The following is a 72,089-nucleotide window of genomic DNA, read 5'->3' as shown; positions in this document are numbered from 1 at the left end:
CGTGAATGTGTGGAAGTGAATGATAATGTTATATTTTTAAAAAAATCCTCCCTCTTTCCAAACTTCATCTAATTAGCTCACTTTTAAAAATCATTATGTGACCCACTTTTATAAATAAGTGAAAGTCACTTTTACAATGGTACTTTATGAGCTACCCACTAAATTGTAGCTTAAATAAAAGATAAAGAGACTTTAGAATCATAAGTGACTCACTTTTTATAATGGGTGAGAACACTTTTACATAAAGTAACTTTAAAACATAAGTTACATGTGTTTTCTAAAAAAGTAACTCTACAAAAAGAAAAACTTGAACCCAAGACCTCTATTCTCATAAAGTAACCTTGGACCAAGTGAGCTAGTTTAAAAGGTTAGTAATTTTTGGAAAAGAGGAATGGTTTTTTTTTTTAGTCACTAAATCTTTGGAGTGCGTGCTTACTTGAAAAAACCCTTTTTTCCTACGAAACAAAAAAACACATGACCCAACATGGACATGCAAAAAAACCAAACCTTATGGCTTGAAGTTAGCTTTCATCGAAAACCCAATATTTTACTCAATGTTTCTAATTTTCCGAGATCATACTAAGGCATGGCAGAAAAGAGCATAAACATGAGAAAAATCCTTCCTTTCAATTTATGATTTTCCCAGATCGCACAGAGTCGTGGTTTAAAGAGCATATGTAGAAATGAAAAGTATAGATCTGGTAATAAAAAACAGAGAGCTAAATAAACTGAAATAAATAAAGAGATGAATAACTAACACTGCAAATAAAGATTGTATACCTCCAGATCTTAAAAATGATGTAGCTAGGGCTACCAGGAACCTTTTCACGTGAAACGAAAGGGGTTCCTCATTGGAACAGATGCTCCTAACACAATAGAGCAGTCATGTCGGCCCGAAACCAGTCAAAAACAATAGATCTAGGAAACGAAAAGCAGACGCAATTGTATCGGCTTCGGATTTGGATCACCAAAGGATGCAGCCCTCAAATAGCTCTGATACCATATAGGGATTTACAAGGTAAGTTCCTCAGATAGAACACCAAAGGACACCGCTCAGAAATAGATGACAGATCAATACACCAGTATTCTTAATGTGGTTAAAACCCTCAAAGAGGGAAATATTCCACGACCTGAGCCAATGTGGCCACTTCAGGCAATTAATTAATAAAAGAAAGAAAATTTACATAAGCTTCTCTCATGAACGGTCACCTTACAAATGACCCTCCATGCTCTTTAAATGTATATCATGGACCAATTGGGTGTTAAGCCACAGATCAAGTGTCAGTAATACCGAGGAGAGAATGAACCATTGGATCACTTCATGTCTAGAACATATCGTGATTGTCGGATTGCAAGTTACCAAAGTACATAGTAAAGAAACACATTTTACCTAACTCTACACTAGACCAAGTTATACTTAACTATTTCCTATGTGTCAGAATATCCTAACGTTCATTTTAAATTGTTATTGTTAATTAGAAAAAGAATTAATATATGTGTTAAACAATATTCTTATCCATGGAGATTCACCCGACTAGGTTTCAAAACTAAATTCATCATTCCCTTCTAGATCTCTCTGGTCATCATAGAAAGACATGTAATTATTTCTCATGCAAATGAAAATTAAAATAAAAATCACTTGTCAAATTTCAAATGAAAATTATTTCTGATTTTTTTAGTTGAAGGGCAAGGAGACTTTTCATAAATGTGTTACTTGTCATTACTTTTATGGTTTTTTTTAATTAGTTATTTTTCTATACACCATGAAAATGCTAGCCATTTTTACCTAAATCATGATGGTTCAAGAAAAAATATCGTTTTTATACAATAGAGTATTATTGTTAAGTAGCTCGTGCATGTGCGTATCATGCATTTATTGACGCCACATCCTAGTAATGAGAGTTGAAGGTCAAACACTTTGGTTGCGGTGAATCATTTTACAACTAAAATGGAGAAACAATTCCAATTAGAATCGACTCCTCATATTCCCTCTACTAAGATTTACAAATGGTGTGCACCAATCTTCCATGGCTTCATCTATAGATATTCTTACTTCCTACTCCACTTGTATTTATAGCTTACTCCACTTGCTTGCAATTACTACTTGATCTGTTTATTTGTATTTATGAATATTACTTATGTGTCTTCATTATACCTACTTAATATGATGACACATAAATAGACACTAGGGAGTGTAGGCTTGATTCACATTAAATAAGTATTATTCAATTTAAACATTTGTTCTTATTGATAAAAAGACTATGTTGTTTCAGTGTGTTCTTTTGCACATGGTGTTTGTGTCTTGATGCACATGTGCACTAATATTAGGATTACAATTTTAATGGAAAATGGCTCTTGTAAATTATAATTTTTTAATCTAAAAATCTATTAGTGAAAGTTTTAAATAATTGTTGTTTTTCCTTTTATTGGACCTTGTAGTGATATCCATAAAATAATACTATAATAATATTTCATTTCAAAGATTGCTTAAAATTGTTTAAATAAGTGGACCAACTATCATATAAGAACCTATAAGAAAGGAACAATTTTACTATATTGGAATGTTGTCTAGAAGATAAAAGGGTAAATGGTTCTATTGAATTCTTTCCATATAACTAATACATAGGCTATAAATAAACCATCCAATTTAATTTTGTCCATATGATTCCTATATAGAGTGTACGTAAATAGTCCTATGAAATTCCTTCCATAAGATCATATATAGATTGTAATATTGGTGAATCAAAGTTGAAACAATATTGTTTATGTGTATTTCTCCAAGTGTATCTCAAGTTATGATCTAATTTGTATTCTTACACAATATGAGATGAGATGTATGAGGTATACATGAAATTTAAAACTATTTTTCATTTTTTGTCTTTCAAAGTCAAAAAGTATTTGTATTACTCATTCATAAAAAAACATACATCATGCTTTATGTTCACTCGCAGATTAGTAGCATTTAATAGAATATCAACCAAAACTTTGTCCATTTAAACAATTTGAACTTGATTAGAAAACCAAAGTAATAATACATTCAACACTTACCATTAAATAAAAATGCTACTAACATATATAACAAAACAAAAGGAATGACATACATCTAGAAAAACAATCCAACTAAATGGTATGTTGTCCTCCCCTTAGGAGGTACAAAGCTCCAAGTCTACAAGTTTTTTTTGGACTAAATCCAAACCCTATAGATCAACTTCATCATCTTCTTTTCCATTTCTTTCATTTGGGTTTATCTTTTACTTGATTTTAGAGTGTTTTATTAAAAAAAAATTAGGATGATCTTCACTAAAAAAATATTTTTCATTTCCATATGAGAATAATAATTTACTTTAACTTGTCAATTTTAAAAATACAAAATGAAATTAACCTTTCAAATTGAAATTTAACTTTTTTCTTCAAATTAATCCAAGATCCGCAATTTACCATATAATTTTTTAAATTGTAAATGAATTATGTTACAATACAATGGCTTATCAATACCATATACAAATATGACATGTGTTGATATGAAAATTTCTTTAATTCATTAATTTGAAATAAATTAATTAAAAGAGCATAACTAATTTGGAGTTAAATCATAACCCTTGATTTTTGTATACTACTATGAATATTATAGGATATTTCATGGAAGTTAAATCTCCAACATCCACCTAATAATTACTAATAATCAAATTAAAATTCTACAAATCCTATTTTGAAATAGACATGCCTGTCTTTGGAATTCTTATGGAGCTTCTGGATTTAATAGTGGAGATACATTCAATAATTGTCATCCATTTTAATTATCACCATGAAATTTTAAATTTGGGAAAAATTAACTACATGAATAATCATCCATTACTTGCATAAATTTCGGTGCGCACTAACATTAATAAATTTAGATATTTACATTTTTATTCCCACTTAAATTTATGTAATTTTACTCCTATTTAAATTAATGCAAATAATTGCATAAATTATGATGGATAGTAACTTTTTATAATATAAACAATGTCCAAAATAAATCATATGAATAATCAAATGTGCAATCAACATAGTCCCTACCAATTAAGTGCGTGTTATGCCTCTACTAGGTTGGCACATTTACACTTTTATTCCACATGTTAAAGTATTGAAGACAACATAAATAATGGTAGGTAGTATCTCCTAGTAGGTACATTTATTTCCATCTTGTGTCTATTGATTTTTTATGCAAATACTTCCTTAAATTATGGTGGGTTGTCACGGATGGTAAATAGATTATTTATCTGAGTATGAGTTACTTTTAAGGATTTTAATTTTGAATCTTAACAATGAAAAAAAGATTTTAATTTTGAAGCATAACGATGAAAAATCATCGCACAAATATTCAAAATCCATAGAATAAATATTGCAGCTACATCGAAAAATTAATTAATTAATTAAAAAAATGTCGTAAGAACCAATCTCATAGGAAGTGAGTTATGTTTTTTTGGGCATGTGGTATTGATAAGTGATGCAGGAGCATCCAGCTCTGAGGAGACAGAAGGTGGTTGACAGTCTCATGGAGAGACCAGAACACACAGTCACATATGCATAGTTGGACAGGTGTCAAAACTTGTCGGTTGTTTTATTTTGTTTACTTGTTTTATTTTCCAGAAGGTCGATAGGACCCGGTAAATTAGAAACTGTGAACTGTTATTTTTAATTAGGAATTAGCATCAGAAATTAGGGTGTTAATTAGTTAGTGTCTTTATGAAATGTATTAGTTAAAAACAGTTACAAGTTGCTGGCAGTTATCCATTCTGTTGGGGTAGTTCTACCTTAACAGAACTGTAGTGTTTCAGGGGTTTTAAAAAGAGAAACGATAAACATTGTAGGGGATTCCCCAGCAAGAAAAAGAAAGAGAAATACAGTCATTTCCAAATTCACATTTTTCATTATTCAATTTCACAATTATTGCACCACTGTATAATTAATTTTTCTTGCATCATAACCTAATTCCTGTGTGACAAGTTGGTATCGGAGTAACAGAACAGTGAGTAAACAAGAGTAGCGAGAGCCACAAATTATCACCTACAGGCGTAGAAGAACGAAGGACTGCGAGTGCAGATAGAACCCATACGGAGCAAATAACCAACAGCGTAGAGTACAGTTATACAAACAACGTTTCCAGGAAGAATCGAGCGAGAGTTCGGCATTCAAATACCTTTTCAAGTAACCAAGAAAATCAAACCCTCACATCTTATTTGAGAACAGAGCAAACCACGGCTGTAGCAAATAAGCATTTGAAATATTTCTTTAACCTACTGTAAATAATTAAATACAGTCCAAGAGACGCACATTTCTTGCAAATAAAAGTTTCATTAAAGGAATAGACCAGACAAGTACTAAACAGTGCAAGGCTTGAAGCCATGGCATACCCATAAAGGGTTTAAAGAAAAGCGAAGTGACAAATTACAGAGTTCAGGCCGAGACCAAAATATAACAAAGAGGGTTGCACAGACAACGGAGACATTCCTTTTGCCATTCAGGAAACGGACCACCAACAGCACCATACCTAAAAACTACAAATAAATTACAGTCGACTACAATGGGGAGACACTACCCGTGAAGAAGGAGCTCGAACGTTTGCTAAGACGCGAGGAGCACATTGAGTCACAGACCCAGCTACCTGGAACCGCCTACCACAAAAACAAGAATAAGTTAGAAGCTGTGAAAACGTAAATAACCATTTGGAAATCGAAATCTGAATAGGGTTGGAGTAAAACCCTTACCTGAGCTAAGGGAAACATATAGAAGACCACCATAATGACTACAACCTGAAAGACCCGTAACAAGCACGTCAGAGCCGGAGGGAGAAGGTCTACAAATAATACAACAGGGAACCATTGTTTACCTGAAACACGAAGTGAAGCGCGGAAACGTGGAGGAGGGCCTGTCACAAGATAAATCCATTAACCCAACAATAAAAATCGCATTTGCATACAGAAAAATCAGTTAAAAACGCAGAGAAACAAGACCATTATCGTGCGGAGTAGAGGGTTCTGTACCACAGTCAAGAACCAAAGACATCCATATGAACAGGCATTCGAAACCAGAACCACGAAGAACAGGAGTTCCCATACAGTTGCAGAGCTAACGTTTTCGGCGCAGGAGGAGCGAAAGTGACGAATGGAATGATTAGAGTTGACAAAAGGGTAAGGTATATGCAAGGGAACCGGCAAGTGTAGGTGGGTAACTGGTGAAGCCTGGCGAAACCCTAAACCGAATACCAAGGAAGCGTACAGTTCATTAAAGTCAACCATAAAGTTCATCCAGGACGTGGGTACAGTCGAGCGGAGATATCTCATAAACGGCGGGAGGCCATCATAAGTGGTATCAGAGCTAGTTTCTTGAGTTAGAACCAATGGAACAGGTAGAAGGTGAAGGTGAAGGAAGAGGAAGAGGAAGAGGAAGAGGAAGAGGAAGAGGACGAGTAGTCCGTAGGGTAGTAGATGATGGACTTCGAGAGGAGATTCGAGTTTTGCGTGAAAGATTGGCAGTGGTGGAGGTTGGGGGAAGGAGAGACCCAGCAGATGACAGTGATGAAGAAGTAGTTGAATCAGAGGACGAGTTTGAAGGAGTGACACCGGAACTTAGATTGTTGAAGTCAGTTTTGCTGTCCAGTCATAAGCCAAGGCATGAGTTACCTACTTATGACGGAAGTTTGTCTGCAGATGTGTTATTAGATTGGCTGAGTGAAGTCAATAAATTTTTTGAGTTTGAGGAAACCAGTGAGGACAAACAGGTGAAGTTCGCCGCCACCAAACTGAAGGGACATGCGTCCTTGTGGTGGGATAGCATTCAGGCGGAAAGGAAAAGGCTACACAAACAACCTATAAAGAAGTGGGCCAGAATGGAAGCAAAACTGAAGGAGAAGTTCCTGCCAAAAGATTACCAGATCATGTTGTACAGACAGGTACAGAACTTGAAGCAGAGGGGAATGACTATTAAAGAATTTACAGAGGAATTTTATAAGTTGAATTTACGAGCAGGATATGTGGAAGACACCCCGGAGAAAACAGCCAGATTTGTGAATGGCTTAAGGGGGGAAATCTTGGATGAAATTGGTATCCTTTCACCCCGGACATTGGATGAAGCCTATCAGTTTGCGCTGAAGGCAGAAGAAAAAATTAACCAGAAGCAAAATGCCAAAAGAGGAGGTGGAACTGGCAGGGGGAAAGGTAAGATGTTTGGAAGAGGCCGAGGTGCAGGTTCAGGTGAAGAAAGCAGCAGCTCTAAATCTGCTGGAGCAGTAGAAAAAGACAATAGCACTAGAGGAGGACGACCACCTCAGCGGGGGCGAGGATATGGTCGGGGCAGGGGAGCTGTCCAGTGCTATCGCTGTCACAAATGGGGACACAAGTCGTATGAATGTCCTGAAGGTGAACCAGCAGGTGGGAGAGGAGCTTATGTTGCTCAGCCAGAGGATGTTGAGGAGACACCTCAAGAAGCAGAGAATACACCAGAAACAGGCGAAGCCTTGGTGTTAAATAAAGTGCTGTTAAAACCAGCAAAAGAAGTTGCAGAACCAGATCAGCGAAAGGCTTTGTTTCGCACTGTTTGCAAGTCGCGGGGTAAGTGCTGTAAGTTGATTATTGACAGTGGGAGTACCGATAATTTAGTAGCTGTGGAGATGGTAGAAAAGCTGGGATTAAAGAAGTTAAAACATCCTACTCCCTACAAAGTATCGTGGCTGCAGAAAGGGCATCAACTGTTGGTTGACGAACAGTGTGAGGTGGAGTTTCAGATCGGTAAGTATAAGGACAAGATCCTTTGCGATGTTATGCCAATGGATGTCTGTCACTTACTGTTGGGACGACCTTGGCAGTTTGACATAAGTGCAGTTCATGATGGAAAAAGCAACTGCTATAAGTTTGTGAAAGATGGGATCAAGCATGCGCTTGTACCCATCAAGGAGGAAAATACAGCAGAAGCTAGTGGAGTGAAAGCACTGCTGTTAGGCGGAAAAGAATTTATAAAACAGATTGAGGACAGTGAGATAAACTTTGCTGTCATGAGGAGACCAAAGGTACTGGTACTTCATACACAGGTTTCAGATTTGCCTGAAGAAGTTCAAAAGTTGCTGCAGGATTTTGGAGACATTGTGGTAGATGATCTTCCAGATGAATTGCCACCAAGGAGAGGTATTAGTCACTGCATTGATTTTATACCAGGAGCAAGCCTGCCAAACAAAGCAGCTTACCGCATGAGTCCTAAAGATCATGAAGAAATTAGGAAACAGGTCCAGGAGTTGTTGGACAAAGGTTTGATTCGAGAGAGCATGAGCCCATGCGCAGTACCAACTGTTTTGGCTCCAAAGAAAGGAGGAGAGTGGAGAATGTGTACGGATTCCAGGGCTATTAACAAAATTACTGTTAGGTACAGGTTTCCTTTACCTAGGATGGACGATATGATGGATTGTTTGAGTGGAGCGGCTTATTTTTCGAAGATTGACTTGAAGAGTGGATATCACCAGATCCGGATTCGGGAAGGAGATGAATGGAAGACCGCTTTCAAGATGAACGAAGGCTTATATGAGTGGCTGGTGATGCCTTTCGGTTTGAGCAACGCTCCCAGCACGTTCATGCGTCTGATGAATGAAGTGCTGAAGGAATTTAATGGTAAGTTTGTAATAGTTTACTTGGATGATATTCTGATTTTTAGTAAGACTAAGGAGGAACATTTCAGACATTTGCAGAGTGTGTTGAGGAAGTTACAGCAGAACAAGCTGTTAATTAATTTGAAGAAGTGTACCTTTTCTCAGCGAGAACTAGTGTATCTGGGCTTTGTCATTGCAGAAAATGAACTAAAAATGGACCCAGAAAAGGTGACAGCTATAGTTAGCTGGCCTTCTCCGAAAAGTTTATTTGAAGTTCGAAGTTTCCATGGACTAGCCAGTTTTTACAGGAAGTTTATCAGAAATTTCAGCGAGATTTGCACACCAATGTTGGATACGATCAAGAAAATAAATCAGCCATTTCACTGGACTGAAGCAGCAGAACATAGTTTTCAGATCTTGAAAAAGAAGATTACTGAAAGACCAGTGTTAAGACTGCCGAATTTCAACAAACTTTTTCAGGTTCGTTGCGATGCCAGTGGTACAGCCATTGGGGCAGTCCTTAGCCAGGAGAACAGGCCGGTTGCTTATTTCAGCAAAAAGCTAAATGAGAGCAGACAGAAATACTCAACCTACGACAAGGAGTTCTACGCCATTGTACAAGCTTTAAAACATTGGCGACATTATCTGTTAGGTAACGAATTTGTTTTATTTTCTGATAATTCTGCGTTACAGTACATTATGCAGCAGCATAAATTGAACCATAAGCATGCAGCTTGGGTTTAGTACTTGCAAAGTTTCACATTTGTACTAAAACACATTAGTGGGCAATCAAATAAGGTAGCAGATGCACTTAGCAGGAGAACGTTGCTTCTACAGGAAAGCACGATGCAGATTTTGGGATTTGAACATTTGAAAGAGCTGTATCCGACTGACACTAAGTTTATGGAGGCCTATGAGGCTTGCCAAAACCCGTTGTTATGAAATGACAGCAAGTGGCTAGACTATAATCTACAGGAAGGATTGCTGTTTAAAGGAGGGCAGTTGTGTATCCCCAACTGTTCTATGCGGGAGAACATTATACAGGAAAAACACAGTGGAGGCCTGGCGGGACATTTTGGAATTGACAAAACGATTGCTCAGGTACAGCATTTTTATTTTTGGCCAAAGTTGCGGCGGGATGTGTAGAGGTATGTGACTAGGTGTAAAATTTGTCAATTGGCAAAAGGTCACAGTCAGAACACTGGACTTTATATGCCATTGCCCATCCCTAGTCGATCTTGGGATTCAGTTAGTATGGATTTTGTACTTGGTTTGCCGAAGACACAAGGAGGCTTTGATTCAGTAATGGTTGTGGTAGACCGATTTTCAAAGATGGCGCACTTTGTACCATGCAGGAAAACCAGCGATGCTACTTACATAGCACATCTTTTCTTTACAGAGATTGTGCGGTTGCATGGACTTCCAAGATCCATTATCTCTGACAGAGATGTAAAGTTCACTGGTCATTTTTGGAGAACTCTGTGGAAAAAGTTGAATACCCAGTTGCAGTTCAGCTCCGCTTATCATCCGCAGACGGATGGACAGACGGAAGTAGTAAACCGAAGTCTGGGAAATTTGCTTAGAAGTCTAACAGGTGAAAATTCCCGGACTTGGGACCGTGTACTTGCTCAGGCGGAATTCGCATACAATGATTCCCCTAACCGCAGCACAGGATACAGTCCGTTCCAGATTCTGTACGGCATGCATCCGCGAGGAGTGCATGAGTTACGAGATTTGGGGAAGCTTGAGAAACGGAGCGCTGATGGGGAAGATTTCGCCCAAGCTATGAGCAATTTGCATGAACAGGTTAAACTGAAATTACAGGACAGCAGTCAGAGGTATAAGCAGCGAGCTGATACAAAGCGTCGGGAAGTTCAGTTCAACGTAGGGGACGAAGTCCTTGCGTACTTACGTAAGGAACGGTTTCCAAAGCGAGAGTACAACAAGCTGAAGTTCAAGAAAATCGGGCCCTGCAAAATCATTCGCAAATTTTCTGCGAACGCCTATGAACTACAGTTGCCACTAGGGATCGGTATTTCCCCTGTTTTCAACGTGGCAGATCTGTTTCTTTATGTCACAGGTTCGGCAGATAATGCAGCAGCAGAGCCACCGCGGGACACCAAATGTGAAGGATATTCGTGGACGAGACAGATGCCGATGGCACCACCCGTTGAGATCGAAGGAATTCTGGACACATAGGTAGCTAAACGCACACGCAGGAAGGAGTATTTGCGGTATTTGGTGAAATGGAAGAACCGTCCAATAGAGGACAGTTCGTGGCTTAACGCGACACAAATACAGAAGGCAGGCTACTCTGTCGACGACCTCATGGAACGGAGCCATGACTTTTTGCCACCCCGGGAGCCTGATGCAGGAGCATCCAGCTCTGAGGAGACAGAAGGTGGTTGACAGTCTCATGGAGAGACCAGAACACACAGTCACATATGCATAGTTGGACAGGTGTCAAAACTTGTCGGTTGTTTTATTTTGTTTACTTGTTTTATTTTCCAGAAGGTCGATAGGACCCGGTAAATTAGAAACTGTGAACTGTTATTTTTAATTAGGAATTAGCATCAGAAAGTAGGGTGTTAATTAGTTAGTGTCTTTATGAAATGTATTAGTTAAAAACAGTTACAAGTTGCTGGCAGTTATCCATTCTATTGGGGTAGTTCTACCTTAACAGAACTGTAGTGTTTCAGGGGTTTTAAAAAGAGAAACGATAAACATTGTAGGGGATTCCCCAGCAAGAAAAAGAAAGAGAAATACAGTCATTTCCAAATTCACATTTTTCATTATTCAATTTCACAATTATTGCACCACTGTATAATTAATTTTTCTTGCATCATAACCTAATTCCTGTGTGACAAGTTGGTATCGGAGTAACAGAACAGTGAGTAAACAAGAGTAGCGAGAGCCACAAATTATCACCTACAGGCATAGAAGAACGAAGGACTGCGAGTGCAGATAGAACCCATACGGAGCAAATAACCAACAGCGTAGAGTACAGTTATACAAACAACGTTTCCAGGAAGAATCGAGCGAGAGTTCGCCATTCAAATACCTTTTCAGGTAACCAAGAAAATCAAACCCTCACATCTTATTTGAGAACAGAGCAAACCACGGCTGTAGCAAATAAGCATTTGAAATATTTCTTTAACCTACTGTAAATAATTAAATACAGTCCAAGAGACGCACATTTCTTGCAAATAAAAGTTTCATTAAAGGAATAGACCAGACAAGTACCAAACAGTGCAAGGCTTGAAGCCATGGCATACCCATAAAGGGTTTAAAGAAAAGCGAAGTGACAAATTACAGAGTTCAGGCCGAGACCAAAATATAACGAAGAGGGTTGCACAGACAACAGAGACATTCCTTTTGTCGTTCAGGAAACGGACCACCAACAGCACCATACCTAAAAACTACAAATAAATTACAGTCGACTACAATGGGGAGACACTACCCGTGAAGAAGGAGCTCGAACGTTTGCTAAGACGCGAGGAGCACATTGAGTCACAGACCCAGCTACCTGGAACCCCCTACCACAAAAACAAGAATAAGTTAGAAGCTGTGAAAACGTAGATAACCATTTGGAAATCGAAATCTGAACAGGGTTGGAGTAAAACCCTTACCTGAGCTAAGGGAAACATATAGAAGACCACCATAACGACTACAACCTGAAAGACCCGTAACAAGCACGTTAGAGCCGGAGGGAGAAGGTCTACAAATAATACAACAGGGAACCATTGTTTACCTGAAACACGAAGTGAAGCGCGGAAACGTGGAGGAGGGCTTGTCACAAGATAAATCCATTAACCCAACAATAAAAATCGCATTTGCATACAGAAAAATCAGTTAAAAACGCAGAGAAACAAGACCATTATCGTGCGGAGTAGAGGGTTCTGTACCACAGTCAAGAACCAAAGACATCCATATGAACAGGCATTCGAAATCAGAACCACGAAGAACAGGAGTTCCCATACAGTTGCAGAGCTAACGTTTTCAGCGCAGGAGGAGCGAAAGTGACGAATGGAATGATTAGAGTTGACAAAAGGGTAAGGTATATGCAAGGGAACCGACAAGTGTAGGTGGGTAACTGGTGAAGCCTGGCGAAACCCTAAACCGAATACCAAGGAAGCGTACAGTTCATTAAAGTCAACCATAAAATTCATCCAGGACGCGGGTACAGTCGAGCGGAGATATCTCATAAACGGCGGGAGGCCATCAATAAGCCCTAGTATAGGCCGATAGTATTGTAACAAAGTTTAGTCTATTTCTAGATTAAGAATCTCCATAGTTAAGAAAAAGGTAAAATTCCATTGTTGACAATCTTGTTTTATATATAATGAAAATAATATAAAATAAAATTGTAATTTAGTTAGTTTTTATGGTTTTTATTTTTATTTTAACAATGTATAAAATATCATAAATAGAATTTTTTAAAGTTTTTTTTATAATTTAATGTTTATTTTTGTTTCTAGCTAATTAATTTATATGATTGCACTAACAATTATCTTCTATCAAAAAAACACTCTTTACTTATTAGTGAAAATTTAAATTATCATATAACACTAATTCATTATTTATTTTTAACATAAAACAATAAAATAATTTTTAATAATTATATTATTATTTCTTATAATAAAAAACAATAATTTACAATCTCACAGAACAATTATATAGAGATCTCACCGTGAGCAACAACTATCCCTCAAATTTAGTCATATTATGAAAATAATGCTTTCTTATTGTATCACAATAATCTAAAATATAGATTACATCTTAAAAAAATTGAAAAATATATTAATTAAAAAATTATTATTTTTATTGAAAATATATATTTCAATTTTTTATAATTAATTTAAATGAAAAATTAATAATAATCCTTTATAGAAAGATGATATGTTTTGATGTAACAGTGAGAGGCATGTAAAGTATGTCTCTATTCTAACTAGCTCAAAAAAGAAAATTAATATAGCAAAGATTAGAACGAATTCTCATGAGCTCCATAGTGAAACTGGCCGCTGGGTAGTTCCTAAAACGCCATGGATGGAAAGGATCTCCTATATTTGTGAGAATAGGAGCATCGAGGATGAAAACCACTTCCTCTTAGAGTGCCCTGCATACAACCACATTAGATCTCAATTTCACAACCTTTGTTACAATACTGACCTTCCTAGCCTTTTACAATGCCAAAATTATAGTGAACTCGGGAGGCTTCTCTCCAAGCTTTTTGAGCATAGGAATAAAATCTTAAATCAAAATAAATAATTTGTCTTTTTAGGTCCGATAGATCATTATTTGGTCTCAGCGGAGGTTAACCACCATCATCATCATCATCATAATTTAAATAGAGAAATAATAAAATAAATTTATAAATATTCTATCAAACAATCTCTCTTCGCTAATTACTTTTACATTCACATTTTCCTAACCACCCTTGAAAGATTGGAGGACAAAACAAAATGTACTCTATGTCAAAATAGAGAAGAGAAGCAGTCTAACCTGAAATGTTGTATAATAATAAGGCTTATCTACTTGATATCCTTTATGATAGTGAGACTTATCAACCTTTTATAAATTGATTGTCAATAATATTAATTTAATATTTATGACAAGATGAATTGGGTCTAATTTCTTGACTACTAAAAGAGCGTCCATAAGGAACCAGAAAAACAGATAGTAAGTACACTCATAGAAAGCTTTAAGGAATCATACTAAATTTAATCCAGACGGAACCTTAGAAACAGATAGTAAGAACACTCATAGAAAGCTTGAAGGAATCATGCTAAATTTAATATTTGATGTGGATACAATATTAATGGAACGCTTGCATGATTTACCAGAACTCTTGATATTTATAAAAAAATAGATTAGTTTGAAACCTGAAAAGGCCATGATCCATAGGACTTAAAAAGAAAAGCCAAAATATATCACATTAAAATGCTTATCACACTACTGTTGATCTCGTATTAATCATTTCTATAGAAGCGTGTCAAAGTTAAGTTAGCGTTTTCTGTCAAATCCTACCAACCATGAAATTTTTCATTTTTTAAGCGTGCTTGTCAAAGGAATCGGAGCTACTGACTTGAAATGTGTGGCTTTCTCGTCTTGTCTTGACAAGAGACATGTTACACAAATTTCAATATAAACTGAACAACTAATTTCTCTTCGTTACCTGGCAATTTCATGTCATTACCCTTATTATGGTGAATGATAGCTATATCCACAATCTTCGCATCGCACGCTGCCTCTGAAAATTTTAAAAATTAAATTTCAAACGACTTTCTTATCATCTCCAATATTTTTTAACGCCAGCTGGCATTGTTGGACGGGGCTATTCCCAATGCAATTTGGGGAACATGCTTAGTTAACAGTAAATAGGAGTCATCTAACGAGGTGGAGGAATTGTCTCGACGGTTAATAAGTGGCTGGAATTTAGGTAAAAAAACTCAAAAAATTTTGTAGATGCAGTGTTTTTTAATGATGGAAATGGATTCAGCACCATCAAAAACTTCTAAAACACCTAAAATTTTGAAATTTAACAACTATAACTTACATGCTGAATTTTCTCTAAATATAACTAAAATTTCCATTACTTTCTGAAAGCTGCAATAAGATTGCATGATACTTAATTATATTTAATATTTGCCATAGCTATATGTCATATTTAATTTGATTGAATTGCAAAAATGTGTAAACCATTTAGTTCCTTGCTTTCGCATTTTGTTTTTAATAATATCAAGTATTCTTCTGTAACCCAAACTTACACGTCCACTTCTATGAGGAAGGATGCTTTCACGAAAGGAAGAACGTGAAGAGAGGAAATCAGAGTTTTCCGTTTCCTTCACATGGTCCTTTTAATGGTGACTCATTTGTGGGTTATTTTCATTTTTAAGTAATCTTAGCTGTGTTGCTTTTTATTTTTATTTTTGTCTTTTTAATATTAAGGAAATATGTCGTTTGGTTGGTTTTGTATTTATTGGATTTCTATTATTATTATATTTTTTTATGATTTATGTATTTTTTATATTTAGCCGAATTCGAATTGGTAATTGGGTTGATCTATTACTGGGTTTCCATACTGAGTTGATTTCAACAGTGATCATTATAATGTGTAGCTTTTTATATACAATCTTTCGAGGCACGAGTGGATAGCATGATTCAAACCTTAAAATCATTAGCAGATAATACTTTATTTCACTGCCCTCCATTAAAAAGTTTTTAAAAACATATTTTATATATATATAATAAATAAAAAATATATTTATATTGTTTCACATTTAACAGTTTAGAAAAATAATATTTGTTATAATTAAAAAAAATTAACATATTGTAAAGTAATTAGAAGTAAAAAAAAAATGTGAATTAGTCTATCTTATCAAATTTATGTGGATACCAACTTCATATATATTTATATATAGAAAAAAGGTTTAATGGTTAAAATTTGTATTTGGTCCTATACATATTTTATTTAGCATTCAAAAATACAACTTAAACAATGAAAAATAACACCTTATATTTTGCACTCTAAAATTTTTTATATTTAAAAAAAATTAATTACCCTCAATTCATATTAGATCTATATTTAAAATAAATATATACTAATTTAAAAAATAAAACTATTAAACATAAATTTCATACAGCGTTTCTAAAATCAATGCCAATGCAATATCAGATAATTGTTAAGCTCCATTAATTTAACACAAAAGCTACCTTGATTTATGGAGTTGCAGCTTTTCTTAACTTATGGAAACCAACTGCAGTAGTTTCCTTAAGTTAAGAAAATCAACTGCAATTACTAAATTAATAATTGGGAGCTACTAAAGTGGTCCATTACTTTGATCTCATCTCTACCTTGATTTGTGGTTTTTCTAACACATAGCTTTTAGAAGCTTGATGGAAGCTTAGCTATATGTTTATCTGTTGGTCCCCAAGCTCAAATCTCAACCCCCTTCAGTTCTACACCATCTAGCTGAGATAGCAGAGCTCGGAAGCGCCTTCAGAATTTTGTGTTCTTTTGTTTGGACAGAAGCTGGAGTGCTGAAGGAGAAGCTTGTGGATTGTGGCCTGCATCAATACATCACCAATGGCTGGAGGTAACTCGTATCCCTGGGCAATAAGGTTTAATGATTCTTTGAGTTTATTCCGCATGCAGAATCATTGTTAAAATTGTAGAATGTCTAACAGTTGGTATCAGAGCTACTTTTACCTCTGCCTTGCTGTGTGTTGGCCAAGAAACAAATTCTTATTTTTGAGCATGGCCCATTAAGCATAACAGTCAATTCTTTCAAATTCCATTGTCGCATATCCATTTTTCTATTGTTCTGTGGAGTGAATTCAATTACGTTATCAAGTTGAATGGCTCTGCGTCTTCCTCACTCTGCGTCTTCCGCCGGAGCCAATAGTGGGGTTTTTGACCCTGTAATGAAACTTGTCTTTGTTCAATGCGCTCCACAGCTGCTTCATGAGTTGATGCATGCCTTTAAAATCACCCTTCTTTTATAATCTGTTCGAAACCGTTTGAAGAATTCTCTTGAAAAGTGGTGCTTATTGCATTATTTCTCTGCTAAAACCATAATGAAGTATCGGGCACTTTTGTTGATAAAGCTTAATCGCCGATATACAAATTCCATCCAAAATCTAAGTGCTAGTAACGGATCCATCAGTTTCTCTTTTCCATGTGAATTTTGTACTGGTTTCCTCATGGAAAGACAATTTTCCTTGGCCATCGAGCACATGAATATAGGAATACGGATTTTCATATCTCGAGTTTCGTTTTGGTTGGCTGGTCTTAGTGTTATTTTTATACAAGTTTTAAGGAGTCAAATTGAGGTTGAGGTCAACGTATGGCCTGCATTCATCTTCTTGAAACTCGAACCCATACCATCGCAGTTCCAGTCTTTATCCCATCCCGAGTTTAATGTTTATGGAAATAGAACCGGTTGCATAACAGTTGTGTTTACCAAAAGGTGAGAAAATATATGTTATGTCCACGTGAATGAGGGGATTAATATATATTATGGTTTTGGTTATAACAATATTCTTTTTCATATAGCCATACCATTACCTTGCCACGTATTTGTGATACGTTGGGTTTTGTTTTATATGGTATTTACATAACCATTTCATGACCTCCATTTTCAGTAACAGGATACCCGGATTCTATCGAACTAAAGATTGTTTTCTTTATAGAGAAAATTAAAGAGCGATTGCCATTGCGGTTTTTATTTTTTATTTTTTACTTTTCCCCTTTTATTTTTGGGAGTCTCGCACTTAATTGCGAGTATGCAGATATGAAATTATGCAGGTATGCATGGTTTGCAATGTAATGTTTTTATGGTTGTCAATATTTCTGTGTGTACAGTGAAAAGGATAAATTTTTGTGGGAATCTTTGTAGCTGGATGAACATTTAGGAAAAACATGCTCAGGTCAAATGTTGGCATATCTATTGTTATTCATGAAAGGAGGGCTTATAATTACATCAATTATGAATTTATAAATTGTTATTAATTGGATTTGCTTGCAAATAATTCCCATAATGCTGAAATGAACATTAGTTCATTTACTAATGAATATCCAATGTAATGGAGGAGGTTGAAATCCATATTGGTTCAATTTTTTTTAATTATGGAGGCTCACATGAAATTTTATATAAATATATTTCAAATTTGCAGTTTTGTTTGCAAATTGTTTAGAGCCCATTTTGTAATTAATTTAAGAATTAGTCTTAAATAAATTATGGCACAGTTAGATCAAGGAAGTGTCGAACTATTTTTCGGCTGTGCATGTTGCACATGTTGGAGTAGTAGCTGCCTCATTTGTGTTTGCTTCTGCTTCATTTTGTATCATGCAACGTTGGTTTTCTCTTGTATTTTCTCATTATTTTGTCCAAGACGTGCATCTTCCAATCACTGTTGCACATGTTTGCTAGTGTCTGATGCATCAGCTGATGTTTGACAATGAAGCGTTATATGCTTGATTATATGCAGCCCATCTGAATGAATTGAATGATCAGTTGGATTAGATTCTTGAAAATGAAATGGGACATTATCCATTTTAGAATCGGAAAGTTAAACCACCTTATATTCATTTTCAAACAAATTCATTAATTGATCATTGAAAATAATTTATTCATTTATATTATTTTCATTTAAATAATATCACAACAAATCAGTAAATATGTTTCCTTTTTATGGATTGAAGGAACAATATTTGTGTGTGAATAAAGGTTGCTGTTGATATAAATCATGGTTCAGATCTTGTGAGCAAAATAGCTTGTTTGCTGGTCTATTTTGTTGTTTTATAAACTTAAGGACGGAGCCTGAAGTCAAGCCAGCTAGTCTTCGAAATGCATTTGCTATGCAAATGCAAAGTAGATCAAAGTTGATTCAGTCAATCTCCGGGTTAAGTTTATAAATTGAACAATCAATTTGTAGTCATTTTTGGTAATGCTGGCTGCTTTTGATTTTGCTGGAGAATTATTACAGTTATATGGAGTTTATTAAAATGTCATTTTGACTTACTCCTTTCAGTAAACATTATTTTTCCTCTCTGGTTAAGTTTTGTTTATGCAACAAAATTAATGTCTAGTGATCCATGTAATTTTAATTAATTAGAGAGTAGCCACATCATCTTTAATTAAATAAAATTATATATTGAAAAGATCACATAAAGATTATTTAGACATTAAATTGTAATTAATTACACTGAATATAATAAATTTTATCCCACAGGAATTTTTATTATATTTATGTGATTAATTAGGATAAAATTTCATAACCTACCCACAGGAGTTATGAATTAATAAGTTTTATCATAGAGTTTTATTGAATCTGCTTGAATTGAAAATTTAGCCCACAGGCAATTTTCATGTCATTTGATTCAATTCTTTTTAGCATGTTTTACATTGGTAAAACATGAAAGCTCATAAAGTTTTATTGAATCTGCTTGAATTGAAAATTTAGCCCACAGGCAATTTTCATGTCATTTGATTCAATTCTTTTTAGCATGTTTTACATTGGTAAAATATGAAAGTTCATAAAGTTTTATTGAATCTGCTTGAATTGAAAATTTAGCCCACAGGCAATTTTCATGTCATTTGATTCAATTCTTTTTAGCATGTTTTACATTGGTAAAATGTGAAAGATCATAAAGTTTTATTGAATCTGCTTGAATTGAAAATTTAGCCCACAGGCAATTTTCATGTCATTTGATTCAATTCTTTTTAGCATGTTTTACATTGGTAAAACATGAAAGTTCATAAAGTTTTATTGAATCTGCTTGAATTGAAAATTTAGCCCACAGGCAATTTTCATGTCATTTGATTCAATTCTTTTTAGCATGTTTTACATTGGTAAAACATGAAAGTTCATAAAGTTTTATTGAATCTGTTTGAGTTGAAAATTTAGCCCACAGGCAATTTTCATGTCATTTGATTCAATTCTTTTTACCATGTTTTACATTGGTAGAACATGAAAGTTTATTAAGCCTCAACATAAGCATGTGATTCTTTATTTTGATGTAGTAGTACAACCTGCAAATTTCTCTGAAATTCGTTCTGACATTCCCGAACTTGAGGAAGTAATCTCGTTTGTTTGTTATGAATCTAATATCGTTAACGTTAATAGCCAGTGAGAGGTGAGCAAAGCATCTTATCAGGAAACAAGATGGGCTCGCATGTGGAAGCTATGAGAACATGTTATTTAACTTTAAGTAGTGGTTTTGTTTTGGAGTCAGAAAAGACCTTTTATGTTCCAAGTTTTCTAGAAACTTGATTTCAGTTTCAAGGCTTGTACATTTTGGATATTCCTTAAACTTTTCAGAAAAATCTTTTTCTGATTATGTTGGGAATGGTATTTTGTCTAATGGTCTTTACTGCAAAACAAAGTCACATATGATTCAATGCATGTTCACACTGGCACTAAAAGATGATGATTAATAACACTTCTCCATTAATGATTGATAACACTTCTTCATGAATAACACATCTTCATTGATTCCCCTCTAGTCATGGTGAGCAATTGGTTTGCAAGCTCAAGAAGTCATTGTATGGTTTAAAACAAGCATCCTCCCAATGGTATTTGAAATTCCATAATGTAATTTCTTCTTTTGGTTTTGTGGAAAACATTATGGATCAATGTATATACCTGAAGGTTAGTGGGAGTAAAATTTGTTTCTTGTTTTACAAATGGATGACCTTTTTGCTAGCAACCAATGATAAGGGTTTGCTACATGAGGTGAGACAATTCCTCTCTAAAAAGTTTTGATATGAAGGATATAGGTGAGGCATCTTATGTCATTGGCATTAAGATCCATAGAGACAGATTTCGAAGCATCTTGGGTCTGTCCCAGGAAACCTATATTAATAAAAATTTTAGAGAGATTTCAGATGAAGGATTGTTCACCAAGTATAGCTCCCATTGTGAAGGGTGATACGTTCAATTTGAACCAATGCCCGAAGAACGACTTAGAAAGGGAACAAATGAAGAACATTCCATATGCTTCTGCTGTCGGAAGCCTAATGTAGGAATGTTGGGACGATGTCAGAGTGATCCAGGTTTAGACCACTGGAGAGCTGCAAAGAAAGTAATGAGGTACCTTCAAGGGACCAAAGACTACATGCTTATGTATATCCTGTTTGAGGCTGCTTTACATGGTGTATGGCTTAAGAATTTCATTTCTGGGCTTAGAATTATGGATTCTATATCTAAGCCATTGAGAATATATTGTGATAATTCAGCTGCTGGTTTTATGGCTAAAAAAGTGGGAGTCGAAATAAACACATCGACATTAAGTTTTTAGCTATAAGGGAACATGTTAAAGAAAATAATGTGGTCATTGAGCACGTCAGCACTGAGTTAATGATCAATGATCCTTTGATTAAGGGCATGCCACAGTTAATTTCAAGGATCATGTATTGAATATGGGACTTGGTTCCATTATGCAGTTTTTTCATTGTATGGACAATGGTAATGAAATTCTTAATTATTGTGATGTTTTTTCTCATATTATGTGCACCTTAAGTTGATTTGAGAAAATTCATTTAAGAAGGACCAAGAATAAACATAGCGTTTATTCATTAAGAAATTGTTGCCACATAAATTATAATAAGAATAAATGCATAGTAATACATGGAAGGTAATACTCATCATTAGAGGACTTATCGCCATGATTCATGTATCTATTACTTAATACAGATTATCAATGGTTTTTAAGTTGAGACATTAAGTTTGGAAGTATGGACCAAGTGGGAGAATGTTAAGCTCCATTAATTTAACACAAAAGCTACCTTGATTTATGGAGTTGCAGCTTTTCTTAACTTATGGAAACCAACTGCAGTAGTTTCCTTAAGTTAAGAAAATCAACTGCAATTACTAAATTAATAATTGGGAGCTACTAAAGTGGTCCATTACTTTGATCTCATCTCTACCTTGATTTGTGGTTTTTCTAACACATAGCTTTTAGAAGCTTGATGGAAGCTTAGCTATATGTTTATCTGTTTGTCCCCAAGCTCAGATCTCAACCCCCTTCAGTTCTACACCATCTAGCTGAGATAGCAGAGCTCGGAAGCGCCTTCAGAATTTTGTGTTCTTTTGTTTGGACAGAAGCTGGAGTGCTGAAGGAGAAGCTTGTGGACTGTGGCCTGCATCAATACATCACCAATGGCTGGAGGTAACTCGTATCCCTGGGCAATAAGGTTTAATGATTCTTTGAGTTTATTCCGCATGCAGAATCATTGTTAAAATTGTAGAATGTCTAACAATAATAGCATTATCAAAGGACAAATAATGGCATCTTTCAGCCTAAAGTTGTAGCCACTTCTGTAACATAAGGAAAGAAGAAAAAGTTGCAGCGCATCATAAAACTTACATTATTTGTGCGGATTTAGCGAAATGTCATTGATGCGAGATGTCGATTTTCGAATGTTCATTAAGCTGATTATTATTGTACAAAGAAGATGATTATGATGGGCAGAATGGAAACACCGTCTCTCTGCTTGTTATATTAAATCAGGCGACAATTTTAGAGCGTATTATTTGCATGGGAAGTTATTTTAGTGTTTTTAGAAATTAGTATAAATTTATTTAAATTATGGATTTATTAAGGGCGTCAAATTTTTGTAAATGTAAATTTTATTTTAAAATGTGAAATTTGAAAAAGATTTGCATTAAAATCTTTAACATTTTATAGACTTCATCTAAAATATTTATACATTTTATCTTTGTAATAAAAAATGTGTGTTAATTGATACTAGGTGTTTGCAATAGAACTAACAATGTTGATTAGGGATGTGAGAGTGTCTGCCACAAAGTCTTCACGTAGTGAACTTGTCACATATCACTTGTTTTCATGAGATATTAAATAATACCCATAATTTTACTCAATGTTCATAAATAACTCCTAATATATTTTGTTCAACCCCATTTCCAATACATCTTTCTAATAAAAACTAGTTTTTTACTCTATATTCTTAATTTTAATTAGATAACCTTTTTATAACTTCTAATACCTATAAACCACCTCGTACTAGGCATCCTCCGCCCACTATCCCACCTAACCCCCTCCAATACCTATAATATATTGAATTATCTTTTCATAATTTTAAAAGTCCCTTTAAGAATCAAGGTGATAGGATTTTTAGAGACCTTGAATTCAATGTTTATGTTCACCATTTAGGGCTTGGGGTTTGGCATGTTGTGTTTGGGTTCTCTCCAACTCACACATAATACCCATAAACCACCTCCTACTAGGCATCCTCCTCCCACTATCCCACCTAACCCCCTCCAATACCTATAATATATTGAATTATCTTTTCATAATTTTAAAAGTCCCTTTAAGAATCAAGGTGATAGGATTTTTAGAGACCTTGAATTCAATGTTTGTGTTTACTAGTTAGGGCTTGGGGTTTGGTATGTTGGGTTTGCCTTCTCTCCAATTCATACATATTCTTAAGAATGTCTTCCCCATGGTGGTTCATTGAACATTGAGGAAAAATCTTAATCTTACTACATGTGTATGTTTCTAAGAATGCAAGCATGCTCGTGTATGATCACTTTCTTCAACACCCTGTTGTTACTTGTTTTACTATCGTTTTTGTTTGAGCACCCAAAAATTAAAGAAAACAAATTAATATTGGTCATTGTCTAATTTATTTATTTTTTTCTTTATTATATACTTCATATTAATTTCTTACCACTCACATTTTTCTCTCACAACATTGTTAGTCTATCAATCACTTTAGTAGTCAGATATCTTTTGAGGTGGCTTTTTTTTTTTTATAATGCTCTCCAAGCTAAAGATGATGTCTAGTGATTTTCAAATAGATAAATTTATGTGAGTCATGCATAATGGTGACCATCTATACTACACAAATAAAACTAATATATATCCATCTTAATTTCAAATCTACTTAGAATTAAGAGGAATCAAGTCACTAAAAAACCATTTTCTCTCACAGTGTAAAGATTTCCTCAAATTTTACACTTCAACCAAAATGTTTACATCATTAAATATCTAATACCTCTATATTTAATACATTCATATTTAAAATAGATTTATACTTGTAAAATTTGATAAATTATTTATATTGAATATATATACATTAGAAAAGCACTTATAATCACTAATAATTTAATTAAAAAAATCATCTATTTAAATATATATATATATATTATATATTTAAATAACTTACGAATGAAAAATCTTCAATATGTTAACTATTAAATATATATATATATATATAAATAGAAAAATTTTCTATACTAACATTGATAGAAATTAACAAATATCTCATTACATAGGTATCTTATTTATGTAGATAAATAATTTACTGAATACAAAATTTAGGCCATTACTTAACATGGTATATAACTCGTCAATTTGTATATTATTATTTAATCATTAATGAAAATATTATACGTTAAACGATTATAATTATAATAAAATTTGCATTCTAGCTTAATTTACATATATTAGTCAACGTTTCCATAGAAGGGTAAGCACCATGTATCCTCCTATCTTAATAATGTCCCCTCTCAAAGTATAATTATTTACATACATGGAAGTAGTTTAGTTTAATACAGTAAGTTTAATTATTCCTCTTTATTATTATTATAATGTAATATTAGGTATATTCGCATGACTTAAGGTAACACTTGTAAGGTAACACTTGTTATAGTTAATTTATTTGCATTTGGGCATTTACCCCTGCGGTCGAGACGGAAGGCTTGATGCCTCCCCACCGGGGTTCAAACCCTTGCATGTATCTTGCTGTTCGGGTATTTTATACGTTTTTCAATCTCGCTTCTGTAAATACATGTAAATTGTGAATTTAGAGTTAATATAATTTTTTTTTGGAAAGACTCACCCACTCTCTTTTCTTTTTAAAACACGTATTATAGTTAATTGTGTTACTAAAAATAATAATGAATTAGAAAATTGTTAATTTGTAAAAAATAAATACACAAAATTTAATCTTATGAACACGCTAATATGATAAGTTATGTTAAGATCAAAGATACAGTAGTATATTTTAAAAGAGCAAACTTTAAAATCAGCCAACCTTGAAACTATATTAAGAAAGACTCTTAACTATATTAAGAAAGACTATTATCAAAATTAACCGCTAAAAAATTTCACTAAGAAGGCAACTTTCTTGTAATAATTTTATTATTACGTGTATTAAAAATAATTGGCCTATTCAGAGCATTTTAGGTAAGGAAACAATTTTGTTATAATAATTTTATTATTAATCATACAGTTTTAAAAAAATTGTTAATAAAAAATTGTTACACTTATATTTAATTAACATAATTATATTAATAAATGTGATTGATATATTTTATAAATGTTAATTTTATATATAAATTTAATATTAAATATTATTATGTATATGTATTGTATTAATTTTATATATTTTAATTTTTCTAAATATAACTAAAAATATCAAAAATTTAAATAAAAATATAATAATCATAATTTTATGCCATAAAAAAATTAAAATATATATAAATTATATAATGAAATTTTTATTAATTATTAAATAAAATTTTAATAGTTGAGTTTATAACTTCTTACCTGTGAGATTCCACGCATAGTTACGCGGAGCTTCAATCAGGGAAACCATAAAAACGGGATTCTCTTCATCGGTGAATTTCCCTGTAAAAAGGACTGATGTCCCCCTAGATTGACAACCTCTCATTCAAATCTGCATTCAATAGTTTCTGCGATTAAAATTCAATCGAAAGAGTAACATGGCGACCTAGCTGGATGCTAACCCAAATGAAAGCTAACTGATTCCATTTCTGTGTCGACTGAGTTTGATGCTAAACCAATGAAATTGAATTATTTCAATTTGCTTAATTTATGGTGAAATAAATAATATTTAAATTAAATATACTATTTCTTATTTGAAATAGAAAATCATTTAAATTGTTTTTATATTATTTGTTAGATCATGTATTAAACGAAAAATATTCTTTTCATATTAAATCTGATTTATTCAATTATTAAAAAATCAAAATAACATAATTATGTTATTCAAAACACAATTTTTTTTTAAATATTTTTTAAATCATTTAAAAAATAATAAAAATAATTTCAAATCTAAAAGGTAAAAGTATAATTTATAAATTAAATATTTTTAATAATAAATTAAATAGTTATAATAATTTTTAATTATATTTACAACACGAGGATTCTTTCAAACTAAATTTAAGTTAATATTTATTTTAATTTCATATATATAATTTATAATTATATATATATATATATATATATATATATTTTAAATGGTTACTATTAGAAAATGAATTTCACATCTAATTAATTATATATGAAATTAATTTAAAATTTGATTTTATTAATTTTATATATATGACAATGATGATGATTAATATTAACTAAAATTAATATATTTCAAAAGAAATGTCCAGGAAACCCTTGCCATTCGAACCTGGTATGACACGGATATGCCAGCGACGCAACAAGAAAAGGACATCTTAAAAGCATGGAACCTGGACCTTTCAGCATCTGCAAAGGTCACCTCGCGTCCCCCCCGTGGCCCCTCCTCTCCTTCCTCTTGGTCCCCTCCGGCTCTCAACTCTTTCAAGCTCAACTTTGATGGGGCGGCCAAGGGCAATCCTGGGCCGGCTGGCTATGGAGGAATCATCAGAAGTCACACAGGTAAACCCGTGCACATATACTATGGCTCTCTAGGCAAAGACACCAATAATGTTGCAGAAATGGAAGGACTTTGGCATGGGATCTGCTACGCAGAGCAACTTCACTTCCTACCTCTGGAGGTTGAAGGCGATTCCCTCATCCTTATCAATGCAGCCAAGAAAATCCAAGCAGGAAAAGCAGCAGACAAAGTAGCAACCAGCTGGAGACTCTTGAGTAGGCTGGAAGCCCTGGAAACAAAGCTTACAAATCCGCATAGCCTCACCTTTCAGCATGTGCGAAGAACAGCAAACAAGGTAGCCGATAGACTGGCTAACCAAGGCGTTTCCCAGACTTCAACTCACTACTCAGGTCCCCTGGACACGGTTGAAGATGATCAACTCAAAAAAGAATGCATCGCCCTGGTGCAACAAGATTTCTCTCCCCTGGATGCGGGTGATCGTTAGACATATGGCACACAAGGCTCGTCCAAAGGGCAGGTTATATCTGAGTCTGTCACTCTGTCTCTATGTAATTTTGTCGGTTTTATGTTATCTCTGTTCAGTGTTGATGTTCTGCACGTGTTTATGTCTATATGTCAGCTGCATGAATGTGGCCCTAAGTCTTTATCCATGTGTCCTCTATCCATGTGTCACATGCAATTCTGGCAAGACTTCTCAAGTGTCAACTGTTTGTCCACGGACAACTTTTACAGGGCTGCGGCCCCGTTGTAATTTTCACAATGTAACTCTGCTCTTGCTGTAATATAATAGTTTAGTATTACTTAGAAAAAAAAAAAAAAAAAAAAATTAATATATTTCATTATACTTTGAGAAGGTAAGAGATTTCTCATAATTCTTTACCATTTTATTAAAGGCATTAAGAGAAGCACTCCAAAATCACCATAGTTTTGTTGAGTTAAAAGGTCAACAAGGCTAGTAGTGTGACAAATACTTTGAAAATTAGATTGAATGTGATCATAACATGGGAAATTTAAGAGAATGTGATTTACATCTTCAACCCTTAACCCTCTTACTATTGCAAAGGTGACAAGATCTTTAATCCCGTGGTACTCTAGGAATTGATCAATGCCTAATTTCACTACGAAGTTCATGAGATTTTTTTCTTATTTTAACAATGTTCATTTTCTTATGAACATTAGTCAAGAAAAAGAAATACTTTTGATTTTACAAATTGGGGTTGTTCACCTGCTTAAATTTTGAAGTAATAGTATTTTTAATATTATGCTTATTATGGAAAATGTTCTCTTCCTTTATTCCCTAATTGTTAAGCCAAGAGTGGGCATTCTTATGTCATCCATGCTTGAGCGAAGGTGGGGGTTTTGACTAGAGTTAAAAGTAATTGTAGGGAATCTTTTGGATTCCATGTTGATTAATTTATTCTTATACATTAGATACCTAGAAACCCAAAATATATGTTATACATATAGAGTATTTGTGGATGCTCATTCAATATTTATTTTTGTAAGCTAAGCTAGTTTTGTATTAGTGATCAAAATGAAACATTGCAAGTCTATATATTTTGGTTTTCTATTGCAGAAACTAGACAAATGGCATAGAAATAATTCTGAAGTCATAAAAGCTTAAACTAAATGCCTTATCTACTTGTCTAGATAGCTAAGTCTTCATTTATCTATGAAACTAGATAACAAAACATAATAGTGGCTAACAACAAGGATACCTTGCATACAAGCACTATTAATATGAAAAAACATTATAAAAAATACCATATCAACAATTAGGAGAGTCCCCCAAGATGGGAGCTGGAACTAATTCATCTTCCTCACTCTTGTGGAAATCCAAATTGTCCAATTTCTTAGCTGGGACTGAAAGTTTGTTATTAAATCTATTGACACATTATTGCAAGGTCTCTATGAAAAGAAGAATTTTTTCTTGACATTCATTTCTCTCAATGAGAATTTTCCCCAATATGGTCTTTATATGTCAATACAAGTCCATAGTGTGCATGTATTGAGTTTGTCTAGAGGGGGTATTTCATGTATCATGAATCCATTACCTGACATTCTCTACACTTCTATATCTAACAAAACCAACATTCAAACTAAGCCCTTTTTTTGTGTAGAGTCCATATCTTCTCAATTAGAATGAGTGGTAAGCTCCCAATAACGACTTGCAAAAGCCTTTACATTGGCGTAGGCATGGATTTGAGGAGGAATATATTTTCTACTTTGACATTGGCCATAATGAGAATGTTTGTGGCAAGGCATGACAAAGATCGAGGAAAACAAGGAAAGACAAGCTAAGGTGTTGATTGTTGAATAGAACAAGAGTGAACACTATGAAACGAGTGAGCTATTCCTCAAGAATGATGAGAAGGTGAAGCAACAAGAGGTTATGAATCAAAATTAAAAGGAGAGAAAGAGAGGTGGGAGGGGAAGTATTGAGAGGAGTGTGGATATGATAAAAATAAAAAGCAAAAGCAAAGGAAGGTGGTGAATAAAAGATGCTTGAACATCATGGAATTTCAAAGATACATATCGAAACAATGTGAACTTACCCAAAATAAGCACTATGAAGAGAACTCAAAATTTTTTGCTACATATTTATGCACTCCTTATGATAAGTGTCTGGAAAACCCATTGTTAATGCAAAATGACACCCACTCCTAACAAATGATATTCCAACATAAAATAGATCATCATATTAAATAGCGAGTAATTAATATGACTAATCTTACCAAATCCACTCATCTCTTAACATATGGATTTCAACTAGTACACCTCTTCGTATTCCAAAACTCCTATACAAAAATCATTATACCAAAATAATTATTGAGATCTTCTTCCATTAATACCTAACATGAAAAATACTCGTCCAATATTTGATTTTTCTCACACATATATCTTGATTTTTCTCACACATATATCTTGTGCATGGTCCCAAGTTTGTTAAGACAACTTGGCTTTTAGAGTTTTCAAGAAGCCGTTGCCTTTAAATTTTTATAAAACCCCACATTAGCCATTCAAAAAGATCTTTTGCCGTTGCGGTATATGATTAATGGGAGTCATTTCGAAGAGATCGAGTACAATCATGTAATTTACTTTAATGAACATGATTATTACTTATAAATGTATGTTTTTGTCTAAATTCAGAATTATCTTTTATCATGCACATGCTTAATGCTTCTTTATTATTAGTATATTACCGTGTTTGTTACTATTCCTTATAGATGGATTGGATTATATAATGGGTTTTTCAATTTATTATGATACATTATCCTTTTAATTGCTTTTTTGGCAACTAACATAAGACTTCAGGTGAGGCTGACAACCTGAGTCTCGTCTCCTATTTGCATTAGTTTTTATTAAACCCATGCATGGAGCCTAGACTCATTTGATGTCAACATCGTTTTCCATCCCAATGTGTGATGAGGATCATGAAGGTTACTTACAATGTAATCACAAAAGGGTTTAATGTAGCAGTAGGTTACAATTTTATGTGGTAATAAGTTATAATTGCAATTTCAATTTAAACTATATGCATGGTTATGTTATGTTTTAAGTTTATAGATTCCAATTTGAAGGGTACCAAGATCCGCTGACCTGTGTGTCAAAGTTGAAAGAGCAACTTCCACTGAAAACTTGATATGCTGTATAATAATCACCAACCTGATATGCTTCGTGATGGTGAAACTTATCTACTTGCTATAAAATGGTTATAAATACTTTTTTTTTCTTGTTTTACTACATGCATAAATCCAATAATTTTTCACCTTCTAGAACCTTTAAAACTGATAGTAAGGAAATTCATAGAAAGCGTTGAGTAATCATAATAATTTAATATTGGATGGAGTGGATACAATGATAACAACTTGCATGATTCACTGGAACTCTTAATATTTAAAAGAAACAAAATACTTTCAAACCTGAAAAAGTCAGAGTCCATAATACTGAAAGGGGAAAATGGTTATTTATCTCCTACGAATCATTTAGATAGCACCCCATCAATGTTATTATTAGGCCATCGTTTAATGTGAAATCCTACAAACAATGAACTTCGAAAAGCTCATTTTGTAATCATTCTAATATAACATTGAGACGTTGTCAAAGAAATCACAATTCCCGAGTTGAAACGTGTGGCTTACTTGTCCACAATTGAGAAGTTGTCAAAGGAATCAAAACACTAGTTGAAATGCGTGGATTTCTCTATTTGTAGAGGAGACATGTGTTCACATTTCAATAAAAGTAAACACATAATTTATTTGTGATAACGATGGTATAATAATGGAGTAATTTTTGTGTGATTTTTTTAAAAATTAATTTATTTTTTATTTTAATTTCTTTAGTAGTAAATAGAGATAAATTGAAATCATAAGTACTAAATAGAGATAAGTTTGATACATAAATTTTTCACAATTAAAATGTTGTAAACATTTTTAAATTGTTGAATTTATATATATATAAAAAATCAGTTTAAACGACCCACAACAAAATTTGAAACGAATTAAATAACCAACCTTTTAAATACTATGATGATGCAGTACCAAGAAAAAAATGTACCAAACAAAATAACATAGAATGGCAATTGCGCAGGAGAAATAACGAGATCTGAAATCTAGAGGTGTAAGAAAGAAGAAAGAGATCCAAGGCATCGTTAAAATCATATTGTTCTCCGGAATTTAGCAAAATGCCGTAGAGCCAGTGAACCGTTCTAGCTTTTCTTGAAACCTGTGACACAAACATGTGATTTCCTACCGATTACGCTATCTTATGGAATGGAAGGTAATGAGCATTGAGGTGACGGGGGTAAAACAAGTTCAAGGTATTGGGGCCTCTAAAGTCAACAACTTAAAAATAAAGTTGTACTGAATATCAGCCATCAACAACTTACAAATAAAGTTGTACAGAATATCAGCCATAACGATGCCATTTAGTATCAACAACACCTATCTACATTCACGAGACACAGCTTAGTCGGCTGCATGGCCATACCTGAGATCAGGGTTGGAATTTGAAGGGCAAATGATCGTCATAATTTGAAGGGAAAATGATCGTCATAAGAATTTGCCTTTCAAATACAGGTTAAAAAATTACAAAACTGTAAACAATCTAGTTTGAAATTATGAAAATAAGTTGGAAACTCTGAAAAATGTGAAAAATGTCAAACTTGATGAGCTGGTCGTCTTTGAAATTCCAACCTCGCCTGAGCATTTAACTGATGAAAAAGTGCCTTTCATCGCGGTATCAAGTGATGAAAAACTGCCTTTCATCACTGTATCAAGGGATCAGGGATGGAATTTGAGCCTAAATAGTTTCTTAGGGGAATGATTTGCTAGTCAAATATAATTAGGGGAATGATTTGCTAGTTAAATATAATAATTTTTTTTATATTTGTTAATATTTGTTGTTAAAATAATCATCACAGGAACTAGAGTTATACATATTTAAATTTGATTGGTGTTTTAGATTTGAAATCCTAACAATATGAGTTTTGAATCATTTGCGGATCTAATCAGGCCAAAAATTACACTAAAATTATATAAACTATTAAATTTAATAAATGTTTCAGATTTGAAATTCTTATCTTACCAAAATGGTACAAAACGACTTTCTAATTTTAAAGGAGTATCTTTCCAATCGCCTCACTCTAAACCAAATACATTCTCGCACCAACCAACTGTAGATACTATTCTTGGTTCTTGGCTCCAACACCTATTGTTCAACATTGTCACAACAACCAACAGGTCTTGGCTCAGCCAAGAGGTCTTATCAGATCATATCAGTAGTGCTTCTGTACATTGAAATCATATCAGTAGTGCTGCTGTACATTCAGATGTATCTAGAATGTTAACAATCGAATTATTGATTTTAGATATTCAATGTTTTTACAAAGTTAAAAATCAACTATTAATTTAATTTTAAAATTTATTTAATTTCTTTAAAATTAAAATGATTTTCCATATCCAAAAGAATAATTGATTTTATACATTCAACGTTTTTAAAGTTAAAAATTAATTATTAATTTAATTGTTTTTAAAGTTAAAAATTAATTATTAATTTAATTGTGATACTTTATATCATATTTAAATTATTTTATAAAATGCTTTTACACATTGAAATATGTCCAACAATCAAATAATTATTTTACACATTCAATGTTTTTATAAAATTAAAAATTAATTATTAATTTAATTTTGATATATATTTAAATTTTTTAAAATTAAAGTGATTTTGCACATTGGAATAAGGGCAGAATATTAATAATGAAATTATTGACTTTACATCCTCAATGTTTTACAAGGTTAAAAATCAATTATTAGTTTAATTTTGATACTTTAAATCATGGCTAAATTTCATAAAATCAAAATGCTTGTGCACATTCAAATATTTCTGTATTGAATTTTATTTTAAAAATTTAAATTTTATTACTAAATATATAAATCAAATAAAATTATAATATATTTAAAGATAAAAAAAGAAAAAAGAAAAAAAGGAAAAGTATTTATTTTTTATCTCTAATAAACACAATTTATTTATTAAAAGCTTTATATGTACATGTATCAATCTAGATTTATCGTGTTTTCTTATTTATCAATTTGAGTGATAAAATCTATGAGCATGCAAACTCTTTTTTAGAATGCAAAATTTGAGGAAAGGTTTGCACCTCGAGTATCATGAACCTATCCTACAACAACACTTCGCTATACGCACATCCATGAGGTGCATTACTTATTTGATTTTATTTTTTTTCCTTGCATGATCATATATTTATATCTAGCATTACATTTAGCATTACACTCATGACTTTCCACCTCTTCTTGACCTATGTTTACAGTATATATTCCTTTTAATTGGCGCTTGTCTAAATTGGAGTGCTAAATGAATCACTTCTTGCTTGATCAAGACCCTACATATCTAAGTTTGGTTATATAGTTGGGATGTAATATCTATTACACCCCTCTCACTTTATGCCCCTTGATTGATTAACGTGATTCATATTAAAGGTATGCCCGATTCCAAGGGTTATCAATATGCATAACCTTTCACTTCTAAATTATGGCGTATGTGAGCAGTCCTTCCTCGGGATTGTTAATACCACCTATGTATATGCTTAGTTTCTCACACAGCTACAATTTTTCTGCCCTTCTACCCCACCTCCTACTGGCTCACTCCACACGTCTTGGCCCATGTGAATGGGTACTGATTTGAAATCACCCCTAGCTGACCTCAAGAAATTAATGAAGGTATTACATACTCATGTGCTAGTATGTGTGTCTATGTTATCTTGTGCAATGGATTGATAAGATGGCGAAATACACCGACACTTGAAACAGTAAGAGATCACAGTAAGCTAAACATATACACAACAAAATTTAATAAGGATTTCACTCAATCCTCCTGGGATACGTCTCCTGGTCCAGCCTTCATTGGTGGCCTTTTTATTATGTTTTTAAAGCAGAGTCTTACAATAAGGAGCTCAATCTAAATCTCACTTGATAGAGGATGATCAATAGGATGGCACTTGGAATTCCCAAGTCCTTAGAGTTCACAGACTCCCCTTACCGAATTCTGACCTCAATTGGTCTTTGTCTGCTCGATGCTGCCCTTACTCTGATGGTCAGCTTGACTTCTCTGTCCTTTGCAATTTTTCCTCTCTTTCTGTGTCTCTTGGCCTTCGGCTTCTTCACTGCTTCTCTACCTCACTGTTTGTCCTGTGTCTGTCAGCTCATGGCTTTAAAGCTAGCTCGTTCCTTCTACTGTTCGTTTCGGCTTCCTGGATCTCTAGATCGCTTGCCTCTATCCGCTGGGACTCCTCTGCCCTACATCATCATTGTTGTGTAACGCTTCGCAGAGAGGTGGCCACCTGTCTCTTTGCGAACTGAGTGTCAGTTCTTCTTGAATGGTCGTTTTTTCCGTTATTCCCCAAATGCCTGCGAAAAAAATCCTTTTGTCAATTCATTGGTCAAGTCGGACTTCAAATCCTATGTGTCGTAGTTTATTTCTCCCGCAGGTCCGGTCATCCATCGGGTTGAACCTCCACCGTTGATCTGGAGCCCCTAGATCCTACGGTCTTCGCTTCTATTGCACGGTTGAGCTGCTCGACCATTAATCCATCATGTAAGTGGTTTCTCTCTCTCCCCACGGGACACGCATCACTCAGTGTATGATATCGCTGGGTCCTTAGCCAAACCCACTTACCACCCGAAATGCCTCTGATATTCTGCAGGTTTTGAGCACGGGACCCGCCTTGTTCGTTTTAACGCTTTCCCATGGTTTTTCTGGTTTCCCTTGTGACTGAGTGCTCGGGGCCTTTCCTTCTTAACGGGATTTTCCCAACGATCGCATATCAAAAACAGCCTCCTTTCCTGCATCTGAGCTTCCCAATTGCCATTTTTGCGCCATGCACGGTCTCCATGGGCCAACAGTCAGTGTGCTTTGACCGAAGGTCCTCATTGCTTTGTGCTGGTTGCAAATTGCCATTATTCAGAGGTTATTTTTTATAGCTATAAGATTTCTTGAAGTCTGTCATTCATTCTTAACAATCATGGAATTGTTTGAGGATCCAACTCGGATCACGACCTTCCCACTGAAAAATATTTTGGACCACCAAAAGTTGGTTTTCAAGCATCGACTAAGTGAGGATACAACTTTGTCACATGTCCAATATCTATCCATTTTGCATTGCTTGGCTTTGAACCCCTGAGCCCAATTCTGAGGTATTCAACATCTCCCCTGCACGTTGTTCTCACCTTCCTATCCAGAACGGTATCTTCCTACAATTCATTAAGATATTCAGGTAGCAGGTCATCAATAGAAGGTAATTGACTCTGATCTTCAGGATCTTCAATTAACAAAGGTTCAAATAGTCTCAAGTTGTCTGCATTGACGACTGAGTAGATGCGCATAAAAGCTGGAAAATCAAGCTGAAAAGCATTCTCACCAATTTTCTCAAGGATCCTGAAAGGTCCATACCTTATTGGTTTTATCTTCTTACCTTCACCTTGCATCCTGTCTTCGCTGATATACAGCCAGACTCGATCACCAACTTGGAAACTATGCTCCATGCGATGCTTATCATGCCTTGCCTTATATTTGGCCTAGCTCTTTTCCAGTTGTTCCTGTACTGCCTGATGGATCTCTTGGATTTGTTCAATGAATCTAGTTGCCTTATCCACATCGATGTGTCCCTCAACTGTTGTGTCCTTACCAAAGACAAAATCCAAGGGAGACCTTGGTGTGAAACCAAAACATCTCTCAAAACGAGATCTCTGTGTGGAAGAATGTTTGGCTCGATTGTAAGCATGCTGCACATAACACAAATGTTCATCCCAAAGCTTGGGATTCTTACTGCAATATCCCTTGAGCAACTGGATCATTATTCTGTTGACTACTTCTGTCTAGCCATCGGTTTGTGGATGGAAAATTGTGCTTTTCTTTAGTTTGGTGTCCATCAGTTCCCACAGACCTGACCAAAACTTTCCCACAAATCTGGTGTCTCGATCAGATATAATGGAAGTAGGTAATCCAAAATGAACCCATATATGTTGAAAGAACAGTTTTGCAGTTTGTTCAACTAGAATCTGTTTCTTACAAGGTAGCAAAATAAACATTTTGCTGAACCTATCCACAACAACATTAGATAGTCATGACCTTTCCTAGATCTAGGAAGTCCTCCAACAAAGTCCATGGAAACACCTTCCCAAGGATGAGTAGGAACTGGTAGTGGAGTGTACAAGCCTAGTATCCTATTGTTGGGTTTGCTTTTAGCACACATAGTAGTCCCTCTTACATATCTAGAAACTGTCTCGTTTATTCTTTGCTAATAACAAAATCTTTGCAGCTGTGTAACCGTTTTGCTTACCCCAAAGTGACCTGATATTAGAGAAGTGTGTGCTTCTCAAATTATCTTTACTCTTTCAGTTTGTGGAATGCATAACTTCCCATAATGATACAAGAGTTGTTCCTTAATATGATAATCCAATTCTTCTGCTTATTTGCCTTGACTTAAAGTTGCATATACATCTTTAAAGTCTATATCTTGAGCATATTATTCAATGTAGCTTTCATGTAGTACAGAATTATGCTTGAGTATCGTAGATGCATTTATAATGGGTCTAGATAACATATCTGCAACTTTATTATGTATGCCCTTTTTATATCTGATGACTAAATGAAATTGTTGTAGGAACCCCATCCACCTGTAGTGTCTTGATTGCTGCAACCTAATTTGGGAGTGTAGATATGGAAGTGGTTGATGATCAATATGTATAACTGTTTCTTTGCCCATTAACTAATGTTTCCACTTTTTCACACTTTGTACTAATGCATACAATTCCTTATCATATGTTGGATAGTTAACTACTGCAGAATTAAATGTTTCAGAATGATAACATATGGGTTTACCATGATGTATCAACACTGCTCCCATGGCATAGTCACTGGCATCTGTTTGGATCTCAAATGGTCTCTAATGATCTGGAAGTGCTAGTACTGGTGCTGTACTAATCTTTTCTTTCAAGGTGTCAAAGGATTTTTACTGTTTGCCTCCCCACTGAAACACCTTATTCAATCTTGTTAAAGCATATAAGGGATCTGCAATTGAGGAAAAGTTAGAAATGAACTTACTCCAATATTGTGTTGCTCCTAAGAATCTTCTAACTTCTGTAGCAGATTTGGGTTTAGGCCAGTTTACAATGACTGCAACTTTAGAGGGATCTATCTTCAATTCACCACCCCCTACTATATGACCCAAATAATTCAAAGATGTTTTGCCAAATTCACATTTTGAGAGTTTAACATAAATTTTTTCTCTTTTCAAAACATCTAGTGTCTGCTTAACATGCTTTAAGTGTTATTCCCATGTTTTTCTAAATATAATAATGTCATCCAGATATACAATAACAAAATCATCAAGAAAAGGTCTAAGAACTTCATTCATTATTCTCATGAAAGTAGCAGGAGCATTAGTTAAGCCAAAAGGCATAACCAGCCACTCATACAACCCTTACTTTGTTTTGAAAGCAGTTTTCCATGCATCTTGTTCTGCAACTCTGACCTAATGATATCCACTATGTAAGTCTAGCTTGGAAAAATAAACAACTTCCTTTAATTGATCTAATAGATCTTCTATGCGAGGAAGGGGATAATGATTTTTGATTGTTATCTTATTCAGTGCTCGGTAATCAATGCACATTCTCCATGAGCCATCTTTCTTTCTCACCAAAATGATTAGTGACCCACATGGTGATGTGATAGGTCTGATGAACCCCTTCTTGAGCAACTCCTGCACCTGCTTCTTGATTTCTGCATTCTCAAAAGCAGACAACCTGTACATCCCAATGTTAGGCAATGGAGCATCTTGATGCAAATTAATATCATGCACTATTTCCTTTTTCAGTGGCAGACCTTTAGGTTCTTGAAACAAGATATCATACTCTAAAATGACTTTTTCTAAATCAGCTTGTTTTTTAGCATCACAACCCTCAAATACATTGGTTTTATTAGGTTTCTTTTCCTTTACAGCCATAAGTCAATTTTTTTGGCATGAATTTACAATTCGTTTCATCTGCGCTGAGTTTATGAGAGTATAATTATTCCTGAGCTTATAAGCTCTTACAAAGTATTTGATTCCATATTTAACGAGTAGATACTTGTTCTCAGCTCTATAGAAAATAGCTTTTCTGTCATACAAGTAAGGACTTCCTAAAACAATTCCACATATATCCAAAGGAACTATATCTAACTCAACCTCATCTACAAATGTTGATCCAAAAGAAAACTTAAGTTTGCATTGTCTAGTCACTTGTAGTTGTGCTTTATCACTTAACCAACCTAATGGGTATGGTTTCTTGTGAGGTGTAGTCAGTAATCCCAACTTCTTTACAATTTCTTCAGAAATTAAATTTACTTGTGAGCTGCTATCAAACAAAGTATCAATCTTTTGATGTTTGGAAATAACTCGAATATGGAAAAGCTCATGTCTTTTTCTCTCATTTTCTTCATTAATAGTAGATTCTACAAAATTACTAGTAGATGCTTCAGAATTCTTACCTTTTATAGTTGTGGCTGCAATGGCTATTTCATCTCCTGAGTCCGACCCCAAATCTTTCCGAATAGCTGCAACAATCTTCTTCTTCTTTCCCTCGAACTTCTTATGTATCAGCTCTGGATGCAAAATCCAACAATTCTCATCATCATGCCCCTCCTTCTTACAGTGAGTACAAGAGGACTTTCTCTTCTGTGCAGTGTTGGCCTTCCTTGCCTTCCATTTCAATTTTCTTTTCTCCCTATTCTTTCTTGCAGTGGGTTGGGATGATCCCCCAACTTCTGGGTTTCCATTCTTTCTACTAGCTTCTAGATGCGTAGCTTGAACAGATACCTCATCTAGACTAGTGGGATTAAACATAAGGATAGTGTGCCTCATGTAGCTGTACAGACCACCTATGTACTTCAATAAAGTATCAGGAGAGTCTAAAAAATCCCTAGAATTAAAGCTCTCTTCCTAAATTCTTGGGTGTAACTTTGTACACTTTGCCCTTTCAATTGGTGAAGAGTTTGCTAGCTCATCATGGCTTGCTGCATGTAAGCCAGTGGATAGAACTACTTTTTGATTACAGAAACAAATGCACTCTAGACAGAAAGAGTCTTACCATGTTTCTTCATGTCATCTTGGGTCCTACCTTCCCACCAAACCAAGGCAGTGCCCCCAAGGTGTAGGCTGGCCAGTGCCCCCAAGGTGTAGGCTGGCCAGCTGAATCTTGCTCTTGTCTAAATCGATACTCTGCACTCTGCAATAAACATCAATTTGTCTGATCCAATTGTCCATCTTCTCTGCATTCAACTCTCCATCATATATTGGTAAATCAAATTTAACATCTAGTTTAATCAAAGATGCTTTTTTTATTATGTTCAGGGCTATTAGGAGGTATGAGAAAGCTTTCTTCTTTCTCTTTGCCTTTGGAGTGGTCATGGATGAAAGATTCTTCTTCCCCCTTACCTTGTTTAGAGTCTAATGATTCCTCATCTTTGTGTTTTCTAAAGTCCTTATACATTTCTTCTACCATGGACCTCATGGCGAGGAAACTATCTATAAATTGTGGGTCTGGGCCCACAGAACCTTCCTCCGACATTGTCTTCTGGGGATAGACTCCTCCAATTTCATGATTAGTTTCGACCAAATCTCCCTTTCCTAATTTGAGCTTTGATCTAGTTAGCATTCAATAGCTAAATCTAGCACAAGCTTGTCTAACCTTAATAACCTATAGCTATGATACCACTTGATCTAAAATCACCCCTAGGTGACCTTAGGAAATTAATGAAGGTATTACATACTCATGTGCTAGTGTGTGTGTCTATGTTATCTTGTGCAACGGATCGATAATATTGTGAAATACACAGAGACTTGAAATAGTAAGAGATCACAATAATCAAAACATAAACACAACAAAATTTAATAAGGAGTTCACCCAATCCTCCTGGGCTATGTCTCCTGGTCTAGCCTTCAATGGTGGCCTTTTTATTATGTTTTTAAAGCAGAGTCTTACAATAAGGAGCTCAATCTAAGTCTCACTTGATAGAGGATGATTAGTAGGATGGCACTTGGAATTCCCAAGTCCTTAGAGTTCACAGACTCCCCTTACCAAATTCTGACCTCACTTGGTCTCTGTCTGCTCAATGCTGCCCTTACTCTGATGGTCAGTTCGACTTCTCTATCCTCTACAATTTTTCCTCTCTTTCTGTGTCTCTCGGCCTTTAGCTTCTTCAATGCTTCTCTGCCTCACTGTCTATCCTGTCTCTGTCATCTCGTGGCTTTAAAGCCAGTTCGTTCCTTCAACTGTTCGTTTTGGCTCCCGGTTCTCTGGATCGCGTGCCTCTATCCGCTGGTACTCCTCTGCCATGCATCATCATTGTTGCGTAATGCTTCATAGAGAGGTGGCCACCTGTCTCTTTGCGAACTGAGTGTCAGTTCTTCCTGAACGGTCATTTTTTCCATTATTCCCTAGATTCTTGCGAAATGGATCCTTCTATCAATTCATTGCTCAAATTGGACTTCAAATATTATGCGTCGTAGTTTATTTCTCCCTCGGGTCTAGTCATCCATCAAGTTGAACCTCCGCCTTTCATCTGGAGCCCCAGATCCTATGGTCTTCGCTCCTATCACACAGTTGAGTTGCTTGACTACCAATCTGTGACGTAAACGGTTTCTCTCTCCCCCATCGGACATGCGTCACTCGATGTATGGAATCGCTGGGTCCTCGGCCAAACCTTCTTACCACCCAAAATGCCTCCGATATTCCACTAGTTTTGAGCGCGACACCCACCTTGTCAGTTTTAGTGCTTTCCCATTGTTTTTATTTTTTCCCTTTTGACTAAGTGCTCGGGGCCTTTCTTTCTCAAGAGGTTTTTCCCATATCAAAAACAGCCTCCATTCCTGGGTCTAAGCTTCCCAATTTCCATTTTTGCACCATGCATGGTCTCCATGGGCCAATGGTCAGCACACTTTGACCGAAGGTCCTCGTTGCTTCATGCTGGCTGCAAATTACCATTATTTAGAGGTTATTTCTGATAGCTATAAGATTTCATGAAGTTTGTCATCCATTCTTAACAATCATGGAATTGTTTGAGGATCCAATTTGGATCCGGTACTAAGGCACATGTCCTTCATTATAGTCGAGGTGATGGGCCTTCTACGGCCCATATCTCCTCTCACTCATCAAGGGTGTAAATTGGTTTTTCTAAACCTTAATACTTTTCCCTATTTTCCCTTCATTCATTTGGCTTGTCACTCTTCCACCAGAGCCAAGGGTTCTGCAACATTGCACCGTGACCATGTTTTCTTTCCCCCCGACATGCCTCTATTGTCGCCACAAACTATTGTTGAGTATCCAAGCTTGGGCTATCCCTAGCCACGACGTGAAAATTTTCTGGCAACTAGGTGGCTCAACTTACCTATCTTTTATGTGTTTTCCTTCTATACCATTGTTGAGACAATAGTTGGGGAAACAGAGGTTCTTCAGGCCAATTTCCATCAACCAGGTAATATATTTCTTTGTCTTATAGAGTGCCATGCTTTTATATTATTCGCAACGTGGATCTAATCACCCCTTGCTTATGCACAGGATGGGTATGAGAGTTTCCACTGGGTTAGCTTGGGGTCCTGGTGACCATCACATCATCACCCTCGATACCCAGTATCACTGGTAATATTTTCCCCCTCGTAATATATGTCTTGCTTGTCAAATTAATTCATAAACCCATTCACATAACCACAACTTGTGTTGGTGTTTTTCCTATTTTTACTGTTGTGCAGATATGGATATAGTAAGGAGGTTTTTGTACTATGCCTGTCACACAGGTGATACCTCGTTTCATAATTTTCTAGAGATTTAGGGTATGCTTTCTTTTAATTCAAGTGGGTATGTTTCTACCCACTTATTTTATCGTTCTTGTCGCTTGACTGGTATAGGTATACCCACAATAATTTTCGTTAACTGAGTTCAAGGGTTTTCATGGCTCGACGAGTACTAATACCGCACTTTGTTTCTTCTAAGTCGCTTTATTTACATGAACTTCCCTCTCTGAATCAACTTACCATAGTTGAGAACTGGAATATGTAATTTTGTTGTCGTTAATGGGTCTTCCTAATGTTTAAGAGCTAAAGATCCAGGCGTGCCCTCGAGTCTCATAGATATCTACTGTATTCATATCACTAACAAAGCTTGAACCCCTATTCAAGGGTTCTAGTTTTCTCTTTTGTTTTTCTACTGTGATTAGTGTTTATATGTTCCTCTTTTAGCAAGGCCATCACTGTAATAATATCATTTAATGGAGAATTTTCATTTTTGAATATTATTGTAGCACCTCGCTTTTCTGTTATGTTTATAAAATTATCCTATCCTTCTAGTGTGTTGTATGTTATGCTCCTATATCAATAGGTATCATATTTCATGATTGACATTGATGAGCTCTATAATATTTTCATACCTTTTCTGGTTTTAAAGGTTTTCCATATTATGAAAAAATTCAAAAATTCAAAAATGTAAAGAGGGTAAAACCTAAAAGAAAAATAAAAGGGGTGAAAATAATAAAATGGTCAAAAGAAAAAATGAAAAGAAATGAACCCCAAATAAAAAGACCAGGAAAGTGTGCAAGTCCAAATGCCACTACTATTTCATTTTCTGTAAATAAAGCGTCATGTACAGCTTGTTGAACATTTTTGCTACAATTGATGAATGGCCAAAGAGCTTAATCTTGGCCCGTTCGTTTTTGAATTTCATGTTTTAGAGATAGAGAATAAAGATCTTTCCAAACTGTTTAAACTTGGCAGATAAGTAGATAGGTTGAGAAGCTAAGGAGCTCAACTGTTTAATCTGGGACCTTGGATGAAATAAGTGTAGACTTAGTTAGGCTTACCATGAAAATAAAAGAAAGTTGAAGAAGGTTTGCTAGTCTAAGTGCACCCAAATGTAAAGAAGAAAAAATGTTAGGCAAAGTAGGCTGGGTAGGTAGTTTTATTGTTGCAGAATGAGACTTGTGATTGATTTTGTCTCTCAGAGTGTTAATTTTACCTCTATCACAAGTGCCACGGCAAATATTTCTTTTGGAGCAGCTCAAGTGAAGGCATGACTAACGCCCCTTCATCCTTTTTCCCAGTCATTTACTAATATCCCTCTTGAAGCCACTCATTCCATTTTTCTTTCATTGCCTAAGTAAAACCCTACTTTACTTAGGAAATTGGCCATATTCCTTGTAGAAACCCCTTTTTCTCCTTTCTAGCCTAAGGTTTAAATTCCAAAAAGCATGCTAACTTAGTGCTTTTCTATTTTTGAATTCATATTAACCATTAACTCTATTATATTAGCTCTTGGATAAAATCATTCACCAATCCCCATATTCTATATATATAATACAAAACCCCATGTATTAATATCCCTACCCTGGTTAAAATATAACCATAGTCACTGTATATAAAGTTGGGTTAATAAGTTCATTTGGAGCTTATTAATAACCATTCCCCGCACACATGAGGGATTAATTAACCCCACGTTAATTAATAACCTACACCACCCCCCGAAAGAATAGAAATCCACCTAAAAACCATTATATATTATATTGGGACCCCGCGCATAAAACCTCCTTCACCTCCATTAACTGCCAACCGTTAGATCAACGGCCCCATATCCAACGGTCGATATCCATTTCACGACCCCCTCCGCCGCTGAACTTTATTTCCTGGGAAAATGGTGGTATCGCGCCCGTACCATGGACGCGTGTCAACTGCTTGTGGTGTTCGCTGCCCCTCCGCCTGAAACTGTCCTAGCCCATAAGCGGTGCAGGGTAAACCACTTACCACCCTCCGCTAAATGACAAGATGTCCCATCACTCTGATGTCATCCGTTCAATAAATGCCGAAAAAAATACCCGCCAAATCAATTTTCGTTAAATAAACGATAAAATGTCATTTTCACCTTGATTCTCTGCAAACTGTGCTCCATGCAAAATACATCCAGTCGACCGTCCGAGCAGTTAGCCCATTACTCGACCAACAAACTCCAGCGTTGTGCTCTGCAGTCCGCCATTTGACCTGTAAATACACAGTTTACCTCCGTAGTGTAAGTATTTATCTGTTTTTGCCCTGAAAACATGCAATTTCGCTTTTCCACTGAAAATTCTACCTGAGAAAGCCAAATTCAAGTTAAAAATAGTCTGTTTAGTCCATAAAAAGACTCCTAAACCTACTATTTAGTCCAATTTTTCATAGAAATCCCGAATTCGAGTTTGAAGACGCAAGAACCAAATATGGAAACCCCTGCAACTCCGAATGTTTCACCCATCAATGCTCCCCACAAAGACTTAGATTATCTACCTCTTGCAGATAAGGATTTTCAAATAAAGGACTTAACCACTGATTATAATCACTTAGAAACCTTTTGTCAAATCAGAAACAGTTATCTGAATAAGTCTGATATTTTTGGACTATGGGAATCTAACCTTCCCATGTATTTCCTCCCCTCAATTCATGTTTTCCCAGACCTCATTCATCAATGCTGTGCCAATTATGACCCTGTCCAAAGAGCAATTATGTCCCCATCCCAAACTGTTCTTTTTCCCATAATTGCTAACTCTATTAATGAAATGTTACAGTTCCATCCCACTCAGCCCCTTATTCCTCTTTCCATGGGGTATCTACTCGAAAAAGCATCTCAGTTGTCCACATCAGATATAAGTCATATTGCTCAAACTTTCATGCTACCAGGGTTCCAGCCAAAAGGCCCACCTCCTTATCTACACGCTTTTTTCACTGACACTAGCAGACTCATTGTTGACATGATATCCCTGGTCATGGGATTTAAAACAAGTGAATATGTTGATGAGATCACCTTAGTTTTACTATCAAACTTTACTCCACGACAACCCCCTGCTGTCAAGTATGACTATACCACTTTCATTGCCAAAAAAATCCATGCTCAATTCATGAATTTGAATAGGGAAGGAGTGTTCAAATATACATCTTTCATATACCATCTTTTGTTATATCATCAGCCAGATAGCTTTCCTTTCATAATCAGGAAATTGGACTCAAAGGGAAATCGAAGGTCTGTGATCTTTTGGAGCTCAGTCTTCCATAATACCTATGAGTGCCCTTATACTTATAACGAATTCATTGACTGGTTTGTACATCCAGCATCCACTCTGTTGATAGGAGCTTCCCCTCCCAGGATCACTGGTGATATGGAGAAGATTCTGCAACTTTCTAAACAGTACAGGATATGTGACTGGTACCAATACCAAAATTACACAGAGATCAGAATGTATGGGTGTGAACTTTGCCCTTTCGGCTCTGATACCAGTTGTTAGAAAATTATATACTACAGAGCAATGGAACACACAGAATATTGCATAAATATAAACATAGAAAATGTATAAAACGAAAGAGACACAGATATACATGGTTCACCCAATTTGGGCTATGTCCGCCAGAACAACTAGTCCTTCCTTTTTATTATTGAACAAAATGAAGAGACACAACCTACAGCAGATCCACTGTAATATCCTTTGTTTTCTCTCACAGTCTCACCTCTTTGTTTCCCACTCGGAGAATACACGTCTGTTACACAGCCTCAATACAATGCCCTCATACAAAGAGAGGGGTTGCCTTCTAGGGAAAAAAACCCTAAACTAAACACAAGTTCTACCATCAAATCATCCACCTAATGAACAACCCAGATTGACAAGAAATTACTATACTTTTACAAGGAAATTTTACATCTGCTTTTATCTTCGGGGGCGATGCCCCCAAAACCCCTGCTAGGGGACCACTGGCCCTTGGACCCCCCCGAACCCCCATGAGGGGGACAATTCCCCCCCGCACTCCCCCGCGTGGAGGGTGTACAAACTTCCTGGGGTATAAATCTGGCTAAAACAAGGACCTCTAAATAATCATGCTCCACACCCAACAAGGATATTCAATTATGATTTAATGTACTTGCAATGTTGTGTTGTAATAATCTAGACTAAATTGTGTAGGTGTGATTGTTATACATACATGTGAATTGTTTATGATTTTATCATGTAAGCATGTTTTCTAGTTATTTTTATGGATGTCATGACCATATTTATGTATGAGTTGATGTGTTTGTGAATTTATATCATCCTAATCTAGATTGATTGTGTAGACAAGATAGCCTCCCCTAAAATACACTAAGGTATGATTTTGATTATGTCTCTATTTGGTTTATCTAACGTGGTATGTTGCAGGAAATACTTTCCAAAGCTCAAGAAAAGCAAGCAGAAGTTAATGTGGCCATCCTTCAGAACCTATCATATTTTCAGAAGCATGAAAACTGGGGATCAATCATGGATATGGGAGAAGACTAATGGGGCATATGGTAGAAGGTCTCAATTAGGATATAGGTTAGAAAAAGATGATAGAGTTGGAGGTGGAAAATGGTTGGACACACCTGACAGGAGAGGTAGTGCTTATGGATTTCATTCTACCTCTGGTTCTGAGAGACATAATTGTCATCATTGCCATCATTATTATAGGAGTGAGAATCATTATTTTCCAGAGGAGTTCAAGAAAGTTAAGCCTCCTACTTTTGATGGAAAGATGAAGAAATCAGAAGATACAAAAGCATGGCTACTTGGGATGAAGAGGTTCTTCGAATTACATGATTATTCAAAGAACATAAAAGCCAAGATAACTACCTTTAGTTTTAAAGGAAAAGTGTACATTTGATGGGAAGGTGTTAAGTGTGTCAGAGGAATCATAGATGAGGAGTTGATTCAAGATGAGTTTGATGTTAGGAGATGTAGAACCATTGTGGTGTTGAATCTGTATTGGAGATCATCACGGGAAGGATTGTCCTTTGTATTGGAGTGCATAGTGGATGTGTGGTACGCCTCATATCTACATTATGCAAGAGGTGCAGACAGTTGTGGAGGTAGGCCAAAGCATTCCTCGGATCTATGCAACAATTGATACCAGGTAGGTGGGAAAGTCACCATGTATCCATCATTCAGGTGGAAGTGGAACTAGGGTTAGATTTCCAGGCAGAGCCTCAATGTATCCTATAGTAGAAGAAGTTCATGCTCTGGGATCGAGTGATAGAGGGAGTAAAGTGCATGGAAGAACTTTAGGGCCAAGGAATCTACATGGAAGATGGTTAATCATATGAAATCATAAAACCAGTTTTCAGTTATGCTAGATCCATTAAGGGAATCAGAGTCCCTTGAGAGATAGTGTGCACATGTGTTCAATTTGCAAGGTAGCATGACCGGTACAACAAGGTAAGGTAACTGGTATATTGTTATATTTATTTATGCAGTGACAATTGTTTGTTTATGGTAGTATGATGCACAAAATTGCATGGAAAAGAGGTTTCCATGAAATGTTGAAGAAGGATCGGGTTAAGATTTCCCTGAGAATCACTAAGAACCATGGGGTTGAGTTATGGTGTCTATTGCTAGTTTTGTGGTTTCGATATTTGTGATTTGTTTACGCTTGATTTTTGGTTTTGATTGCATCTCGTGCATGGCCATGGAACTTTGTTTTCTGTTTCTTGGATTTTTATGTTTTCTTCTTTTTTCCTTTCTATCCTTACCTTTTATGTTTTGAGGGTCTTGGGAATTGGTTGCGGAATAGGAAAGTTAATGGAACTCATGGAGAGTTGAATGAAACCCAATAGGTAACGTAAGACCCAAATGAAGCCCGATTCATGTAAAGGGAAGTTGATGGCAAGAATATGACATCTACTTGGACTGGTTGGTTCCATTGGGATAAATGGATAGTGGCACGACAATTAGGAGAAAGGTTACAATCAAGGAAAGGTAAATTAAATGGATTTGAGGCATCAGCTCCCTTGATTATGTTGGGAACTATTGTTCTTAGTGTTGTGCATGATGTGTACAGATAAAGAATGTTCTCGTAACCTTGACCTTATGACCATTGGTAATTATGTTGTGATCATGAATATATATATATATATATATATATATATATATATATATATATATATATATATATATATATATATATATATATATATATATATATATATATATATATATATATATATATATATCTGTGTGTGTGTGTGTGTGTCATTGTTTGACAGGGTTGTCATGGATCATTCTTGTGGGAGAATGGTTGTTTTATGTAGTGAATGGAAGGAAAAGGTTCTTGGTTATGAGGAATCAAGGGGGCATAAATCCCTGGAATATCGACGAGATTAGTATCATGTGGATATGATTTTGATATTATGTGTTTATAACTATTGCTATGTTTATGATATGGTAGGAAATGCTAAAGCATACATTAGCAAAATGAAAGCATTGTGATCTGCGGCATGCTAGACAAGCATGGATAGTGGAAAGAGACACGTATCCTAGATTTGGATTGTGGATGCACACAATAAGGCGCGGGAAATACATTAGAGGAAATGTTTCTTAGTAGAGACAATGTGGTCTCTAGATGTGCAGTATGACTATTATGTACATGTACATGTTGTGTTGTGTACATGTTGTACATGTGGTGTTGTGTACCTGTCATACATGCAGTGTTGTGTGCGTGTGGTACTATGTCACATGTATTGTGTATTCATTATATTGTGACATGTGTATTCATTATATTGTATTGTGTGTGCGTATATGTGTTGTGTTATACACTGGGTGTAGGTGTATGTGTTCTCTTTTACATCAGATGTAGGGTTATGTGGTGTGTTGTACACTGCGTATGTGTGTGTGTTGGGGATTGGTTCTCTAGATCCCTAGAAGTTGTGAGCTGAAGCCTTGTAATAGCTTGGGTTCCCTTGAGGCTGTTGGTTGAGTTCTTAATCCTTGGAGCCTGAGGGTTGGGACAATTGGTCTGGACCCTGAAACAACTTGGGTTCCCTACAGGTTGTGGGTTTATTTATTAGTCCCAAGAGCCTATGGGTTTGGACAAACACCCTTGAGACCTAGAAAATTTGGGATGAGACCAACCTTGAGTTGCTAAAATTGAGGGTAGAGGCAGTATAGTATCTAGATGCCGTTTTTATTGATATTGAAGAGAAGAGAAGGCATTGGGCACTTGTTGAGTTGGTAAACTGATCCATTGTGTGTACGTGGTTGAAGAGAAGAGAAGGCACTGGATCCTTGTCGAGTTTGGCAACCAATTCAACGTGTGTACAGAAGGACAAAGAACAAAGGTAGAACCAAAGAATGATTTAAAAGATAAGTACCAATATTTTATTCAATTTTTAACTATGCACATAATCTATGATTTTGATTTATGATGGTTTGGTCTTGACCTAACCAGATGTGATATGATAATTTATACATGATGACTTGATCAAAGAGCTACATTGACTTTCTATGATAGGAAGTAAACAAAATTGTAGTTGTACCTTATTGATGAGCTACCAATGAGGTATGGTTTGAATTTATTTCAATTCCTTTTGAGACTAATGTGATTATGTGCTTCATAGAGGAAAGCATGGAAAATGCCCGGTTTGGGTGGTTGAAACTAGCTACCATAATGTAGCAACATCAGTAAAAAGGGATTGAAACATGGAAATTTTTATTGGTAAGTAAATTCAGGAGTAGGGCTATTATTGAACACTAGTACCCAATAGTGTCCATTGATTACCATGAGCATGTTATGGCCAGTAGGATGGTTTTTAGGTAGGGATATGCCTTGCTTTTTTGACCTTCTGATGCGAGGAAACTTCGCCAAGGATGGATTGCCTCAAGGACTGTGTAACAGAGAAGGGGATGCGAGTGGAACTTTAAAGGTGTGTGACTACACAGAAAGGGGTGACCAAATTTCACTAAGGAATAGGAAGCATAGAAGGGAAGGTTGGGGACTAAAATTATTTTCTTCATTAGCATTGTTGGATGGAATCATAAGCACAATAGGAGTGCACCTTGGAATAATGAGTTGGTAATTGTTCGTTGAGATAGCAAGTAATGCAAGGATTGTAGTGCTAGACATTGGATGTGGACTTTGGTTTTTGTAGTGGATTATGGACTTCTTGAGAAGGAGTTGAATCCTAATACTACATTTAAGGGTGGAGGTGTGAGCATTTGGATTCCCTTATCGCTAATGTGGGCATCATATCCTTTTATTTACTGGTTAGAGAAAATGTGCATATGTGTATATGTGTATACTATTGTAAATATTGTCTCAAGTTGGATTTATGAACCTCCATAGAAAGTATGATTTTTTTTGGTTGAAGAAAATGTGTATGATTATATATGTGATGGCATTATAAATACCATATCAAGTTGTGTTATAAATCTCCAGTAAGCAATGTGTTTTTCATGTGTTCAACAATTTCTATTGTAAATACTACATAGAGTTGCATTATCAAGCTCCATAGGAAGTATACTTTATTGGGTATAAGCGTCATTAAACATCGAGGATGGTGTTCCTAGAAGGGGGAGGGGTTTTTAAGAGCCCCCAGTTGAAGTTCCATGTAAAAATACAAGACAAAGGTAATGCGACATATATTCCAAGGTGAATGGTGGGAAAACATCATAATGGGAATCACTTGCATTTTATTAACGGCTATGGAGATTAGCGAATTCATCAATGAAGTAAAGAGGAAATAATTGGCATTTATTTATGAAAATAAAGGAAAATAGGAGAAAAGGAAGGTGAAGAGACACAAATTTGCATGCAAGGGAGATTCGAGGAAAAATGAAGGGAAATGAAGAAAAGGAGACATCAACGATAAAAAGACACTTGAGAATCGGTTGATAGATTTTACTCATCTTTTAATCAGGAACTCATAAAGGAGAAGGAATAAGAACTTGTTAAAGAAAGAAAGGAAAGAGATGTACCATAAGAGTAAGCTTGGACAATTGAAATTAAGCACAAAAAATAGTTGTGGATTACAATTTATAGTGTGCATGTGAGATTTAGCATGTTGTTTTTTGGAGTGTGGTATATGCATGTGGTTCCTTTGTTATGTGTTGTCACTAGCATGGAGTTTTTCCTGGATTGACAGTGTATTTCCATTTTCCTGTTGTGGGGCTTTCCACTTGTTTTTCTCATTGGTGCTTAGGTTCCCGATGGTTGTGGGTTGGAACAAATACTCTTGAAGCCCTAGAACATCTTGGGTTGAGTTACTAGGTCCTGGAGTCATATGTTGGGACAAACACTTTTGAGACCTTGGTGGGTTGAGTAATTGATCCCTCGAGCTATAGTTGGAACAAAAACTCTAGAGTCATGGAAGGATATGGGTTGAGTTACTACTTTCTGTAGCCCCAAACAACTTGGGTAGAGACTGATTTGGTTGATGTTAGTGATTTCTGAACTGTAGAGGTGGACTCACTATGGTTGAGGGTTGAGGTGGTATGGCCTCTAGAAGCCCTGGTTGCTTTTCCTTGCTTTATTCTATGAGATCCCACATTCATGCTTGGAATATGGCGTGGGGATGATTGGCAGAAAGAGATATTTGGTTCAGCCCAATCTATGGTCAAGTGGCACATGGAATTCCCTGACTTGGTTGGCACTTTCATGTGTTAATAAGTGTTACTTTCCTATTGCGATCTTTGAACACTTACATTTTTTATCATGTTGACATTATGGCTGATTTTTCATGGTTTATATGTTGGTTATGTATTGGTTATATGATGTATTATATCTATGGCTTCTATCATGTTTTGATAAGTTGTTGAATTTTTGGTGAATGCATGGACTAAAAAGTGCTATTACAACTAACTAGAGAGGGATTAAATCCTTCTTGGTGATTCTCAGATGAATACTATCAATTTATGATATGATATGCATTCATGACATGTAGCTTACATGTTTTTCATATGTTTTACAAAATGTTTATGGATTAGGCATCGTTTGCTCAATTTCTTACTTGAGTTTGATTTGTTGGCTTTCTCATTACCTTTGATTACATTATGGAAAGTTACAAACAATTTTGGGCAGTGGTCTAGAGGTTATCCTCAAAAGGTGGCATATATCTCGGAACTACATACTCAAAACCAGAGGATTTGGGTCATAACAACACAGATACAAGCTTGTAAATGCAGCTATAGACTTCCAAACACATGGATGCAATGTCAAAGGTGAAGTTATGGAGCTAGGTTAGAGAAAAAGGGTTCCAAATCAAGGATTTATCACCTAGGGTGGTTGTCCAACTCCTTAGTGATTTTTAGTCCCTGTGGGATGTTAGTATGTGTTCAGTTTGCAGGCTCCACTTCTTTAAATTAAACTTGGAGGTCAAGTCATTTCATAGTGACACTTGTCTCATGTTTACCCTAGTAATATTGTAAAAGTGGGTAAATTTTAGGAGGATCCCTTACAAGAACAATCTGCTCGTTATTATTTCTTATTGCATGTCCTTGATGAGGTCAAGGTACTGAGAGTTAGGTCTCAATCTAGTTTCACTTGGGACCATTCACTCTTGCAAACTCAAGAGGCCTCCCATGGTAGATGAAAAGATAGATGATGGAGTTGGAGATCCTATGAAGTTGTTTCTCAATGAAGCACTCACATGACAAATGAATGAGATGAGTAGGAGCACCTTCAACGAGAAACATTTTTCGTGGTGCAACACCATTCAAGGTAAAATTTAACTTTGATATCCACATATTTGAAGGACAAATAGATGTAGAAACTTTGATAAAATTTTAAATTTATTGTAGGACTATTACTCCATGCAAAAAAAAATGACAATTAAAAGATCACCTTTGCACTCCTAAAATCCCTTCACCATGTCAAATATTGGTGGGAAGGTTATTGTGAGAGAGAAATTAGGATGAGTCCACAATATACAAGGAAGGGCCCTCTTGGTAAGATTTTTTTGATGTCCTTAGGGAGGATTTCTACCCTATAGGGAACTATGATGACCAATATGGACAACCTTATGATATCAAAGAGACCATCCAGTGCTAGAGTACACCAATATTTTCCATACCTATTGCTCAAGGCTAGGTGTTAAAGGCACTGAGCAGACCTTGGTTCTAAAGTACTACAATTGTCTACACATGTAGATACAAATGGATATGGATTTATTGTACATATTCTCACTACTAGCTTCTTATTAATATGTTTCCAAAAATGAGTAAAAATTGAAGTAGAGAAATAAGTGATACTTTGGGTCTACAATTCCACTACAACATAAGGCTAGAAAAAGTGGCCCAAACTTGTAGAGAAATGGATAGATAAATAAGAGGAAACCTCAAGACAACTATCCCAAGTCACAAACAAAGAAGGGTAATGGGAAGTTGAAAATAGATATTGAAAAGTGGTGTGAGTTCTACAAAAACATCTGGCATAACACTGATGAATTTTTCTCAAAACAATAATTGTTGGTGAAGCTTAAACGATTTTTTTTTTCTCTAATTCTGATTTAGAGAAGGACAAATGAAAGTGGGTCATTGATGCATAACCCAGTGATACCATTGCAACCAAAATGGTTCAACTAGAAGAGTGAGGGGAGTCTAAAGATGGGAGAACATCTTCCATTCATAGACGAGGGTGACAAGGACCCCACTACATTTAATTATTGACAACAAGAGCTAAAAGAACTTGGTATCAACAATGTTCCTGAAGAGATTGAATCTATTAATAGTGTCACACTCCAAACCATGCACCATTGCTTAGTTGAGCCATGGATGAGACAACTATGTTAGGAAACAATGTCACTTTTCCTATGGCATAAAACCCTTTAAAAATGATGTACTATATGATGTTTCCCAACTTGAAGTTTCGGATGTTATTTTAGTACAACCTTATATGCGGAAATGTCATGTTGTTTATGAATCTCATCCTTGTAGTGTCATTGTTACTCTCGTAGGTCAACTCTATAGGGTACCAGATGTAGTTCCAACTACTAAAATTTCATTGATCTTATCAAAATAGCTCCAAAAGGTAATCTCTTAGGCTACAATGTTTTTCCTCTTCATTTTTTCATTAGAAGGTGAAATGAAGGTCATTGTGACTACCATAACCTTAGAATGAGGCCTCTCTACACAAATAAGAAAGTGGACAAGATTGTACAAATATAAAGAGATATACTTGCTCCACTTATGGGAGTGCCTCCATAGGAATATCAATATTCCTCCATTAGATGTGTAGATTCATGCACTTTCATGTCACATACTAGACATTGTTCATCATCCATGCTAAAAACATATATAAAAATAAATACACTTATATGATTAACTTGGATGGTTTTCAATTAGAGGAGGGACTTAAACTCTCCACCCAACATAGGCCAACTACACTACAATATTTCTTGTAGCTAACCACCTTGATCCATATTCAGAGTCTGAAGAGTTATTTTCTCAAGGGAATTTTACATCGAGATCAAGTCAACAAAATAAGAGAGGGAGTGCAATGTCTAGGTGGTTTATCAATTTCCACATGAGGTAATAACCACAGTAATTCTTTTACCTCTCTTAAATAAATCATAGGGATTCACCCAAGGCTCAATGAACTTTCGCCTAGAGAATGATCTCACTCTAAGGGTGGTTTATCAGCTGTACTTTCAAGGAAAGCACTGATGGAGTCGATAGTCCACTATCCAAGTGGTTAATCGGCCCATTCAATAAGCTATAAGTGATTTATTAGCCCTAAGGCAAGCACATAGAATTTTATTAGCTAAGAGAACAAGCACTTGAGTGTCTCAGCATGCCAAGTGGTTTACCAGCCTTCCAACAAGCACCCCAGTGGTTTATCAGCTCATTCACCACATTCCAAATAGTTATCCACCCCAAGGAAAAAACTAAGATATTATTCATCTGAGACAAAAAGCACTGGCAAGTCAATATATCCATTGAGTCTTTGTTGGCCGATCACAACACTACTAAAAAACATTGGCCACACAAGAAATATAAAGAAAAACATCCCATCTTCTCTTCTATTCTCTTCTGTGCCTCCTCCTCACTCCTTTAGATGTTATTGCACTCACTCTTGAATTCATTTGTTTTCTTATGTTATGTTCTTCAACTATCGACTCCATTGTCCCCTCCTTTTCATGCTTCCCAACACAACCCACAAGAACAGGGACAACATGGGGCCTCTTCCTTCACTTAGGAGACCCATACGCAACTCCATTATTTGTTTTGTTGACCGTTTAATTACTCAGGGAATATTTATAATGGAAATAAATGAAGTGTCTTGGTTAACCACATCCCAAGCAACCTCTCCTCTTCAGATCTCTAAATCTGATTCCACTCCTCTAACTCAACCATATTTACATAAACCAAAATTCATAGTGACATTTATAAGAGGGTTATAAAAAGGGATGTTACATGGAAAATGTAAGAGAAAGCTCTTTTTATATACGACTCTCAACCCTCTTACCATCGTAAAGGTGATAAGCTCTTTCATCCCATGGTGTTTTGGGAATTGACCAACACCTAATTTCACTATGAAGTACATGAGATTTTTTTTCTTATTTTAACAATGTTCATTTTCTTCGTAACATTAGAGAAGATAAAGAGATACTTTTTATTTTCAAAACTGGGGTTGGTCACCTCCTTATAATATCTTAGTTTTTTTTTTCCCTCTAACTCTTTATCACCACACAATTCCTCCTAAATTTTGAACCAATAATATTTTAAGATTATGATTTTTTTGGGAAAATGATCTCGTTATCCCCCAACGATCAAGGCAAGATTGGGAATCCTTATTCCATCCATGCTTGAGCCAAATGTTGGGGTTTCTAGTAGAGTTAGAAGTAATCTTAGGAAACCTTTTGGCTTCCATGTTGTTTAATTTATTCTTATATATAACATACCTACAAACCCAAAAGATATGTTATACATATAGAATATTTTTGGATGCCCATTCAATATTTTTTCTTTTAAAAGTTAGGCTAGCTTTGTATTAGTGATAAAAATGAAACATTACAAGACTTTATATTTTGGTATACTACTGCAAAAACTAGACCAGAAGTATAGAAAAAAGTCTGTAGACGTAAAACATTAAACTAAATTCCTTATAATATTTGTCTAGATAGCCAAGTTTGAATTTATCTACAAAACTAGAAAAGAAAACATATAGTAGCTAAAAACAAGGATGTATTTCCTACAAATACTCCTAATATGCAAAAACATTATAGCAAAGATCATGATCAACAATTAGGAGATTCCACTTATGTGGGAGCTGGAACCAATTCATCTTCCTCACTGTGGTGGAAATCCAAAATGCCCAATTTCTTGGTTGGGACTAAAATTTCATTGTTTAATTTGTTGACATATTGTTGTAAGGCATCTATGAAAATAATAATTTGTTCTTGGGATTCATTTACCTCAACTAGAAATTTCCCCATTATGGTGTTTATCTGTTAATGCAAGTCCATATTTGCATGTATTAGGTTTTCTAGAGTTTTTATTTCCTATATTAGGAATCCATTACCTAACATTCTCCTCTACTTCTATATCTAACAAAACTTATATTCGACTTGAGCCTCTTTTTATGTAGAGTCCATCTCTTCTCAAGTAGATTGAGTGGTAAACTTCCAATAACTACTTCCAAAAGCCTCTACATTGGCCTAGGCATAGGTTTGAGGAGGAATCTCTTTTCTACTTTGACATTGACCAGAATGGGAACTTATGTGGGGAGGCATGACAAAGATTAAGGAAAAGGAGTAAAGACAAGCTAAGGCTTTGATCATCGAATACAACAAGAGTGAACACTAGAAACAAGTGAGCTAATCCTCAAGAATGATGAGAAGGTGAAGCAACAAGAGGTTATGAATCAAAATTAAAAGGACTGAAAGAGAGGTGGAAAGGGAAGGATTGAGAGGAGTGTGCATATAATAAAAATAAAAAGTAGAGGAAGGTGGGTGAATAAAAGATGCTCAAACATCCTAGAATTGCAAAGAGAAATATGCAAACAATGGGAAGTGTAAAGAAATATAGGGAAACTTACCCAAAATAAGCACGATGGGAGAAGCCCAACTATTTGATATCTTTATGCATTCATGATGATTGTTTAGAAATCCCATTCTTAATGGAAAATGACACACGCTCCTAACAAATGATGTTCCAACATAAGATGGACCATCATATTAAATAATGACTAGCTAATGTAACTAGCCTTAATAGATTTCAATAATCTCTTTGCATGCATGGATTTCAACTAGTACACATATCCCTAAATTCTATGAGAAATCGAAAAAAAAATTACTATATACAAATTATTCCAAATTTATATATATAATTGTATATATAGCAAAAGACCTTTTGAATGACTCATGCCAGGTTTTATAACAATATAATGGCAATAAATTTTTGAAAACTCTAAGAAACAAGTTATATGCATTCAATGCTAACCAACTTGGGACCATGCACAAGAATATGTGCATAATCTACTTTTAATCTTTTAGATTGTTTAAAGTAAGAGTGAGTATATATACTCTAAAAAATTCTAAAAATTAAAACTAAATTGAATACTAACAAATTTAGGACCATACACAAAAGTAGGTGCATAATCTATTTTTAATCTTTTAAATTGTTTAAAATAAGAATTAGTATATATATATACCCATTCTTATTCTAAACAATTTAAAAAATTATTTGTAATAATCTTTTAGATTATTTAAAATAAAAATAAGTATATACTCACTCTCACTCTTACTCTAAACAATCTAGAAGATTAAAAATAAATTATGCACCTACTCCTGTGGTCCCAAATTTGTTAGCATTGAATGCATATAAGTTGGCTTTTAGAGTTTTTAAGAAGTCATTGCCATTATATTGTTATAAAAGCCTGCATTAGTCATTCAGGATGTCTTTTTTCGTTGTGATATATGATTAATGAGACTCATTTCGTAGAGTTGGAGTACAGTCATGTAATTTACTTTCTCAATGAACATGATTACTTGGTTTGTGTCTGAATTCAAAGTTCCCTTTTATTATGCATATGTTTAATGCTTCTTTATTAGTATATCACTGTGTTTTTAGTATTCTTTATTTATGGATTGGATTATATAATATTTTTTTCATTTTCTCCTATGATACATTATCTTTTTAGCTGCTTTTTGGAATCTAACCTAAGGTTTTAGGTGAGGCTAACAGCCTCAGTCTCGTTTCCTATATCCATTAGTTTTTATTAAACTCATGCATGGATCCTAGTGTCATTTGATGTCTACATCGTTTTTTCATCTCATCATCTCAATATGTGATAAGGATCATGAACGTTATAATGTAATCACAAAAGGGTTTAATGTGATAATAGGTTATAGGCTCATCATGAACGTTATAATGTAATCACAAAAAGGTTTAATGTGATAATAGGTTATATATCTATATGTATGTCAGTTGAAAGAGCAGTTTTCACTGAAAACTTGATATGCTATGTAATAATTATCTTACCTAGTATGCTTCGTGATGGAGACACTTCTACTTTTTATAAAATGATAGATAAATATTTTAATTTAATATTTTGACTAAATGCACAGGTCCAATTTCTTCACCATCCAGAACCTAGTAAGTACATAGAAAGCGTTGAGTAATCATAATAATTTAATATTTGATGTAGATCTACAACGATAATCAACAACATTCATGATTCACGGCAACCCTTAAAATTTATAAGAAATAAAATATTTTCAAACCTGAAAAAGTAAGAGTTCATAACACTGAAAAGGGAAAATCAAAACATATTTCATTAAAATGATTATTTAGCGTAAACTAGACTCTTAATATTGATAAGAAATAAAATATTTTCAAACCTGAAAAAGTGGGAGTTAATAATACTGAAATGGGAAAATGAAAACATATTTCATTAAAATGATTATTTATTTCATATTAATTAATTAATTAACACTCTAGTTAAAATTGTTTAAATAAAAAAATATTTTATGGATAAAAATCTAACCATCCTAAAGATTGATATAACTTAAATAAAATACTATCCCACCTAAACAAAATGCGATCATTATTATACTAATCGCTCGCTAGAAAACCCAGATTAAACACCAAAAAAACACACCGTCAAACATATACTAAACCGTGGATAACCAACTATTTAGAAATGTGTCAACAAAGAAATCTAAAATTGGCAATCCAACGAGGAGAAATAATGAGATTTGGGGACTAGAGTTCTAGACAAGAGCAGCAAAGAAATCCAAGGCATCGTTTAAATCATATTGTTCTCCGGGATTTAGCAAATTGTTTATTGAAACCAGTGACATGAACATGTGATTTCCTGCTCATTACACCATCTGATAATGAGCGTTGCGCTGAAGATATTAGGGCATAAAAAGTCAACAACTTACAAATGAAGTTGTACGGAATATATTCAGCCATAACGATGCCACTTAGTATTCCAGATTTTTGGAGTATTTTAGAATTTGATGGTTTGGAAAGGCTAATTACTAATGGTTAATTAAAAAAATAAAATTATAATATATTTAAAAGGTATATATTTACTTTCTATTTTCAAAAAATAAAATTTATTTATTCAAATATTTTATACATTTTTTATTAATTTAGATTTATCTTAATCTCTAATTTATTAAATAAAATGATACAAATTTGTTTCAGAGTATAAAATTTGGAAAGTTTGTATCTCTAGAAAAAACTTATACATAATAGATTCAAGTTTAAGATGAATACAAATTGATTTCATCACTCAACAAATGTACAAAATTTATAGATACACATTATGTATATGTTTAAAATTAATCTAATCATTTGAATATCTATCACTTTACTCAATAGATTGAAAATATGAAATATTATAAAAAAAAGACTAGTGTCAATCTACATTCTCTAGTTTTTATTATAGCACACAATTTGTAGATGATCAACGTTAGATATATGTATATATCTCACATTCATTTAACCATTTATAATTATTCAGTTTCCTTAATTGGTTAAAAGTACAGAGTACTATTAAAAAGCTGGTAATCAATCTTTTATAAGTTTTAATATATTAACACAATCTGTATATGATCAATATATTCAATCTTTCTTTTCTTCTATTTTTTTTCCTCAATTTTTAATATAGTAACATTATTTGTAAATCATCAACATTATGTATACATATATGTCTAAAATTAATCAGAGTATTTGAAATTTGCTTAGTTTCTTTAATTGGTTAGTTTCCTTAATTTGTTGAAAATGCAGAGAGTATTATTTCAAAGCATAATTTTTGAGTTTTGATTTATAAATGACGAAAAATGTACATACAACTAATTGTGTATATATACATATACATGTCATTTTTTCTATTAAAATTCTAAATGCATTTATCTAGAAATGACAAAAGAAAACGTACACAAAAATCAATGCATGTCTCCTAGAATCATGTTTTGGTGACTATTAGAATCATGTTTTCTTAAAATGAAAAAGGTTCCTTGACTTACATGTCTATCTCTACTGACCTCACAATATTATTCGTACAAACTTTAAAATGATATTTTTAATTGTTAATGGACTAGTTGATTTTCATGGACTTTGATAAGATTGTGACTATAAATAGTATTCATCTTCCTTTTTGTTCTCTATATGTTTATGGGTGGGTGCATGGAGCTGAGTTACACTTTTGGCAAAGTGATGGTGTGTTTTGGTGAAAAAAGAATACACGAGGTCAAGCTTCCTAAAGGCTTAAAAATAAATCAATGGAGAGTTCGCTCCTTTCTAACGAGAGATAGGACCTTCATTGAGAGTTAGGGTTTGATCATCTTTATGGTTTGATTGAGCGCTATTTCTTATTTAAAAATCCAAGTTGTGATTTGAGCAAGCCATTTTAGGTAGAGACCGAGGAAGGAGTTTGACGGAGAATTTCTAAGCTGAACTGAGATAGACGACCTCAGTGCAACTACCACTCTACCAAAAACCCCAAAAGCAACAACAAAAATTACCATGAAAACCACAAAAATCCAACGAAAAAAAACCAACGTTCAAAACTAAAAACAAAATAACTTAAATTTAACAAAATGTTCATTGAAACCAGTAACACAAACATGTGATTTCCTACTTATTAGACCATGATTAGACCATATGGTAATGAGTGTTGCGCTGACGAGGTTTAAGATAAGTCAACAACTTAGGGATGAAGTTGTACGATGATTAGACCATATGGTAATGAGTGTTGCGCTGACGAGATTTAAGATAGTCAACAACTTGCGAATGAAGTTGTACGAAATATATTCAGCTATAACGATGCCACTTAGTATCAACAAGGCGGCAACACATAATGGTAAAAGGAAGAGAACAAGGAATAGATTCGGTGGATGAGAGGTGAGAAGTGACTAACAGCGGGAAGAAACGCAGAAAAGAACCCGTGCTTCGCGAAGTATTCTGGATTTTTGGAGTATTTTTTAATGTAATTTTTACTTAAATTAAATAATTGATTTTACATGTTTAATATTTTTATAAAATTGAAAATTAATTACTCATTATTATTAATTTAATTTTCATACTTTGAATCGTGTTTTAAAAAGTTATAATTAAAATTTTAATAATCAAATAAGATTATATATATGTGTGCTATTTTCAATAAATATAATTTATTTATTTAAATATTTTATCATTTTTTATCATTTTAGATTCATCTTAATCTTTGATTTAGCAAATCAAATTATGTAAATTTGTTTTAGAATATAAAATTTAGGAAATATTTGTATATTTAGAAAGACTTAATACATAATAGATTCAAGATTAAATCTTGTCATATAAAATTTATAATTACACATTATGTATATGTTTTTTATCTTTGAATATTAATTACTTTGCTCATTAGGTTTAAAATATAGAATATTGTAGAAAAAAAAGCCAATGTCAAACTACATTCTTTAGTTTTTATTTGAGTTACACAATTTGTATATGATTAACATATTAGATAGATAGATAGATAGATAGATAGATATTCAATTTACTCAATTTGTTGGAAGTAGTGAGAGTACTATTGGTTAAAGGCATGGAGAATATTATTAATAAGTATCGATATCCATCTTTCTTTATTTCTTTTATTTTATTTTTTTTCTCAGTTTTTAATATAATGACACTATTTATAAATAATCAACATTATGTATACATATATATCTAAAATTAATCTCATTATTTGAAATTCACTTAGCTTTCCTAATTTTTTGAGAATGTAGAGAGTATTATTTAGAATTATAAGTTATGAGTTTTGATTTATTGAAAATGTAGAGTATTATTTAGAAGTATAATTTATGAGTTTTGATTTATAAATGATGAAAAATGTATATAAAATTAATTGCATATAAGTTTAAATCAATATATTGATTTCAATGTACATGTTAATTTTTAGTTTTATTTTTATTTCTATTCAATTTCTAAATACATTTATCTAGAAATGACAAAAAATGTACACTAAAATCAATACATGTCTACTACAATCATGTATTCTTAAAAGTAAAAAGACTCACCGACTCACATGTCTATCTCTACTCACATAGCAATATTATTCTTACAAAATTTAAAATGATATTTCTAATTGTCAATAGACTAATTGATTTTCATAGACTTTGATAAAATTGTGACTATAAATAGTGTTCATCCTCTTTTTCTTTCTCTATATGTTTTTTGCAATATTGTTAACTTGTGCAACCTAGTGAATCTACTTGGTGGATTATGCCTTTTATAGATTGTGTTCATTAAAAAAGGGAAATTTCTAATTATGATTTATCTTATCAAAATTAAAATGTATGGTGTGGTTTACATAAAAAGATGTCACTTATTCTTTTCTATTTGTGCATATACACTAAAATCAATTATTTGATTTCGTTGTAATTTTAATTCTTTCAATTTTATGTCAATTCCTAATTTTATTTATATTATTATTTTGTTTTATATTCTTAATATTATTTACGTAGTATCTGAACATAGATTTCTCCAAATAAACCAAACCACAACGTAGGAGAACCATTTGTAAAGTTTTTTTTATTTAGATTCTAACTGACAAATAAAATAGACATATGTTTTATAGTTGGACACAGTTGTATAGTGAAATTTTAGTGTACCTTCCAAAGAATATAAGTTGAAGTTCGATTGGTTTTTTGCGTGCATTGTAGTAATGAATGATAAATGCATATGTTTATATGCCATTATATTTTTGGATATTGCAAAATGTTTTTAAAGATACACTATCTTTAAACATAATCCATGAACATGTTTCATTTAATAAAAACATATTTCATTAAATTATCCATTCCTCTAAATAAATCAATATATTCATTAAAAGTGCATGGTCAAATTAATAAAATGCAAATATCAAAGTCACCTTCAATTACATAAAGAATAAATATATGAACCACTATTTAAATTTTAACATATATTAAAACTAATAAAATTATTAATTATCATTTAAATTATGAACCATGTCTATTATTTTCAAGTAGTAAAAATCATTAATTTATATGATGCCATTTAAATCATATATGGGCAAAGTTTATTATAACAATGTTAATGTCTTTTTAACCTAATAAATTTCTACATTGCAATTTCTGTATTTTCATTTATATTTTTACTTTTTCTTTAACTATTGATATGATAAGGGGTTTTACTAAAAGTAAACACCTTTGTATATTTCTCTATATTGTAGAAATTTGATAGACATTGATACTACGCAAGATTTCAAACTGAAAACAAGAGACATAAGTCTACTCTACTAATATGTGGAATAGAAGTCACAATTTAGAACAACATGCAATAAGAAAAACCAAAAGTATAGAGTGATTTCTAGGGTAACCCAACTAGGAAAAACCCCTCAATCCTCTTTTCATTACTCAGTTGAATAAAGAAACTATTACAATTGCTTGCTATAGCTCTGAACACAACCTGCAAAAGCAAAAATTGTTCTCCCTACTGAATGAAAACTGTTGACCAACACTTAGTGAATTTTCTTCTCCTCCAAATTCTTATTTCCTTGCGTAAATATGAGATAATTCGAGCTCCTAAACAATAGGGAAGTTTCCTTCCACAATTCTTAAGGAATTGATCTCCTGACTACATGCAACAACTATACACTCAACTAGTATACAATTCATGTTACACTAGCCTTTCTCTCCTCCACTCTAGCTAAGAAATTTGAATTACATGCATGCATGAGCTATTTTGGGATCATTGATCAGTTAAATAACAGATCTCTGAGTTAGATTGTTGTCCCACTACACATCTCACCTTCAACTAACTTTATTAATTGTTAGAGGTTAGTTAACTGAGTACAACTAAAAATAACTAAACTACATTGCTAAAATTTAGAAATCAACACATGCATGACTAAAATCCAAGCCCACTAACTCGAATTTGCTCATCTAACTAGGAGACAAGACCATGTCACTCTAGCTAATTGAATCCAAGTCATCCTACTAATGTGGAAAATCAAATTACTCAATTTGACTAAGGAAAAAGTCAAAATTGAGCCTTTTCTTGCTATAATTTCTAACGCTCCCTCTTAGAAAGAAAAGGGTTATGCACAAATCCAATCCTTCTCCTATAGGAATGTAATATAACACAAATCCCTCTCATTGTTGTTGTTGCTATTGCAACAACTGCAACTGAGAAGCATCCAAAATATTGAATCAACTATGTCTCTGAGCTACAATTGTCTCCTGAGCATATGACTGCTACTACTCTATGCATTGTCTACTGCGAAAAATGCACTGTTGTTGATTCTAAACTGTGCCTCTTCAACTACTATTAGTATTTTTTTGTGCTCATCAACATCTTATTACAAATAGTCTGCAACTATCACTCAAGATTTGATTACATCAAGTGACACTAATCCTTCTACTACTGAATATTGTGGGCCCCTGTAGCCAGGGTAATAATCTGTGAGAAGAGTATATTGCAAATGTTGTTGCTTTCCTATGGACCCTGCCTAGATATTTGCAACTCTAGGACTAAGGCTTTACCTCACCGCATCTCACTCTTGGAGGTATAACTGCATGCATGGCGAAATATGATCTACTCATACTATTGTTGCTCCTGCTTTGTTGTTGCTTCCACACTACTACTACAACCACTGTAATAATGAGTTTGATCTCCCCAGATCCTGAAGTACTAGCTTCGATAGGGTTTCTCCATCTTAAACCAGACTCCCTCTGAGTCTCGATCTCCCTATAGGAAATCTCTATGCTCCGTCCTAGCATCTCACACTGTCCTCTTGTACTGGAGAAATTCCTGTAACACAAATATGTTATTTGGAATTTCTGTAAGAGAAGATATAGAAAAAGTTTTCTATGTAGTCTTCTGAAACTTTGATAACATGTAGAAATTTGATAGAAATTGTAAATGCTCAAAATTTTGAACTGAAAACAAGAGATGCAATTCTACTCTACTAATCTGCAGAATAGAAGTCACAATTTATAACAACATGCATATACATGTAATAATGAAAACCACAAGTATACAATGATTTCCAGGGGAACCCAACTGGGAAAAGCCCTCAATCCTTTTTACATTAATCAACTGAATATAGAAATTATTACAATTACTTGCTCCAGCTCTAAGCATAACCTGCAAAAGTGAAATTGTTATATCTACCGAATGAGAACTTCTAGCCAACACTTAGCGAACTTTATGCTCCTCTAGGATCCTATTTCCTTGAGCAAATATGAGCTAATTTGAGCTCCTAAATAATAGGGAAGTCCCTATTTCCTTGCACAATTACCAAGGAATTGATCTCCTATATGCATGCAACAATTATACACTTAACCAGTATGCAGCTCATGTTACACTAGCCTTTGTCTCCTCCACTCCAGCTGAGAAATTCTAATTCCATGCTTGCATGATATATTTTGGGTTGATTGATGAGTTAACTGACAGATCTCTGAGTTAGACTATTGTCCCATTGCACAATTGACCTTCAACTAACTCTATTAATTGTTAGAGGTCAATTAACTTAGTGCAACCGAAAATAACTAAACTAGATTGCTAAAATTTAGCAATCAACACATGCATGACTGAAATCCAAGCCCAATAACTTGAACTTTCTCTTCTAACTAGGAGAAAATACCATGTCACTCTAGCTAACCAAAATCCAAGTCATCTTGTTGATGTGGAAAATTGAATTACTCAATTGACTAAGGAAAAAGTCAAAATTGATTCTTTTCGTGCTGTAGTTTTTAACATATATTTACTTTGAGATTTAGAAAAAAATGGTGATTTAGAGTTTACTCAAATCTCAAAGCGAGTTTTTCACAAAAACTCTCCACTAAGAATTTAAATCAAATCATAACAAAATTTAATTTTCATTAGAATTCTTCTCTTAACACTTCATAAAAAGTTATTTTTAACTCACATTCAAGTTTTAATTTTTTACTCATACTTTACTTCAATAAAAAAAGTTTTAAAGAAAAATTCCCAAATAATTTCAATGATCTTTAGTGTTTAACATTTTTCCTGCAACACTATTAATTCCAAATAGAGTAGCTAGTACAGGCCATGCATATCAATAGTCAAACTTATTACCATTTGATTCATAGTTTCTATTGATCTAATTTTTTAGAGATTTTGCATGTGATTTATTATTTTTATTTTCATATCTAAATTTATATATTTTCAATATATAATATATATAATAAAAATGATATTTTTGGATTTCTAGTTTGGATAAATAAGAGAGAGAAAATTTTATGAACTTATGAATATGTTTCAATTGTCTGATTTGTTTTATTGGATTTCAATGTCCAGGGTGCACTTGGAATTAAGTTGACTTATTAGTTTCTTTATTACTTTTTACTTGTTATTATTATTTTTAAATTGAGCCAACATTGTGTTTTCTTTAATCTTTTTTATAGCAATTCTCTAAAACACCTCCCCCATATTGGGTTGTAGAGCAACAAAATATTCCCTAAAATGAGGAGACTTATTCAAAAACATTATATGTATATTTATCATCCTTATAACTATGAAGATTCATTCAACACCTTACAATTTTGTTGTAGAACAAGTATTGTGTTCATGCCTTAGTGACATCATTTTACAATTTTCAGTGTCCCATAGCATTATGTCTTGCCTTGCTTGAAACATTGAGTTTGTGCTTGTGCCTCCAAAGAAGTCTTGAATAACATATCTAATTGTTCATCTTCTTTCAAGATTTTTGTTTATGTATGGGCCATCTACTTTGAACAATCATTAGGTCAACATGATGTTGGATTGATCCAAGGGGATATTGGTGGCTGCCCATCTTTCCAGTAACTCAACAGTTCTCCATGTTCTTGGCAATTTTTATATGATTTTTGGTCCCAAACTTATTGGGTTGTTTTAAGGCCTAAATGATGTTTTTTTAGTAATTAGTGGGGCTAGGGGTTGACATGTCATGCCCTTGCCCTAGTCAACATTTGTATTCCTTGGATAGTTCTTCCCAATGAGCTATTGTACACTACAAACAAATATTGTATGCAAAATTTGTGCCCATGGGAAATTTGTGTACCAACTAACCACCTCAAGGCCAACAAACCTTTTTGTGTTTCATCTTCTAGGTTTAGGGTTTTGGACCTATACGGTCATTTATTTATGTTAAAATGTCATACTTTTGGCCTCCTATAATAGATTTTGCAAATGTGCATAACCATCTCCCTCTGTTCAAAGATAGCTACCACTATTCTAGCCAGTTTGTGTTCTACAATATTATTCTATGTCCTTTATTAATATAACTTTGGTTTTTACCATATCATTATCCTTTCAATTATATTTATTTGTGTGTTTCATTTCCTTTATTATATTTCATTTCATTGTTTGTATAACCTAGATCCATGGTATGAGAGTAATGTGCTCCTTGTTATTTCTCCTTGCATGCCCTTGATGAGGTGAGGGTAAAGAGAGTTAGGTCTTGAGCTATTTTCACTTGGGAACATTTTCTCTTTCCAACCCTAGTAGCCTCCCATGTCAGAAAAAAAGAGAGATGGCAGAGTGGGACAGCCTATCAATTTATTTCTCAAGGGAGCACTCACATGACAAAGGAATGAGATGATGGTTTTCTTTTCCCAAATTCTTCAATGCCCTACCAGTAGCATTAGATACACCTTCAACCGGTAGCAATTTTGGTTGTGTGACACCATTCAAGGTACAAGTTAACTTTGATATCCATGTATTTGAAGGCTAAATAGATGCAAATACTTTGGAGAAATGTTTAAATCTATTATAAGACTATTACTCTATCCAAGAAAAAATCAATGGTGAGAATATCATCTTGGCACTCCTAAAATCCTTTCAACGGGTCAAGAATTTGTGGGAAGGTTATTGGGATAAACAAAATGAAGATGAATCTACAATATATAAGGTATGACCAACTTAGGAAGATTTTGTTGATGCCCTTAGGGAGAAATTTTACCATGTAGGGAATGATGTTGAGGAATACATTAGATAGAAAACCTTATGATATAAGAGAGACTAAACAATGCAATATTACACCAATATTTTCCATATGTGCTCAAAGTTAGGTATTAGAGACTTTGAGTAGAACTTGGTTCTAAAGTACTACAATGGTCTACATAGGTACATACAAATGGATACGGATTTCTTGTACATATCCTCAATAGGAGATTCTTATCGATATGCTATGAAAACTGGGCAAAAATTGAAGCACATGAATAAGTGAGAGTTCAAATATGCAAATCCACTGTAAAAAAATCCTAGAAAAGGTGGCCCAAACTCACAAAACAAGAGAAAAACAAAGGATAGAAAACCTTAAGACATATGTCCAAAGTAAAAAAAATATAAGAGTAATGGGAAGTTGAAAACGGATATTGAAAAGTGACGCGAGTTCCACAAAAAAAATTGGAACAACACTAATGAATATTCTTGAAAAACATCATTATTGGTGGAGCTTAAAGAAAAGGAAATAAATTCTATTTCTAATTTTGATTTAGAGAAAGATAAAGGAAAGTAGATCATCAATGAATAACCTAGTTCTACCATCATGACCACAAAGGTCCAACTAGAAGAGCCAAAGGATTCTAAAGAGGGGGGGCATTTCTTCTATTCATAGATGTGGGTGAGGATGACCCCACTATATTTTCATCATTGTCAAAATCATCCAAAAGAATATGGTACCAACCGAGGTCATCAAGAGACTAAATTTGTTGATAGTGCCACACCCCTAACCATACACCATGGGTTGGTTGAGCCATGGAGTAAACATCTATTCCAACTAACAATTTTACTAGTCTTATGGCATCAAGCCATTCAAACATGATGTACTATGTAAAGGTGCCCCACTTGAAGCTTGTGATTTTCTTTGAGGAAAAAACTTATATGTGTAAATTCCACTTTTTGTATGAGTCTCATCCATGTAGTGTCATTTATACTCTCACATGTTAGCTTTGTAGGGTACCATAGGTAGTTCCAACTACTGCAATTTCATTGATCTTAGAAAATTAGTGTCAAAATGTAATCTCTTAGATTGAAAATTTTGTCCTCTTCATGGTTTTATTAGAAGGTGAAAGGAAGGTCATTGTGACCACCACAACCTTAGCATGAGTTATGTCTACACAAAAGAATCAAGTGGACAAGGCTGTAGAAACATATAGAGATATCTTTGCTCCACCTTTGGGGGTGCCTCTACACTGCTAGGTAACCACTCAATAGACTTGATACGTGGTTCTCCTTTACATAATGGCATAATACATGGACTCTCTCTCTTGTAGAATGAGGAAATAAAACATCAAATTCATGAGCTCATCGAAAAGGGCCACATTCGACTATGTGCCTCACCTTATGGGAGTCCAATTGTGTTTGTGTAGAATAGGGATGGGACATGGATACTCTGTAGTGATTATAGAGCCAAAACAAAATGACTATTAAGAACACATACCTTATCCCTAGGATTTGATATTTTCTTGGCCAACTTAATTGTGCCAAGTACTCTAGTAATATTTATCTAAACTCAGGCTGCCACCAAGTTTCATTTGAACAAACTGATGTATGGAAGATATCCTTCAACTTTAAAGAAGGCCTTTTCTAGTGATTGGTCATGCCCTTTCGATTGACTAATGCTCCAACAATGTTCATGAGTACGATGGATGATGTCCTACAGTCATTTACAAACTCTTTTGTGGTTGTATATTTGGATGACATCCTCATCTTTAGCAGAATCTTGATAGAACATTTGCAACACATTCAACATGACTTCAGAACCATGTGCCAACAAAAATTATATTAAAACCTACAGAAATACTCATTTGGCATGCAGAGAATTCAATATTTGGGATACATTGTGGATGAACAGGAGGTGCATGAGGACTTAGTAAAGATCCTATTGATTTGGGATTGGCTAGCCAGGATAACTCTAACAGAGTTGAATAGCTTCTTAGGCCTGGCTAAATTTTACTAAAGTTTCATGTTGCAGTTCTCTCATATCACTTGGTCCTTAATTTAAGTGAATAATGTTGCAACAAAATATTTTTTTTCCTAGTTTGATTCACTACCAAAATCTTTCGAGGATTTGAAACAATTCCTTACTCTACACCAGTCATCACCTTACTAGACCTACAAAAAACATTTCAGATTGAGATAGTGATTTGGAATATGATATTGATACATCCCTTACTCATCAAGCACATCTAGTGGCCTATCATAGTGAAATTTTAACAACACATTTCTTTCACCCCCATTCCTATAAATATAATTGTGTATTTGTAGCGTGAGAGCCATATCTAGCTGAAGAAAAACCTTGTAAACACTTGAAAGTGACGTTAATTAAATGGATAACCTAAACAGAGGGACAACATGGATCCACAGTATGATGAGAGGGTATTTGTGTGCCTTGAAAATTAAGAACCAACATGCATTAAATTCATTAAACCAACAACCACTCGAGTTAAATGGACTGAGGCTGATTGTTGGGGTGTGGACCAACTCTCCATGACAAGAGTCGATGATATGTGATTGTGCGATGTGGGTGTAGGATAGTTCCCATCCACATTTCCCCTTGAATATCAAGTTCAAAAGGTGACATAAGAAGAATAGACAACAAAATTGTCAACGAGAGGGAGAGTGCAAGAAGAAGTAAACAAAGAAAAAAAAGAAGAATATCGCACAACGAGAGTGCATATACACTCTCTGCTTTCATTTCATTTTTTTTCTCTGCCTCCTAGAATGGGAAGAGGGAACTCACTGTTGGTGGTGGAGTATGCAAAACTATTGGAACCATGTCTACATAAGACAAAATGACGATGGAATCAAGTTCCAAATCCTTGGGCGTGATCGAAAACCCTAAGGATTTTGGTGATATCCTAGTGAATTTTGTGTTTGATGTCATTGGACTATGTGTCTATGCCTGAGTGGTAAATGGGAGGCTCATTGAATTGTTGAATCAATATGGTGCTTGATGTATAGATGATAAGCCACATAGATAAGGAAATTTGAGTCATTGTGGTCCTTGTTGGAGAGTTGTGAAACCACTTGGATTATGGACCATATACCCTCATGGTGCTTGCTATTAAAATATAGTTGTTAAACCACTTGGAAATCTGATTCAATCCCCTAGATTAAGAAATACCCCATATGTCTTTGTTGAAGCCTCAGAATTTTGTTGCTCCAACATGGAGGATAACCACTCAGTTTGGACCTTGAATACAACTCCTTTTCCATTTGATGTGGTGGGTCCGACTGAGGATGATGGGACCAGTTTCCCAAAATGGGTTTGAAAATGAGAATGGGTGGTTTTCAAGGGATTGCAATAAGAATAATGATAACTAAATGACCTATTCTAACATGCAAATCTCTAGTTAACTTAATCTAATATAAACCCGGGGTATTCTGTGTGATATGCAATCTAAAAGGATATATGTTTGGTATGTGATAATAAATATCATTCACGTATTAAACATAGATGATAACATGTAGAAATAATTTCTTTGAGTAAATAGTTTGTCAGAGAAATGTATAAATTATATTGC

This window comes from Pinus tabuliformis, chromosome 1_2 (assembly GCF_031772625.1).
Source record: "Pinus tabuliformis cultivar Carrire ecotype Pingquan chromosome 1_2, CPIR1, whole genome shotgun sequence".
Taxonomy (NCBI): domain Eukaryota; kingdom Viridiplantae; phylum Streptophyta; class Pinopsida; order Pinales; family Pinaceae; genus Pinus; species Pinus tabuliformis.
Note: the sequence above shows the minus strand (reverse complement) of the source record.